The sequence below is a fragment of the Chelonus insularis genome, unplaced genomic scaffold (genome assembly GCF_013357705.1).
Source record: "Chelonus insularis isolate UGA/USDA-ARS -01 unplaced genomic scaffold, ASM1335770v1 contig_95_pilon, whole genome shotgun sequence".
In the NCBI taxonomy this organism is placed as follows: Eukaryota; Metazoa; Arthropoda; class Insecta; order Hymenoptera; family Braconidae; genus Chelonus; species Chelonus insularis.
The window spans coordinates 204,964-277,052 of record NW_023276784.1 but is presented as its reverse complement, the minus strand read 5'-3'; the positions used below and the strand labels follow the sequence as shown (position 1 = coordinate 277,052).

At 31.3% G+C, this 72,089-nt stretch overlaps 5 protein-coding genes across 7 annotated transcripts; 1 reads left to right on the top strand and 4 right to left on the bottom strand.

The window, feature by feature from the left end:
* Positions 1-8,415: 8,415 nt before the first annotated feature.
* On the bottom strand, positions 8,416-12,590 carry LOC118073072 (uncharacterized). Of its 2 annotated transcripts, XR_004691068.1 has the most exons (8): positions 11,982-12,590; positions 10,917-11,061; positions 10,409-10,546; positions 10,110-10,330; positions 9,745-9,977; positions 9,191-9,670; positions 8,709-9,126; positions 8,416-8,626 (listed from the first exon to the last, which is right to left on the bottom strand). XR_004691068.1 is itself a non-coding variant. In XM_035093365.1 (7 exons), exons 1-7 carry the CDS (start codon positions 12,519-12,521, stop codon positions 8,763-8,765), a joined length of 2,121 nt encoding a protein of 706 aa, XP_034949256.1. In that variant the 5' UTR covers positions 12,522-12,590; the 3' UTR covers positions 8,416-8,762. The 2 variants fall into 2 exon arrangements, 1 of the variants encoding a protein (XP_034949256.1); XM_035093365.1 differs by having other exon boundaries at positions 8,416-9,126.
* Positions 12,591-35,899: 23,309 nt separating this feature from the next.
* Positions 35,900-39,322, bottom strand: LOC118073057 (uncharacterized). 2 transcript variants are annotated; one of them, XM_035093334.1, is made up of 3 exons: positions 38,770-39,322; positions 36,412-36,878; positions 35,900-36,277 (listed from the first exon to the last, which is right to left on the bottom strand). In XM_035093334.1, exons 1-3 carry the CDS (start codon positions 38,902-38,904, stop codon positions 36,211-36,213), a joined length of 669 nt encoding a protein of 222 aa, XP_034949225.1. In that variant the 5' UTR covers positions 38,905-39,322; the 3' UTR covers positions 35,900-36,210. The 2 variants fall into 2 exon arrangements, with proteins under 2 accessions (XP_034949225.1, XP_034949227.1); XM_035093336.1 differs by lacking the exon at positions 38,770-39,322 and adding an exon at positions 36,987-37,594.
* A 3,003-nt stretch (positions 39,323-42,325) lies between these two features.
* On the top strand, positions 42,326-44,694 carry LOC118073065 (uncharacterized). Its single transcript, XM_035093360.1, has 4 exons — positions 42,326-42,406; positions 42,485-43,198; positions 44,330-44,493; positions 44,574-44,694. The coding sequence occupies exons 1-4, from the start codon at positions 42,373-42,375 to the stop codon at positions 44,685-44,687; spliced, it is 1,026 nt and encodes a 341-aa protein (XP_034949251.1). The 5' UTR covers positions 42,326-42,372; the 3' UTR covers positions 44,688-44,694.
* A 2,456-nt stretch (positions 44,695-47,150) lies between these two features.
* On the bottom strand, positions 47,151-48,634 carry LOC118073067 (uncharacterized). Its single transcript, XM_035093362.1, has 2 exons — positions 47,632-48,634; positions 47,151-47,550 (listed from the first exon to the last, which is right to left on the bottom strand). Exon 1 carries the CDS (start codon positions 48,453-48,455, stop codon positions 47,652-47,654), a length of 804 nt encoding a protein of 267 aa, XP_034949253.1. The 5' UTR covers positions 48,456-48,634; the 3' UTR covers positions 47,151-47,550; positions 47,632-47,651.
* Positions 48,635-56,707: 8,073 nt separating this feature from the next.
* On the bottom strand, positions 56,708-61,021 carry LOC118073056 (uncharacterized). Its single transcript, XM_035093333.1, has 6 exons — positions 60,702-61,021; positions 59,331-59,672; positions 59,155-59,255; positions 59,025-59,060; positions 58,694-58,898; positions 56,708-58,018 (listed from the first exon to the last, which is right to left on the bottom strand). The coding sequence occupies exons 1-6, from the start codon at positions 60,874-60,876 to the stop codon at positions 57,768-57,770; spliced, it is 1,110 nt and encodes a 369-aa protein (XP_034949224.1). The 5' UTR covers positions 60,877-61,021; the 3' UTR covers positions 56,708-57,767.
* Between the last annotated feature and the right edge of the window lie 11,068 nt (positions 61,022-72,089).

Below are 72,089 nucleotides of genomic sequence, written 5' to 3'. Positions count from 1 at the left end.
ATGTTTAAGGATGTTCTAGCATATGTTAGGAGTTGTGAGATATGTCAGCGGACCAAAATTGAACAAACTCGTCCCGCAGGGTTCATGGGTCGTAGAGTCATCGAAGAGCCATGGTCCGTTATTGCTGCTGACATCGTGGGTCCATTACCTCGAAGTGAATCTGGTTTCGCATATGTTTTAGTTATTCAAGACCTTTATACTAAATGGATTGAGATCCAACCCCTTAGAAAAGCTAATGGTAATCTAATTAGTAATTCCCTCCAATAATTAATAATCTCCCGATGGGGAGCACCAAAGATTTTACTTACAGACAATGCTACAGAATTTTGCACCAGAAGCATTCAAACGATAGCGAGAGAGATTGGCTTTAGACACATCACGACACCTCCATATAATCCTCAGGCTAATCCAGTAGAACGTGTGAATAGAGTGATCAAGACGATGATCATTCCTTTTATTGAAACTGACCAAAGGGAATGGGGCAAATACATCCATGAATTCCGCTTCGCACACAACACTGCTCACCATAGTTCAGTCCAAGCATTACCAGCTTCCCTGAACCTTGGCCGGGAACCACAAGCAGCGATTCAACTACGTCGAGAGCATGAGGATAGAACGACCAACTAGGGAATGGCTCCAGAGGATGAGACGACTCGATGGCTTGAGGGCTACAGTAACACATGCTTTAGATGCGGCATCCCAGAAGCAAGCGCATTATTACAATCAGCGACGACGAAATATAGAATTCAAGGTTGGAGATCTAGTTTGGAAAAAGTATCATGTGCTATCTTCAGGTGCTCAGCATTTTTCAGCGAAGCTATCACCACCCTACCATGGACCTTTCAGAATCACCCGGAAGATATCTAAAGTTGTATACGAATTATCAGATCTTGATAGAGCCGTAGTGGGAGAGTATGCCATCGAAGATCTAAAAATGTACAAAACCCTTCTATCTAACTAACAAGCTTTTGTGTTGACTATAAAAATGACACAACCTAACCCCCCAGAGGGAATATTTCCCTGGTGACATAACTATGATTTTTATTTGTTCCTATACTGCTAGCTAATTTTGAAATTGACCTTTTAATTATAACAGTAATTATGTAATTATTTTCTCCTCATATCATGTTATTCTGAATATTTGACTAAGACATTTGTAATTTTCAGGTACTCAGCAATGACACCAGAGCGCTCCAGCATGGAAAATCGTCATTCAAATGACGACGATTCTCAGTGGGTTAGATCTGAGCCGGAAGAAATAATAGTAATTGATGACGAAAGCGGGGAGGAGGAGTCCATAGAGGGGAGTGTTCGGGAAGACTCACTGCAACCATCACGCGGAAGGAGTGGACCGGGAGGACTGGGAACACCTGAGCCCGACGAAAGGATCACTTTCGACGAAGACCCATTATGGGACCCGATTAGGAAATACGTCCCGTCGCTAGTATGGCTAGACGAATATCAACCAGGGCTCATAAGAGCTTTGGGGACTATGGCGAAGGCTTTAAGCCACAAAGATAATAAGGAAGCCACGCATTGTAAAGTGAGATTGTGGACATACCAGAAATGCGAAATGCGGCAGTGCAATGCGACCCCGAAGAAAAGGAACCACCATCAGTTCCCGTGGCCATATCCATGACAGTGGTTACCCAGGTCAGCCGGCCACAAAGTCGAGATGTAGCTGTTCAGTGTGAACCTAGTCCACCAAGCACACTGAATTTGCAGGAAACCGTCGAACCATCTCGGGTACGGGAAAGTACAAGTTCGAGTGTTCCAGTACAGCAAGATACATCTGGTGGTGAGTTGGGTACTAGAATGGAGGTAGAAGAATCACAAACAGCCTCAGAGTCCGGCGAAACGCGCTCCAGTATCTCCACTTATTCAGACGGGCTCCAGATAACGGAACACACCAAAAGAATATACCCCGAACAACTCCTAACTCTAGGGACAACTCCCAACCCGGCACCAGCCAAGGATGGCATCTGAATAGACAGAAAGGACCGCAATAACTTATGCACCTTAGTTGGAACAGATGCAGACTATGACGCCTCCGAGCTCTGATCTATCCCATTATTTAATAATAATCTTTTGTTCATATGTAGCCAGTTCCAGAATATATTTTTTTTTTTAAGTTACCGTTTTTGTATTATTAAAATATTTAACATAGATATTTCCGTATTTAATATATTAATTTAGTTTCTCACTATCAGGGTGCTCCAGTAATTAGATTTATATTCTCTCACCTATTCCCTTCGTTGTTTCCGAGAGTTCCAGAAATTTTATAACTTAGAACAAGACGGAAAGCAAGGGGGTGAGAAAACTAACATGGTGGTTACAAATGATGAAGTTATCAAATAATTGACAGGGATGGATGAAGCATGAGACTCTTTTTATCTCAGGCGTGGGTGTGAGTGGCCGAAAATTACTGCCCAGCTCCAGTAATGAGGTCAGGCCACGGGCAGAAGGTTTGGGGAGCTCCAGTGTAGTATATGTAGTATATATCCCAGAGATAGATGCAGAATACAGTCAGTGGAGATATCAGATTGGTCCAGTCAACGTGTCAACGTATAGTTCCAGTACAAAGAAAACAGCGTTCCAGCGATGTGATCGTTCCAGCATCTTAAGCAAATCCTTCTGTATGGGAGGAGGAGTTGTGAGATTATTTTTCGATAACGTCCCATTGTCAGCTCTAGAATTGTCTTATTAAATATTTCAGGCTGATAATAGGCAAGTTGGAGTGTTCCAGCCATGATTTAGAAAGTAAAACTATTTATTTGAAGCTCATTCGAGCAATTACCTTGACTTTAATAATCCAATTATGCATATTTTCAAGTGTTTTATTTATTATAATATTTTTCTCTACGCCAAAGTATTTAATTAATTCATTGTTTTATTAATTTTATTGAAAGTCATAAGTCATTGGAATTATGTAAATTTATTTCTGCGTATTTTAGGCAAAATTATAATCTTTATTCGTATTTTGTGGCGTAGGATAGTTATTCATAAGTTCTTATTGATATGTGTTGATTGATTAATTTATTAATTATAAGTAATGTAAACCAAGGCTAAAGGATTCATTTAGTGGATAAAGTCTCAATAACCCAAGTAAAGCAGAGTTGAGATAAACAAGTAAATCTGTCAACCACATGGACTGTTGGGAGGAGAGTTGTAGTGGAGCAGAGGACCAAAAGCAACGTGTCACCCTGCAGTTTTCCCATGCTGAGAGACGTTCTAGCCCTAAGGGTTGTAGTCACGAGGCTGTTGCCAGTAAAATGGGACTCTAAGAAAAAGATGGAAGTATGGAAGAGGTCGTTTTTGAGTTTAGACATTAAGTTTTGGAATTAGGATTAAGTTGGTGCACATTAGTTTTAAGTGACTTCTCCATATGAAAATCTAGGAGAAGTCACGTGAAGATAACCACCAATAGAAAATGTGATTCGACAAATTGAAGACGTTTTGGAGTAGAGGGAGAAGAGAATGGAGAGAAGAAAGAAATTGGAATACGAGATTTTGAAAATATTTTTGGGAGTCGATGGCGGACTGCGCTCCTAGTTAGTCGATGGCATGCTGTGCCCATGAAGAGTCAAGTATTACCATCTTGTTGAGAGAGAAGAGCAGAGAAGACTCCAGTAAGCAGAATGAAGATCAGAAAAGGATCTTCAATTCAAATTGAAGGACGTCCAAGACTACCATGATCAAGTTTGACAAAAGCTACAGTATCGAAAGCTCTCTGCAGAATTTGTGAGTTATTGAGAATGGATTTGTAATGGGTTAAGAGGTAAATTTGTAGTTAGTTAAAATTATTTTGTTGAATAAAAGAAAATCCGTGAGGCTTGGTTTGCTCTCGTACTCGTTAGTTTAAGCTTAATTGCAGATTTCAATAAAGAAGGTATGATTTAGTTTAGTTGATTTGATTTAAAGATTTGTTTATTGTGGAAAACTATAATATTGCGTTTGTGAGTTTAGAAATATTCTTTAGTTAGTAAGTGAGGTTTATTTGAGTTCCAGGATTGTAACAAGTCAGAGTTTTAGTTGATTCATTTTGAAGATTGTTATAGTATAAATGATTATTTGATATAGAAATTTGCGATGATGATTTGAGTTCCGATAATTATTAAGAAAGTCTAATTAAGTAGAAATATCAAAATAAATTCGAGATTTGAAAATATGTTGAATCTGTTAATTGATTTATTGTAGTTTAGAAACCTTTAACCCAGTCCGTTAGTTAGTTTATTTTATTTGGTCTTTTTTATCTTGGGTATTCCTTTTGTTTAATCATATCGTGTTGGACGGACACGACCCCTCTCCACAACATACACAACTGACGGCCAGGACATGCACTGTTCAGGAGGATCCTGATTTTTGTAGAACCATTCTAGTTAAGTTAGATATAACTTTGAAATTTAGTTTCAAGTATTGAGATTTTGAGATATTGTGTGAATTTTGAGTTAGTAAGTTGAAATATTGAGATTTAAGTTTGAATTAGTTGTTCTGGTAAATAATAATAACTTGGCGCCCGAAGTAAAGTAGTATTAGTCTCCCAGGGATGGTTCTACTCAGGATTCCCACCTGAAGGACGGTGCGTTATAGATTATACCCTTTTATGGGGGTAGAAAAATAACGTTACAATATATATATTTCAACACGGCATTTATCAATTCAATATGGTTGCTCATATCTCTTTTATAATAGGAAAGGTTCTATTAAGATTTTAAAATTCACTTATTAATTTTTATTGTTAATAATTAATCACATTGAATATGAACTTTTCCAATGACAATAAAATGGTATATCAAAATACAATAGTTCGGAAAACATTGTATAATTCAACTACTAAATAAATGGTAAAGCTAATGTAGCTAATGTATCAAATATGGCGTTTTTCAATTTCATCATAGCGCCACTGCGACACAATGTCTCTTTTAGAATAGGATATAAATCAATTTGCCGATTAAATCAGTAAATTTTACTAAAGGACTGTAGTAACTCCTGTTACATTGGAAGCAGCTTCGTATTGTTCGCTAGAAGTATAAAAAATGTATATAATTAGTAAAACTCACGATTGAAGCTGGTTGCAAAACATTAAGAGAATAACTTTTAATCGTCGTAAATATTAGTCTCTTTAGTAATAAGAATTACTTTGTTGGTCAGTAAATTTATTTTCATCACTTATTGGCAGAGTGCACTGCAAATCACAGGATTTCACAAGCCTGTTAAAATAACACGCGTAAATTGTGTTCAATGTAAAATGTCTATTAACAAACTATGCATGATTTGTAGACACTTTTCACACGTTTCGTAGTGTGTGAAGAATCTATAGTTTGTTTACGACATTTAACATTGAAGAGACTTAGCGTTTTAACAGTGTCTACAACTTGGATTTACAGTGTGGCAGTCATTTTTACTGACATTGGAAGTTTCATAAGATGATGAATAACAAATGTTATATTATGCTAATATAATTGTTCAATACAACATCCACGTAAAGTAGATACAACACATGTTATATTACATTGATATGACCATATAACATGATGCCAATGTAATTATAAAATGTGTGCCAGGAAATAACCATCGAAAGTCAACTCTGAAAATTTTTGACTTGTTATGGTACATTTGTGGGATGAAAACATCATAAAATTGTTTAACATCGATGTAACAACGTAATATTTTTGTCACATTGCATGAAAGTAACTACTGCTATATTACATTTCTACACTCACGATATATAATAGTTACATTACATACACATAACTAACATTAACATACCATGCTATGTGTCTGTTATATAACAGCAAGGTTCGGTGTTCATTGGGTCGTGATGAAGAAATATTTTCCGAATCGTATTTACGTTTTCAATTTGTTTACTTCTCATAGAAACTGGAAGAAAATGAACCTATAAAAAACTATTAAATCGTATTGAAAAATGATGCCACTAAAAATGTCATGTTTTGTTTTTCAATCTATTTATATCTTACAGAGACATAGTCATTGCGCCTATTTAAATGTTTAGAATCGTATTAGAATATCCGATGGTAAAAAAATATTTTTTACATCGTTTTATTTAAATAAATTATCTTCTTTCCTACAGAAGAATACGAAAATTAGTCTTATTAAAAAACATCGAAGTTTACCGAGGAATATTGATACAAGACCATTGTCTTGTATCAATGTTTTTCAAGTTGTATTTTCCTTTTCAGTTCATTGTCTTCCTATAAAAACTTGACAAAATTACACCTATCAAACAATATATATCGAATCCTATTGTAGCACATTGAAACAAGGAAATATTTTCTAAGTCGTCCTTTTCCGTTCAATTCATTGATTTCCTACAAAAAATTTTTTAATGTCTTCTATTTAAATAATGAACAATCATTTTTTTTCATCATTATAATATTAATGATACTTTGCATTGGTTGAACAGGAATAAAATTCATGACACTGGATCACGCCTTACTACACTTCCAAAAAAATTACTTTTAAACACCAAGGAAGCATTTAATAAATTTTATGAAAGATGAAAGGAGAGGCATTTAGTGAAGTATAGTTGTTTTTTATTATCTGTTAATAATTTATTCTATAGTTGTAATAAATGTTTAAAATTTTTAGCTCAATTATATCAAATTTATCGAAGATCCATCAAATGTACGCCAATGCATACACAACATGGTATTCGCGACGGAATGAGCCTAACAATACACCTATTATGGAATAGTGGAGTCAGAGAAAAATACAGGCAAAAAACTATTATGTTTGACTTATATAATAAAAGCCATGATAAGTGAGTACAATTATATCTATTCAATATTATTTCTCAGGTGCAACAACTTCCCACTACAAGAAATTGACACTTCCCGAATTCAAGGGACATTTTCAATAGGTTTTACGATCATTAAAACAAGGAAAAACATAGTAGACAGAGTACGCGTCAGAAAATGGATGCTGAATTGGCAAATTTTCTCAATTCACGAAAAAACGAAAAAAAATTAGAATCGCTATAAATTAGAATCAGTTGTAATATTCAATCATAGTTTTACTTGTATCTATAAAAAATTTTGACCAAATAAATTTTCATTAAATCTTTCAATGAATAGTACTTCGTTGAATACTACTGTATAGAATTTATTTTATTATAATTAACAATTAAAAAACGTACTCGATGCTAGTACCCACAAAAATAAGAGATAGATTTAGAATAGCCTTATCGTTCGACGAAGTTTTATGAGCTCAACTTGACGACTGTATTGTTTCCATAAATACCGCCACATGACAAAAAAAAACAGAACCCTTATTCCTCATATTGAGCTCATCGCTTAATGATACCTGACGAATTCTACTTAAGCATACTGACAATATGAATGGTGTATGAGCGCAAAACGTATATTGTATGTTATCATTCCCATATATAAATGATTCCACATAATTTCGTCCAAAATCGAATCATAACCAACATAAAAATTTTTATTCTATGTCATGATGTCAATATGTTAATAAATTATGTCTATCTGGGCTGTTTTGAAATAGTTGCGAATTATTCTGAGAAAATGTTAGATAATAATATTCATACTGAAATATATCAAACCCTATTAAAACAGTGGAAAAGAATTGCCTCTTTTCAATAGGGAAATTGTAATTTTACAAGTCCTATTAAATTCACTAAAATCCTATTGAAGAATCGAATATGATTCTTAATTATTCTATAGGATATTCTGAGACAACAGTATTCTTCTTGTAGCATTAAATCCTATTGGTAAATTGAATAAGATTTAGCGTACCTCAATGGGACATCTAAATAGGATTCAGAAAATTTCTGTAGGAAGAAGAACTTCAATAGGATTCAATAGAACTTCTCCTTCCAAATAGGATTGCTTAAGCAGAGCTAACGCGCGTAACGTGAAACTCTCGAATTTCGTGTCAAACACAACAGGGAATCTAACTTAATGGCCTTGGATCGTAATAGACCATTAAAAAATTTAATTGTTAGAAACAGATAAAGTCAGTTCCAGTTTATGTTACATCGCTAGTACTTGTTTTTGAGTAACATAAGAAAAATTCCGTTGGAAGCACTCGAATATACTGCAAAGATTCTGTTTTAAACTGTTTATAGCAACTTTAATTGCTATAAAAAGTTTATATAAACAAAAAGTAGCCTATGCTATTACTGACATCTTCCTCTTTATGTTTGCAAAGTTTCATTAGAATCGATTCAGCTGTTTCCAAGATTACCCCGGACAGACACACAGAGAAAATTTGAAAAATTTTTATTTACGTTTCAAAAGCATGCAAATATTATTATACTTATGTGATGTGATTTAATATGTACTTCATAGCTTATTAGAAAGATATGATAATAATCTATCTTTTCAACAGGATCAATGTGTATAGGAATCGATAGTAACTAATAAAATAAAATGATTTCCAAATCATGAAGAATTAAATTATTATTTTATTAATCAGATCGTTAAACAACAAGTAAACTTGAGATCATCGGAAAAAGTGATCATTTCATGTCTTTAACTAAGTCTAGTAACCAAATCAACGTAAGATTATCGTCCGATTTAGAGACTTCGGTCATTTACGTATATTTCTGCCAATTTTTTGAAGCACATAGATATAAGATTGTCGTCTGGAAATTTAACGCCGGATAATGATTAGCAATCCTATGCAAGAAGTAAAAAAACGTACGTAAGTCTAATAAAAATGCTTACGTCTGAGCTAGTTACTAGAAAATTAAAGAAATTTAACTATTGCACATTATAGAATTATTGCTTGTTTAATTTCTTATTCGGCAAAACTGGTAAAGATTTGCGAACATGATTAGCGTAGTATCTCTCTTGTTGAACAGTCATTGATGAATCCATGTAATGGGTCAAGTCCATGGTCATCGCTTTGAAAAGAACAAATCCTCCGAATTTCTCATGACCTCTGTACATGAGACCAAGTCCATCAAATGCTATAGGACTAGAAGGTGCAGTAGGTCGAGAGTCCATGAAAGGTATTGTGCTCTGACCAACATCAGAATGAATAGAAGATTGTTTGAACTCAATATACTGATTAGGTTTAACATTAGGTAGACTTGGTGAACTCTCCCACCGATAAACTTTTTCTCCTATTTTTAGTTCTTTTCTGGAAGAAAACATAATGATTGGAATGAATCTAAGTACTTGGGTAGTACAAAAAATTCCCATACCTTTGATTCTTATATGCTGGCGGCAATTTGGGCTGAGTTAGTGGTGTGATCCATACTGATGGATTCTCTTCAGTTGGCATCAATTTGCCATCGGAATAATTAAAAGGCGTGACATGAATCTCTATCTGAAGAGGGCTGATATTGCCTGCTGATGCATCATCACTATATTTTTCTGATTCATGACGCAACCTAACACCTGTCAGAACGAAATTTGGTCCACCTGATATTTCATCGAGATTCAATACTCTTTGATCTCTTCTAATAAATGCAAAATCTGTGTCTCGTATCATAGGGATATATTTGCCGTCTTTTATTTGGACCCAGCCTCCACCAGTGATATTGGATAAATATATAAAATCTTCTAAAGGTACCCAAGACGACTCATTCTTGGCTAACTGACCAAGAGGCAGCAGTGGTGTTTCTTCAATCTGGATGTGAATCATTTTATCTTTCATGGTAAATTTAACGTCTGATACAACTCTGGAATTATTAACAAGTACATTTAATGATGTATGAAAAAATGCCTTTTTAGAGATTAACTAAAAGAAACGTACTTGTTTTCGTCAATGTTGGATATTTGGGGACGTAAACTAAAGGTTCTAATGGCTCTAGATGAACCGTAAGATTCCTCACATCTACATATACACATGTCGCATGAGTACCAATGGTACAGCTCACTTTTTACTTGTTGGTAAGTCATGTTTTCAGAATGACATTTACTCCATTCTCCATACCATCCGTTAGAATATGATCGTAAATAATTGTAACGTTTTATGAAATCTGCTTTCTTTTACATTTTTTTAAATTATAAATTTTTTACGAACAATAAGAAACTGTTATTAGTGGCTAATTGAGTTATCAATAAATTTCTAATTTTTTTTTTTTTTAGAATATGTAGATATTGTTATAATTCACTTACGTATTCGCAGATGTCTACATCACCACCAATCCAACCGCAGTCACGGATCAGTCCTTTGCAAGGATGTTTAGGGCAATAATTTTGATAATGGAGTTTATAACAACGGTGATGCGTCCATGTCCAGATTTGAGAACAGGTTGTAGAACAAGGATTCATACTTACTTCATATTCATTCATGACGTAAGCATTAAAGAGCCCCTCTAGCTCTACATAAGTTTCTTCTAAAAAGTTTAAAATAACATTTGGTGTCATTAAATATGTATTTTTTTTGAATTACTCTAAAGAACTCTACGGCTTACGATCGGTAAGTGATTCAGGATCACAAAGAAAAATTTCTCTTGAAGCTGGCAGCATGTTCTTCTTGAACTCTATCAAGTATTTATCCAATCTCACAATAAAACTATTCCGAGCCCGGTCAATTTCCCCTTTTGATTTAACTACAAGATACAATTTTGGTAATTAAAAATGATTTGAACGGTATCGTTAGTTTAAATGAGACGTTTTTACTTAGTAGTCTAAGTTATCTGTTATTGCGATGAGCAAATGATGGGTTTAGGTCTTGTGGTACATACGATATTTTATGTAAAATTAATCCACGATAAAAGTAACTTATTCTAACTGCAGAGGAAAAGTTCTTAGTGGTCGATAAGCGACATAATAGAAAGATTTACTCAATCTGTAATTTCTGACTATAATTTCATTTTTAATTACTTAACTCACCGATTTAAAATCACTTATTCATGTTCTTTTCTACAAATATGATAAGTTACGCTTGTCATGCTTCCGGTGCATAAAACAAATACTTACCTCTTTTTAATTCATTTTTCAATCTATAAGCAAACGAAGTCATCAAGAAAGCTTTCATTTCAGTGATTGATATCAAATTGTAAATCTGTAACAGCCGATTTTGATACGAAATTTGAGGATTACACATCTCCAAAAGATTCATTATCTGGAAACCAATAAAGTATCGTTCATAACCATGAATAATAGATTTGTGAAATTTGTAGCTATAGCGGTATAGTGTATACTTGAAGAACACATTATGCTTATAAAAGGTGTGGGTGCTTTAAGTGTGTTTCTGAAAAATAGAAGTTTAATATGATTCTTGAACACAATTAAATCTTTCGAATTATTGGGTGTTAGAGAGGAAAAGATTTATGTCATGTCAATGAGGTCTCTTTCCACTGAAGTATGATCAATTAATCAATTTCATTTGTTTGAATAACTTTGTTGAAAATAAATAGAATATTGTTTGGATATAAAATCAAATTTTAAGAGAATGATACTATTTGATTTTGTAAAAAAACTTATGGAAAAAATCTTTCTTACGTTTTTCGTTAAATTTGATTTTGTTCTTAAAAATTATTTTAAGTTAATTAATTGTAGAAAATAGAACCAAAATGTCATAGCTGAAAAAAATTTTACCTATGTTTCTTTGTTTGTCAACTCTATTTGTTTAAACAAAGTTATTAAACAAAAGGTCTAGGTGCAGCCCGAAAGGTCCAAACGATTAAGGTCCCAGTTGGAAGAATGAAAATTGAATTGATTTCAATTCGATAGTTTTGCGTATCGTTCATCGATAATTATCATTTTTACCGTAAAATTATCAGGTAAACATTTGCTATACTTAAGATTGATAGTGTAATATGATTCAATTTCTCATTAGATTTTTGAAAAGTAGCATATTCAATTGCAGAAGTAAAATTAAACGGTAAAAATAGCTGCGACTCACTAAATGACGATTAAATATTTAAAAAAAGTTCAATTATAATAAAAAATCATGAAAATAATTCCTTTGACTTATTTTTGCCTAATCTCATTTTGTTGGTTTGACAAAAGCTCAGAAATTATATGAATAAAAGCTGTCACCTTTCTTCTTTGTGCCATATTCTCCAAAAAGCTCATCCGATTGAGTGCGGTCTTTTTAGGCACAATGATGTTAAAAATCTTGTTGAGGATGTCTGGAAGGTTATTAGACTTCGCAGATGTAACAATAGTGGCAAATTCTGTGAGTGTATCATTGCTGAAATTTGATATATTCCTGGTATATGCCAAGAAGTAACTATATATATCGTCAATTCGAGAAATGTACTCTTGAAGATTACGTATATCAGTGTTAATGTTATCTTCCAATGGAAGTCGAGCGATAATTGAAGCCAATAAGTCATCTAACTTCACATCCAGGTTTTCTATTTTCTCAGTAATATCATCTAATTTTTTCATTACTTTGGCCATTGGATCCGATTGAGTGGTAAATAAATTTTGAAGTGGAATATTTCCAGATAGTATATCACCAATGTCATGAGCAAGTCCTATGATATCCTGAATCTGGGTAATGACAGGAATGTCAAGAGGTTGAACCCAATTCAAAGAATAAAATAAAATGGAAATAATACAAATAATTTTCATGATTTAAAGCACAATTCACTCTAATTTGTTGGATAAAAAATAAAACAGTTCTTAACTTCGAACTATTTGTTCCAGTAAAATACATTTAAGTGAATTTTCTAGAGCAATGACGTTACAATCAAATTAACAGCGTAAGATAGTGTAAATTGTTGCTATCATTTTAATTATTATAATAAGTTATGTTATACAACGACCAATTGTACATATAATTGCATCCATGTAATTGGTCAGAGTTTCGACCATGAAAATGAAATGCAAAAAAACTAGCTGGAGCTATAGGTACATATAAATTATTCGTTATAAAATTTGTTAGTACTTCATATCATTTTCTACCTATCATAAAATAGTGAACTCTTCAAATATCAATGAATAAATAAATTTTCAATGTTCTAATTAATTTAATATATTAAGTTAACAAATTTTTCAAAACGAGACAATTCCATCTATTTCATTAATTTTTATGCAAAGTAATCTGATTTTAGGAGATTTAGAATTTATATGGAATAAAATGATAATTTAATTCCTACTTACTCCTGAATGCCCTATTTCTAAAGTATGAGTCGATAGAATTGTAACTTCTGAAATACTTTGAGGGAATGTCAGATTAATTTGGAATAAAAATTTTTCCTGATCAGTCTATATAACTCCTAACAATCATATTTGCAGGATTTTGAGGCACGTAGACACACTAGGGGAGGATTTTGAGGATTAAAACGGTATACATAATCAAGCGGCATATGAGAAATCAAAAGAATTTAGGATTTGAAGTTTCTTTTTAGACTAGACTTTTCGATTCGGATATTCAATGTTTTTCATACAAATCATTTAAATGAAAATGAGATAGAATAATAGATAAATTTTAAAAATCAAAGGCAGAAAATATACCATATTTTCAAATAAAATTAAATTGACGAACTATTAAGTTAAATACAGGTTATGTATCACACGTATGTATCCTTGCTCTATTTTTATTTTCTGCGCATTCTTATGCGCAATGAGGAAAATAGGTTCACGAGTAGTAGGGATATAGGGGAACGACAACACTAACGAGCTTCGACTGTAAAATGAATTAATGAAAAGGTTTTTTTCGAAAAGAAGAACTTAGATTTAATTTGAAATCATACATAAGTTATTTAATTTTTATTGATTCACTGTACATAACATCTTAAATATTATGGCCATCTTCTTACAATATAACTATCACCATTGCTGATTGTTGCAAGGTGTGGTAACACAATGGAATCTAATTGATCTAATCGTAGAATTTTTCACTCCCATATCATACTTGCAATTCTATATGACTAAGGAATAGTATTTTAATTTATTTGTATCACTTTTGATTCACATTGACACGTACTATACGGAGGCTATTGCACTACTGAAAAAACAGTATGCCTACGCATACGTATCGCGCTTATGGTGATTACGAATACACCCAAAGACAACCGACCGTTGTAATCTCACGGCTTCAGAGTGTGGAGAAATATAACACTTTTGAATAATAAATATTACACTGCAACTACTAAAAAGTACCCTGCGACTCACTAAAAAGTGGTCAGAAAAAAACTGACCAGTTCCAAGGTATTATTTATACAACTTGTGAAATGATTCGAGAGCAGAATAAAATTCACCTTGCATCAGGCGAATTTTTAAGGAATAGAGGGACAAAAAAAAGTTAATATTAGAGGATTTTTTACTACTTCCATGCAGCGTACCACGATTGCCCTGCGTTGTAGTGTACTTTTGACTCGTTCCTTCCCTCAGTGAAGAGATATGTCAAAATTCGGGATTCGAAAAATCGGACCTATTACTGTAACTTCCCTCCGGAAAAATAATAAATCGCCCATAATCTTCATAAACTCGGTATGCAAGTGGAAGACAACTAAACGTTAAAAGATTGTAAAGACTGTAGTTCCAGCATTCATAAAAAAATCGATAAAGTTTTTTTGATCAATTTCATTTAGTAAATTTGGAGCTCGAAACTTACGAACTAATTGAAAAAAATAATTAAAAAATTATGCGTAAGTAGATATATAAGGAGAGTTCTAGATCCACCGGCAATACCAGCCGAGGTAAAAAGTGGGTTTTGATCCGCACTAATTACCGACCGCGGTAACTTTTAGCGGTAAGTTATCGACAGTGATAAGTTATCGGCAGCAATTTTTACCGATCTCGATTGGCGATAAATTATCTTTAGCGATAATACCGACGTCGATTGGCGGTAAATTATCTTCAGCGATACTACCGATCTCGATTCGTGGTAAATAATCTCCAGCGATAATACCGATCTCGATTGGCGATAAGTTATTATCAACCATAATATCGATTTTTACCATCTTCGATTAGCGATAAGTTATCTTCAACTATAATACCGATCCTGGATTGGCTATCATTCTTCTTTATTTGTGCTACTAATTTTTTCAGGAAATTAATGAAAACGATAATTTTTTTTTGTGTACACAATTTATTTATAGCAAAAAAAAAATGACATTTGATTAATATATATCATAACAATAATGTAATTATAATAATATAATATATAAATTTTTCCCATATATTATGTTAGTTTTCTCATTTGCGCACTCAAGGGTTTATATTCTATTATTCGATCATGTAAGATCAAGCAATAGGCTGATGTGTTAGCAGGAAAAGCTCTTTATGATTCGAACTCCAGTCGAACATCAACTGATCCCGATTTTAAGGATTCATTTTGTTTAGAACAATCGATTACTACAAGTGGTGCTGTATCAATAAATTTTCTTTTCGTGAGCAGAAGTTCTGCTTCTTCATCATAATATGTTGTTTGAAAATCGTTATACATATCATATGATAAGGCAAATTGATTCTGACTTATGTCAAGATTCATGGTAAATCTGATGTGTGAGTTAATTTTGGTCAAATAACTCGTGGACTCAAGCCCAACAAACTACTAATAGAATCATGCGGTTTGAAATTTATTGTTGCATTTTTACTGTAAACTTCACTGTGTAGATCATTATTATTGAGCTTAATAGAAATTGATAATTGAGTATCAGCTTCTTTCAAATAATTTTCAATGTCTTCAATTTCATAGCTTCCTGTGGGTATTTTGATACTTTTATCGTCACCATTGAGTGTATAATAAAATTTATTGTTACCGTTATCAATATTTGGAATGAAATTGAAGGTTAACAATTCCACAAGTCCTAAGGTATATTTTTTAGATAATGATAATTCAATTGGTGGAAAATAAAATGCTTCTAGAATGGACGTTTGTGTCAACACAAGTATCCGCAATTATCTGTACTGTAATCTTGATGTTTTTTATGATTGTACAGTATCTTATCAACATTAAGATACTTTATAAGCTCATGTGGTGGCTGCAAATTGCCAAAACTGTCATAATATATAACTTTATTACCACGTTTTTTATATGCCACCCAATGAGTTCCAGGTCCAGTTTTATCGTCGAGATTAATAAGTGCTGATTCATTTTTCTACGGTTTAGATTTTGGAAGATCATTTCGCATAAAAACACCACGAAAAAAGGGTATTTTCAGGATTTTTGCATATTTTTGAAGTTCAATATCAGTCAGTGCACGATGAGGTAAATTTAAAAGTTTTCTTTGCCGATTTTAAATACAATCCTAATCCTCTCTTGTGCGGTTTTGGACGTAGACCTTTACCCACAGCTATTGCTTCCATTTTCTCGTTATGTCGTTTAGCTTCTTCTAATTGACGGTTGGCGTTTCTAGTGCACCGACTGCACTTAAACCTGCAAATAGAGGTATAAGAGGTAAAATACCTCCCACTTTTTGCGGCATTGGTATAATACGTGGAACTTTAATTTTTTTCTTTCCACTAGCATCGCGAACAGTCTTTTGTGCAGCATCTAATGCAGATTTAATAGGATCTGAACTAGAATGTAACGTAAGCTTTGCTGAATTAACAACTTTTCGCAAATGTTTAACTCTTTTGTCCTTTTTTTTTCTTTCAAACCCATTCCCAATTTTGATTTAACTTTCATGACGTTGGAAATTTCTAAAGCAGCAATATCTGCGTCTCTCGCAAAAACACGTTTCAAAGATTTTTCAGCAAGTATTCTATCAGCTGCGTTTCTAGCTCCAATGTTATCTCGATTTTGAGAATATGCAAATACGCGAAAATTAACCGGATGAAGCGAAACCCAACTCAATTATGATTTTCGATGACGTAGCATGTGAAAAACAAGATAATATGCGAACCTATTTTTGTATGGGGTGACTTAGAGATATTGACTGCTTCTATCTTTGTCAAACTTATGCACAAATCCCAAAACATTTGGTACGTGACAATACAAACTTTCTTTCACTTTTCAGACAAGATAACATGAATTTAAAACACATTTACGATGATCATGTAAATATTGACATGATTTATTCTCATTTTTGAGATATATGTCCAATGTGCTGGAATAATGATAAATATGGCTTCTTGGTAATTGATAAAGACAGTGATCTTAGTAATCTTAGTAATAGGCGATACAGAAGAGAATTTGATTGCTTCAAAAGTATAAATTCACCGAGAATACATTAAACTGTACATTATTTATTTGATTGTCAAAGTTTCACTATGAAAACTACGGAGTTGCAACAAGGAAAAAAAATATTGCATCAAATAGCGAAAGCCAGTGATGCAATACGCCAAAAGCATAAGTTGATTAAACTTGGAAGAGATATGACTCAAAAAACCATAAGTGAAATATTTAAACCTATGGTGACTCCTCTTAAACAATTAGCTGATAAAACACTTATTAAAGAGGAACCTCAAGAAATGAAAATAAAGAAAGAAGAACCTAAAGAAGAAGTTGAAAGCAAACAAGAAAGCCTTACACCTGATTACGAAATAACTGATGATGATTCTTATACAACAGCAACAATTACCCATCAAAGTACTCCTATTAAAGACATACCTGTAGTAAGGTATTCGAAGATGTTCGATTCTAAGCTCTTGTCCAAAGAATTAGATACAAAGTATGGCATACGAAAGTTAAAAGGTAATCGACTAATGATGGGTAATTCTGAAGTCAGGTTCGACAATAATTTTATTTATATTGGTGATAAAAATACAATACTACTTCCGGTTCATTAGGATTATTATATATATATATATATAATATATGAATTCACCTGATCAATCGAAAATAACAAAAGAAGATAAAAACATGTATGGCAGAATTATCAGTATGACAAACGCTTATCGAACAAAATCATCTTACCGATTATATTTATTGGGATGATCCTAATGAACTTATAGATCGACTTCGCTTACTTATTGCATCTCAAACTGCTGGCAATTTCAGTCAGACTAACGAAATTTTATCAGTTTTAGAGGAATTACGTGAAGCTGATGTGATTTATTGATCTGCTGTATTCTACACAGCTACTCATTCTTTGAAGAACTTTTAAAGTGAGAGGTTTAAAAATGAGTGTTGACGTTTTCGGACGACAGTTAGCGAAAGATATTGTGAAAAGTGCTGTTCGTGGGCCACCTGGTGAAGGATTCAAATTAAATGTGGATCAACAGTTTGACATGGATCATAAGAGATTGTGTAATCTTGCTGAACCAGTAGATTTGAATGATGCAACATCATTAGGAGTAATTGAAAAAAAGATTACAATTTTAAAAAAATTTATTGAAATAGAATAACGTCTGTTACGCGAAACTGTAGTAAATTTAAGAAGAATTGTTGAAGAAAATAGAGAAAGAATCAAAATCATTAATGTTCAAGTAGAGCAACATATTGAATCATCACAAGAACATCGTAAACGTCTGAAAGAAGAATTGAATGAAACAATTGAACTGCATGAGTCAGATCAATTACGTTTACTGAAAAAGGCAAAGCGTAAACAAGCTGAAACTATTAAACAATTGGAAGAAAATATTCGTAAATATCTTGCTCAGTAGCATCATAAACAAGGAGAAAAAAATAATAACTGAAGAGCTACACAGACCGGTTAGGAGAAATTATCAACGACGACATGTTGATATACGCGGGCTTGATGAAACTTGGCAAGCTGATCTAGGTGACATGACAGCATATAAATCTTATAATAAGATTTGGTGGTTATTTAGTAGATAGTCTGAGGTGTCAAATTTATGTATATTATCTTTAATGCAATCATAAATATCAGCATTGAGAAATTGATAAATTAAACTATCTTTATCTGTGTATAATAATTTTACCTGATTGTCTGTAAATTGTCTTTTAATTAAATTGTAATGGAAGTCAAAAATAAACATTGTTGAAAGATCTAAAACTACAAATCCTACATATATCGGCTTATTGAAATATATATTTTTTCGCTCCATTTCTATTATTACCATGTCATTGTCAAAAATTATATTATTGTGGAATTTTGGAGAGGCAATGAGATTTTTTGCACCATACCGACCTTCCCACTGTGTAACAAACTTTACATCTTCATACTTCCGAACGTTTTCCATTGTTTTTCCGTAAACTGCATTATTCATTAATTTATAGAAATTCTCTTCAAAATCATTTTTAGATTTTTTTCGTAAATCTGTATTTAGATCTACATACTTCTTCATCCATGGTGATTGATTAAATTTAAGGATCCTATGGATTTTGGTTATAATCATTCTTAAATCGAGACATTGTTTTAAATTTCTGTAGTGAATCACATATTCAAGTTTAGGTAATAATGTCTTCATAAGTTTGCTGTTTGCAGGTTTACGGTGTTCAGGACACAATGGCAAATCTTTATGATGCTCGTGTAAGATTTTTGGATACTCTAAATCAACCTCGAAAATGTAACCAACAGGAGAATCATTGGAGATATTTTTAATTATTTCACAGATATTAGAAATATTTATGTCATCTTTCACCCATTCAAATGATCCAGTTAATAGGTACTTACTCATTGCTGCTCCATACAAATTATTTACATCAAAATACATGAGATATGATATATTTTCATTGGGGTTATAATCATTACACATATACGGGTTATTTGCTTTTGCATATTTATTTGAACACTGTGCCACTTCTCCTCTAATACCTTTTTCTATGGAATTAAGCATTTCCACATTGTCCAAGAGTTCGAGTTCAATTTCTGTATATTTCAACATAGCATCAAAAGCTAATCCAGGTGCAGTGTAGTAATGTAACGGATCAAGCTCATAAGTAGAGATACAACTTTGTCTAAAATTTTGAAAAATGTCTGCTAACAGAAGAACGTCTGTTTTTAAATATAAATCTAAATATTCACCGAGGGTATTTAGTTAAAATTGATCTCAAACGTGGCGTGCATGTTGGTAATCGTCATCGGAAATGTCCGAATCGTTGAGTTTCGAATAGAATTTTGTTTTGTTAGATAGTTGTCGTTTGTCAAGTTTTTCCCAACTGTCAATACATTCATATGGGAAAACACCTTTACAAGTTACTAACTGAAATTTATCTGGCTCGGGCTAGAAACTTTTGGTAATTGATTTTGCGTTATTATCCAAAAATGATGCAAGTTTCTCAATACTATTGCTCATGAATCGGAAAGAATCAATAAATCGTAATGTAACAAATATTTTTTTTTTTCTTTTTTCGTGGGAAATTTTCTGATCAACTGTTTTTGTAAATGCTATGTATTTTTCTTTATTGACAGGTAATAATTCCATATAACCTTTGAATGATGTAGCTAATGATTTAATAAGAAAAATGTGAGTCATATCCTGAGAGGTTATGAAAAATGACTGGAATTATGCATGAATTTTGATAATTTAAATTACAATTAACATGAACAGCGCCTCGATAATTGCCCGTAAAGTGACAGTGATCATGTACTTTCGTTTCATCATGTAAAAATGATTTATTACAAATGTTACAGATTTTTGCATAACGAAAGTCGTTTAACTGGTAAAAAAAAATCCTACAAAATACAATTTTATAGCCAATCGTTGTAGTGATCAAACAATAAAATGAGATGCTATAATTTCAATAAGTAGGGCTGAACATATAAATAGATGATTTACCAAAAAACTTTTCAGTTGAGTTTTACATTTTGACATGTGTACAAATTTTTGAGCGCATCATGGAAATAATATTGGATGTATAAGGTTTCAAGCAGCCAAATAATCGGCTTTTAGTGAAAGAATTGGCGACTATCACAATCCAAAATAATAGTGATGGTATGGAAGACATTTCAGTATTAATTTTCAAACAGCCATGTCAGTGGGAATATTTACCTGGAAAATATGAACGCATAAATACTCGGCTGATACGTAATTATCATGGCATTCCATGGAAATCTGAAACAAAACCATATGAGGAACTTCCATATACTCTTCGTGTACTTGTCAAAGGAAGTTTAATTGACGGCTCAAAAGTTGTAATCAACTCGGATGAGCTTGAATGTCCTTCGCTTCATGCTCTGAATATGAATCATCTAAAAGATTGTGGGGTGCATAATGGAGAAAATAGACAATGTGCAGAAAAAAATGTAAAAATTCTAAAAGAATGGTATATCGTGAATTTCCATGAAGAAACCCTATTTGAAAAGTCATTTAAATTGTATTGTTTATTAAAAAATATAACAAAAATGTCGAGTGAAGATATTGCTTGCCTTCCAAAGTATTTTTTCTTGAAGATTGATTCAGAATACATCGACGATATTTGGGATAAATTTCCAGTACATTTACAACTCGATAGAGACATCTTATTGCATCGTCAATGTTACAAACATTACATGTCATTAGATCATACAAGAACATTGAGAATTAATTGTATTGATTGTAAAAAAGAAAAATTCATTCATTTAAATACATAAAATAAAATGTATAATCGTTATTTCTTGAATAAAAATTCTTTCTCAAGATTAAAAATCTTATTATTATTATTGTCAAAGAAGTCATTTAAACGTAAAGAATTACAAATCGTAGTTCAAAAAATATAAAATAAAAAAAGATAATAATTTTTCGTTTCGATAATTTTTTTACATTTAAAATACGTTCAGTTATGATTACTCATACAGTAAATGAAATATTACAATTGATTATTTATAATATATATTATGTCTTACTTCAAAAAGTAACAGAGAATGAGAGTATAAACAATGTGACAAAGAGATAAGGGTGAGGAAAATATGATGCAGTCGACCGACTGAGTCAAATGTTAACGTTTCCAAATGAAATAAAATAAGTCGATTATTTTTCGACACGTGGCCCTTTCAACTCTTGCATGAATCACAGCTTCTTAGCAGAGAATAAAAGTATAGACAAAGTGAGGGAGTCATTTATAAATTTTTCTCAGTGAGAATTTTTTCTTGTTGTCGAATTCTTTTCTCTATCTGCAATTTGATGCTGAGTGATGTGATCGAGGCCTCTCTATATAGATTTAAGTCAATATCGTTCAATGATTTTCCACCATTGGCCTATTTAAAAAATATAAACATTTAGCCATGGTGTATGATGCATAGGACAAAATATTTAGTTCATTTTCGACAGTCAAACTGATCAAACCATACCAAGTAAGTAGTGATTTTTTCTTCATTTAAGTATAAAAAGTGTGTTTTCTTTTTTTTAATTTTTATAGTTTATATAGTTTTATAGATTAGTTAAATGATAATTTATCAAGTGGGGGAATTTTTTTAAGATTGAAAAAATCTATCATAATCGTTATTACTTTTTAGAAAAAGATATGCACTTTTATTTTCCCGGCCGAGATACAGCAGTTCAAATATTCTCTATCCTCTTTCTCATCGTATTGGACTAGAATCGCGCCTATTCCTACATCACTTGCGTCAGTGTAGAGGCGAAACGGCAATGAAGAATCTGCCGGGTATAAAGTGGGGGCATTAGCCAACGCCTACTGAGTTTTGAAAAGCGCCTCTTGCGCCTCTTCCGTCAAGTACCATTTAGCTTTAGGACTTGTTAATTTATGAAGCGGAGCCATAGTAGTACCAATGTCCTTGATATGACGATGATACCAGTTCACAAAGCCAATGAACCTACGCAATTGCGTTTTGTCTTTGAGAACTGGGTAATCCAAGATGGGTGCAATGAGTTCTTTACTCACATGGATACCACCATTATCTACTACAAAACCTAAATATTCTATCCTGTTACAGTAAAGTTTACATTACTCGCGATTTAACTTAAAACCAAGTTCAGTTAAAACAGTCAACAATGTTTCTAGAAGAATGTCGTGATCCTCCTTGTTTTCACTGACAACAACCCAATCGTCGAAGTAGACAAAGATTTGCTGTTCGATCGACAGATGCGGATGAGTGAGATACAGTCTATCGCTAATCTTTTCTCGCGTGATATCAGCGGGGCGACAGTAAGTAGAGGAGGCACCGGTCAGCCCGAAAGGCATTCTGATCCACTCGAACTGCCCTCTCCCTTCAACATGGAAAGCTGTGTACTTCCTATCATCAGGCTCTGGATTACGCGATTTCTAGTGACTTTAATTGTTGCTTTAGCCTCAGGTCATGGATTCTGGTGTTCTTGAGCACTACGAGAAACGAAAGGATTTTCCCTAGGATCGAACAATGATGTAACTTCTCGTTCAACAAATTTGAAGGGAACATACCCTGGCATAGTCCACTGCATCTTCTCGTAGTCCATTTTGATTTTGGCCATTTTACAAGAATCCACGCCCAAAATCATTTCCTCAGATAAATTATCGACGACGAGAAGCCAAAGAAAATGAGCGACACCGTTCAATTCTACCACAAACAAAGCTGCAAGGTCAAAGCGAGACTTTTCACCTGTTGCAGTCACAAGATAACCTTTTGTGTAGACAATTTTTACTGCATGTTTAGATATTTGATCAAAATGTTTCCTTGAGATAAAACTCCTTTCTGCACCACCATCTATCAAAGCGGCCAGAGTGACTTTACCAACCATAAACGAGCACATGGCTCTATAAAGCTTGGTGGGGTATGGCGCTTTATAGGTGTTAATAGGTGTGGCTTGAGGAGGAGTCTCTTGCGATGTAGAAATATCTTCATCTGAGCTATCCCCCCCCCCGTATCATGGAAACATGGACACATGGCAATGATACTAAAAGCGAAGATGGAGTCTGCCTATTTACATTACACTATCCCGGGGAATCTCTTCCATCGGGTTTTTATCAAGGAATGACAAATTTTTAATGAGATTATCTAAACAAGAAAGGATGACATCATCTGGATGATCAAAATATTTTTCCAACCAAGACTCGATACGATCGGAATGTGATGTTGACGTTGAAAGAGAGTTTACTTGGACTGTCGAAGCAGTGTCTCTCAACATCTATTTTAACTCCCTAAATGAGTTGTGAAATACATCTAAATTTTTTCCACAATTCGATGTTGAATTTTGTTGAGAAATTTTATTCACAGATGGACCAGAGATTTCCATTGTACTTGAGTGACCTTGAGAGTCTACTAACTCTACCGGGTAATCGTATGTACTTTTTTCTGTATAAAGATTATCGTCGATTGTTTTCGAGGTGTTCTTAGGATCTTTATTTTTGTGTTTATTAGGACTCGGAGTAGGATTTGTACTTTCCTGAGGAATTTTGACAAGATCATTTTTTGTTAATGAATCGAATTTATCGTGCAAATTTGAAGAATTTAATGAAGAGGTGTTATTATTACCAGTAGTGTTTTTATTGTCGATATCAACGTCCTTTTCTATCTTATCCAATTCTTTATTCAACCTATTTATATCAGATTTCATTTTATCAGCTGACATGATAATAATATCGATAAGATCGATGGTGCGATCTGTCTCTTGAGGTCGCGTAATTAACTTACGGACCCCTGGAGATACGCTCTCCGGGATCAGCCCATCTAGTTTTTTGAAAAACGCGGTGGCGTTGATGTACCTTTAGATTTTGGTGAGGGGGGATTCGAACATTTATTTGCGTAATGCCCCTTACCATTACAGTTATAACATACTGGCTCCTTATTAATTGGAATATCAGTTAATTTAATTTTATTGACTAGATCTGATATCGTGGAAGTAAGTTTATCTATTTTTTTATCATTCGCGTCCTGTTTGTTCGTTATTAAGGACTTTTAAGGACTCTTTAAAAGCTGTTATACTCGGCTCTAATACTTTGGCAAATGCACTCGCGGCATTACTTATTTCATTTTTATTTTCCGCGAATGTTACGCATTTCTCTTGGGCAGCGCATACTTGAAGAGCATCATCATCCGAACCTAATGTTTCTCTATTCGAGCTTGTTATAGTCTTAAGCGCGGGCTTGTAAGGCTTCTTTTCAAGGTTATCATGATGTTTACGTTGGTCGTTACTAATTTGATTCTTGCTCAGATCTGGATCACTATCCAATCTTCGAGCATATGTATGTAATTGTTCTATGTTATTAATATTAGACCCATAAGCCAAATGTCTTATGCGGGTCTCAAAACCTTTAATGATTTTAGTATAAATTGTATTCCAACTTGCATTAGGATTTTCGAATGTGTAATAATTATACGCGCGAGATACATACGCCGTGTATGTCTCCGTAGGTAATTTACCACCTCCGGCGTTTGATTGAAAATTTTCCGCGAAACGGAGCTTAAGAATTTCCCACGAACTCAGATCATGTTGGTGAGTTTTTAACCATACATACGCATAACCTCTCAAGACAGACCTCATCACCATGAGATACTGAGATTCGAGACCAGTCAATAACATGCGACGTTCTACTTCATCCAAGAAAGCGATAGGATCTTCATCTGATTTTTCTCCTGTGAATTTAAGGTTCCAACGAGCTATTGTGTTTTGCGTATGAAAAGCTTCTTCTCTAGAAGAGTAACTAATTCTATGACCTTGGATACTTGGAGCGTCGGAAAATGCTGTATGGTGACGAAAATCAACTTCATCAGATGTGGTATATGGAGGTTCTAGCCTCCTTTGGCCTGAAGATTCGGCATTTTGTGCAATTGGAGGATTTGGGTCTCGAGTTGGTATCGAGGTCGCTCGTTGAAAAAGAGTTTCCATCATTTTCTCCATTCTAGCCATCTGGGATACTAACGCATCGACTCTCGGATCTTCGAGAGATGACCTTGAAGGATGACCCTGAGGGCCTGGTGTATGACCAGCCTCAGCTAAATTGGATGGTATCATAGTGATGTCTAGATCACTTGGTCGGTTGCTCTCAACCGATTCACGGTCTGATATGGAAGGATGGTTAGGTGATCTGACCACTTTAATGGATTTAGGACCAAACATTTTAGATTTAGTAGATTTTTTTACAATTGGATAAGAATCTTTGAGCGTCGATTGACGTAATTTGTATCCTTTCTCGAAAGTAAAGTTGTCTTTGTCTCCTTCTGAAGATAAATAATCGGAGCTCTCTGTACCAGTACTATCTGTACGCTTACTCATCAAGATTGAAAAAAGGAAAAGGAACAATTTTTTCAATAAGATATTAAACTTAGTTATCAAATTCAATCAAAGGGTGTAAATAATCCAGCCGAAGAAAGAGCGAAAGATTTCTATTGACAATCTCAACAATCTCAAACAAACTATTGTTATATGATAGTTTCAAGTTTCACATCTATCACCAGTCTCTATGATTGCCTGAAATTTCTTCTTTAAACTCACTGTGAGATTTCTACGACGACGAAATTTTTGACCTAGACACATCAATAAAAGAAGTGACACAATCATTACCAGCTTAGAATGCTGTTACTGAAATGACTATTATTCGAAGAAACAGTGGTTACCCTACGAATACATTTCTGAAAAAGACTAGTAACATTGATAGAAGATAGAAATGTACAAATTATTCTATGGATAAACTGGAAATTTATATGCATTCATAGAATTTTTCTGCAAGAGACGTGTTTTCATAAAAACATAATTTATAACTATTTCAGCTATTAGCAGAAATATTCAGCGAATAGCAGAAATAATTAACGAAAAATGCTCGTTTAACGTTTGATCGGAAGCTTATGATATAAGATAACTACCTATTAAATATGAAAGCATTATATGTAGTAATTATAAAGATATTTGCATATAAAGATGCGTTGATTACGTCACACAATATTTTTCGTGTATAGAGTAGTCGGTTGCCTCGGCGCTCATAGGGAAAGAGCGCACTAGTGAGAAACAGAGAGAGAAAGAAAGAAAGTGAATGTGCACTTGGCGCCGAGTATCTATCGCTACTCTAGATCTATGTACGATTACCAACTTGAAAAATTTGAAAATATAAATTTCGGGCTGTGGACAAAATACAATATGGCGGATAGAATATTTGTCTCATATGTAGTCTATTGACGGAGAGTTTCCAACTCAAAAAATCTGAGAATCTTGACTGTTGTCGAATATTTTCCAGAAAAGTTCAGACTTTCAATCTTTACGGATGAATATATTTTCAAGAAAAAGATTAAAAATTATGATTAATGCTGCAAATAAAAGCTCATAAATGATTTGTATAGCAAATCTATCAATGAATTATGCGTATCCCTCGCGGTTTCTATAAACTAAAGAAAACCAGATAAATTCCGGTTAAATAATCGAAGCGAAATTCAACCGTTTTTTCTCGGTTAAAAAACGGTGAAAAAGCAGTGAAATAACTCGCGTATTTAACTGAATATTCACGGTTAAATCTCGTTAAATCTCGGATGAATCCCAGTTGAGTCCCGGTTAAATCCCAGTTAAATATTAGGTATTTTTCGGCAATTTCAGGCTGTTATAAGCAAATTGAATCTGCGAGAGTAGATACAGAATCATTACAGACCTTACCTAGTCGATATTTGACATATTCCGCTTGAAAAACTGAAATCCAACAATTCTTGACTTTTTTTTATTGTTGATAACAATTACAGGCTGTCATAAACAAATTCAATTTACAAGAGTAGATATAGAGTAATCAGAGACCTGATCCAGTCAATATTCATCATATTTCGATAGAAAAAACTCAAATCCAACGATTTTTAACGTTTTTTAACAAATTTTACTGGATAAAGTCAAATCCAACAATTATTGAGGTTTTTAATTGTTAATAACAATGACAGGCTGTTATAAACAAATTGAATTTGCATGACAAGATGTAGAGTCATCAGAGAACTCATCTGGTCGATATTGAACAAATTCTGCTAAAAAAAACTTAAACCAAACAATAATTGAGGCTTTCGATTATCAATAACAATGACAGGCTGTGATAAACAAATTAAATTGCAAGAGTGGATATAGAATCATTACAGACCTCATCTAGTTAAATTAAACAAATTCCACTAAAAAAACTCAAATCCAACGATTATTGAGGTTTTTGATTGTCAATAACTATGACAGGCTGTTATAAACAAATTAATTCCGCAATAGTAAATAAAGAGTCATTAGAGACCTCATCTAGTTAATATTGAACAAATTCCGCTAGAAAAACCCAAATCTAACGATTATCAAGATTTTGGATTGACAATAACAATGACACGCTTTCATAACCAAATCAAATTCGCAAGAGTAGATATAGAGTCACCAGAGACCTCATCTAGTTAATATTAAGCAAATTCCGCTAAAAAAACTCAAATCCAACAATTATTGAGGTTTTTGATTGTCAATAATAATGTCAGGCTGTAACAAACAAATTAAATTTGCAAGAGAAGATATAGAGTCACCAGAGACCTCATTTAGTTGATATTGAACAAATTTCACTCGATAAACTGAAATCTCATAATAATTGACGTTTTTTACTTATTTATAACAAGTGCAGGCTGTGATAAACAAATTATAGTGGCGAAAGTAGTTATAAAATTAATTATTTACTGAAAAAATTTTTTTTATTACTCAAACTGATATTCAATTTGTGTTTACAAATATTTTTTTGCAGTTAAATACGCGAGATCTGTTTCCATTCTTTAACCAATATTTAACCGGTTTTTGACTAATATTCAACCGTTATATACGTCCGGATCTATAAAAAATATTTTAGTTATTTAACGAGTTTTCAACTTATATTTAACTTGTTTTATTCCGTTCAATGCCTTATATTTTACCGGGATTTAACCGTTATTTAACCAGGAATTAACCGAGATTTAACCATGAATAACCACTTGAATACGCGAGTTATTTTAGTGCTTTTTATCCGGGTTTCAACCGAGAAAATACGTTTGAATTTCGGTTCGATTATTTAACCTGTTTGTAACCATTTTTTCCAAGAAAATAACTGGAATTTAACTGAAGTTTAAGCAAGTTCTAGCGATTTCTTATCGTAGAATTGCAGTTCCTAGAAACCGTGAGGGATGTGCTGTACTTTAAAAGTTAATTGAAAAAATAGAATTGAAAAGAAAGGGGAAGGGTAAAATTTTTTGTATAGAGTGGCTGCTGTTGCGCGCTGTCATGAGGGAGTGCGAGAAAAAGAGATAGTGAGAAAAAGAGAGAAAAACAGAAAGTGGAACGTGGACTTGGCACGAGTGACGAGCAGATGACTCTTGATACGTCAATCCATTACCTTACTAAATAGTAGATCAAATAACCTCTACTATCGCCTAGCCAAATAATTGATTTTATCTGCTATTATTACTGCCTAGCCAAATAGTAGATCTTATCTACTCGTACTGCTGTCCAGCCAGATAGTAGGGCTATAGCTACTCTTACCATTGTCTAGCGAAAGAGTGGGCTAATTGATAGCATGGGTAGCAATGACCCACTTTTTGGCTCGAATAGTGATGACGGTACTGTTCAAGTAAACCATAGCAAACGTTAGCTATGATTCCGTTTTTGCAATTGTGTTGTTTTATGCGACGCAAGGAAATTTCGTAGAATTGTTAAAAGAATTTAATGTAAGTTTCGAAAATTTTCAAATCTTTTCCAAAAATCGCAAAATCAACAAATCATACCAAAAGCAGCCCGACGCGTCAGTAACGGTAAGGCTACAGAAAAGACAACGACGCGAATAAAGTTATCAATAATAAATATTAATTACAATTATTTTCTTCAATAAAAAAAAAAACGTAATACCCACGCCAAGTTTTTCAAGTTTCAAAATATTACAACTAAAATTACTGAATCTATTTGGATGTGTTTTTTTTATGTTTTTTAATTTTTAACACAATGTATTTGTACTTTTTTACATGTTCCTTAAGGTACCTTTTTTTCTAAGTATCAAAAATGATTTCTAAATTTTCTAAACAATTAAAAACTATTTCAAATAAAATTAATCTATTTTACTTCAATGAATGTGACTAATATTCGATATACAATACTTGGCTTTTAATGATTTCACGCTTTTTTGTAATTTTTTAAATAATGTACATTTACGATAATAGCATTTTTAGAACACAGATTATCGTCCTCATCATTTAAACTTAGCGCACAGTTTTGTACAGTCCGCGGAGCCGTTTTTGGTATGATTTCACGTTTTTTTGTACAGTGTCGGACATAAATGCTGTTCAATTTCTTGGAACTGTACCGCTTACTATAGACAAAAAGTGATACATCTTATGCCTTGTTCAAACTCAACTCTGTACTGGAATCCAACTCCGATGGAAACGCTATTGTAAACCCAACTGTACGTAAGTCTACTCAACTCAACTTCCTCGGTAAAAATTTGCCCTAATAAAGCAAGACAAATCAAATGAGCATAAAAATAAATATATCGCCTGTAGATACACCCCCAAGAACGACTTTTCAAATTTATGTTGACTAATCGTAAGAGGGTCTGTCTTCTCTTTGAAGGTGCGGCCAAACGAAAAACGGTAGAACAGGGTAAAATAGAGAGCTGGTTAATTGACATGGGATAACTATAAAAAAGAGGAAAAATCTGTACAAGGAAGATACAAAGAAAACAAATTTTATATCAGGTGACACGATTACTTTTGAAGTGTCTCGGGCGCCAAGTTTAAATGGCGGTGACCAAGGCACTATCGTGTCTCTATTCTGCTTGAAACACAGTCTGTTGAGGTTATGCACTTTAAAATTGCAATTTTTTTATTATAATTACTTAAACATGCCATAAAAACTTTAGAAAACTTTATCAATTTACTTCAGGAATCGATTATGTATGCTATTGTTTTTCAAAATTAAATATTTTGAATAATGAATAATTGGCCATACAAAATTTAAGGAAATACAGATTTTTTTTTCTTCAATATACGATTTTTTTTATAAAGTTGGTGCCAATGTAAAGTTGCTATAGTACAGTAAAATAAATAAGTTGATAAACAAAATGTACGGATTCTTGTGGCGCAAATTATAAAACAAATTAATTATCACGATGTTATAATATTGACAGTTATAAATAATAGTATATCCTTATGAATATTAATTAATTAATAATAAATAAAGATGAAACTATGATCGAGATCTTGATATAATGGAAATTAATGATAAATTATTCGATAACATGATAAATAAATGAAAATAACATCAGTTTTTGGTTACTTATACAATCAATGACTTCTTTTATAAACAAATTCTTATATCTCGAGAACGGTAAGAGATAGAGCAAAAATAGAGTTTGAACAAGGTTGAAATAAATTAACTGAAATGGAGATTGGAATTTAGGAAAACTGGGAAAATACAGAATGGAGTCCCTGTTCGGGCGCCAATTGAAATAAATTAATCGGCTTTTTGGTTGGAACTTTTTGGAGATTGTTTGGTTATGGGAAAAGTGCGGGAAAGTTGTATGTCCAGCGGGAAATATTTCTGATGTAGGATCCACGAGAATAAGATGGAAATGGATTTTTCTATGGATGTGCTCGGTTTTCAGACTTTTTATCTACAACAGAGAGTAAGTCTCCAATCAGCCTTCATTTCAGTAAATATGGGGTAAAGAAGGTATCTTAATTTACCAGGGATTGAAGAGGTTATTGCTGCGAGTGTACTCTTGTATGACCTTGAAGTATATTTTCTAGATTTAGCTATGAGAATGTAATGCAATTTCTCTCTTACCTTTCGGCGATAGTCTGCTCGTTGTTTGATATAGCTTCGTTTGAATGAATGAATAAGCAAAGAAATAAATCGATAAAGAATAATGTGAGAGATTCTTGGACAACCAGCGTGCCGAAAAACGACGACGAGAATTCACAGCAATACAGGTGGTTGGACAATTTGTCCTTGGAAAGTAGAGTCACGTCTCCCTCGAGATATCTCCTACCCTATAAGGCATGCAAATAAGGTATGCAAGGGATTTACCGCGATAATTTCTCCACACGTAAATTGAAGCAGAAAAGACTTTTTATTATAAAGTCAATATTCGAACAATAGTACGTAGGGTTATCCCCTCGCGTCTTAAAGCGAGCTTTATAGTAACTTATTTGAATTTTTACAGAATTTATATAGAGACAATCGAGTCAATGATCCGGGTACGGGACGGCAAGATTTACAATTAATTAATCTACAGTTATTTGATCTTGATTATGAGGAATCGGACAGGCGTTACAATTAGTGTTTCCGCAGCTTCTCGCGGACTCGCCCAAATGCCCTTGAAAGACTAGGATAATTGTGGGTGAGCTCACCAGCGAGTGTCGTCTTGCTGTGTAGATCTTGAAGTCTTGGCCTTGCTGGGACTGCAGGTTTGGCGTTACACGTCGGTAGGAGTCCTGGAGAATCGCCGTGACTACCCGGCGTCCCTCGAAGGTTGCAACGACTCGTGCAGAATCTCCCCAGGCGTCTTGACTGCACAATCAGCAAGCGGCCACGATCCCAGCCTCGTACTTCCGGCTCCCGGTCTAGCTTTCCACTAATTACTGTGATAAATTAATTACGAGCTCGACGAGTGTCGTTCATGCATGCGTACTTGGCGACGGCGGAAGCCCAACTATATTGTCGAACTGAGAAAAGAGTTCCTCAGTCGCTTCAATGCTTTCGGGCTCCCCACCACTGATTTTCTACCCCTTCTACCATGTTTTTTGCTACTGCGCAAGCGTACAAGAACACATGAAGAGGATCTGAGGAACTCTCCTCTCAGTCCGACTATACTACTGACTGATCTCCGGTCGGCGTGCTCGAGGCTTCGTTTTGGCTCTCGTATTGTAACAAGGCATAAGATGTATCACTTTTTGTCTATAGTAAGCGGTACAGTACCAAGAAATTGAACAGCATTTATGTCCGACACTGTACAAAAAAACGTGAAATCATACCAAAAACGGCTCCGCGGACTGTACAAAACTGTGCGCTAAGTTTAAATGATGAGGACGATAATCTGTGTTCTTAAAATGCTATTATCGTAAATGTACATTATCAGACGATCCCGGACATGTTGAAGCCACGATTGTACTGTTGTTTGAATATCGTATGCTATACAATCTCCATACTTCTCTCGCAAGCTCCTTGAAAAATTTTGATTATATGAAGATATGGTTTGTTATAATAATAAAGATAGTAGTTAACAATAAAAAAGTGTATCGTATGGATCATAAATTTCAGGAAAAAAATAATTGCACTGTGTACAGACTAGAAATTATATATAATTTCTAATTTATATACCTGTAATTATTTCGATGAATTTCATTTTTCCGACGCCGATTGTTCTTTTCTGTCCTGTCCATGATTACAAGACACAAAATTCGTCGGTTAATGAAGACTTGAAACTTGATGTATAGTTTTATGGATATCTTTACCTTCAATAAATTGAACTTCTGATTTCTAGAACACGAATAAAACTCATGCAAATTCATTTCATGATTAATTGGAATAATAACTAAACAATTAAAAGTTAATTACATATTGAAGGCATGCTCTTTCATCTTTTTTGTAGATGATGCAGAGTCACTGGTACATTCCGAAATACTTGTATCATGGATAACCTCTTCTGTGCTGTCCGTTTTTAATGTAATCACTTGGGCAAATATCTCGTAAAGCATTTGCTATTCTTCGATTTTTTTGACTTTTAGATAAAAATAAAAAATTATTATGTCGAGGCATTTCTGTTCAGACTACTCTGCTAATCACAAACTTTAGCATAAAACGAAACACACATGTTTATGTATAAGCATTTGTTTACAATATTTTTTTACAATGCTGACAATGGTGAATAAAGGCGAATTCCTAACAATTAATTTCGATGAGAAAGCTAAATAGGTTTTTAGAGAAACTTCATTTATAAATAAATAATCTCAATTCATTTAAACTTCATGCAATAATAAAAATCATTATTCTTCGATGACTAAATAATTTTTATCGAGTATGTAATGGCATTGAATTATGTTTTTTTTTTATAATGAATATATAACAACATACAATGATGGAATAATTTTATTCCAAGTAGAAATTTTTTAAAAATATTTTCGTGTCAACTTGTAAAATTTATTGTTATATGAGCTCTGAAAAGATTTTTATTGTTTAAATTATAACAAAAAATTTTTATACATATGAACTCACAAGAAAGAACTCTTAAAGAGCTCTTTTGCAAGAGCTCTCTATGAGCTTCTGAAAAAGAGCTTCAAAAGAATTTTTTCTTATGAGCTCTCAAATAAGAACTCGCAAAGAACTCTTTTTAAGAGTCCCCTATGAACTTACAAAAAAGAGCTCCTAAAGAACTCTTTTTGTGCGGAGTGTTGTCTGGGTTGGCGCTTGGGCATAAATTATTCTATCTTAGATTTCTATTATTAATAAATCATTAATTAAATGTCTATTTATCAATTTGAAAAAAGAATCGTAATTTTCTGGTAACTACAACAATTACTGTTACTTTAAATTACTTAAATATAGTGTTTGAGTACCTGTGCAGCACGTGATACAGTTATAATACGCGCGGCAACATTATGTCTCCTAACGTGGCACTCAGCTTTAAATTATTTTATCTTACGTTTGTATTAATGATAAATTGATAAATAAATGTCTATTTATTATGTCTATTAATTAAACCTAATTAACAGTGGTCAGAAATGAGATAACAAAATTTCAACCACTGTTTTAGAATTTTGAGATAAATAGAAACAATATTATTTGGTTACAAAAAAATTAAGTACTCAGGATAATTATTCAGAATAAATAAAATTGTTCGTGTGAGTTCCCGGCGTCTATAAATGTTGCATCAATTAAAAAAGTTCTTACTGAATACTCAGCAATTCATTGTTGATTCATTTAAAATTTATTAATTAACGTTATAGTAGATAATAAAGAAAAACATTAAAATCTTGAGGCGATTTTTAGTATTAATAATACGGACTTAAAATATCCATTAATGCTACACAGAGCAAAATGTGCAGTAGATTTAATTTAATTTTATATTATTTTTACATAACTTCATATTACAAAAAAGTGGTTATTGAAACAAACAGGATGTAACTTATGAACTGAGACTAACTAATTAGCTAACTGTCATTTTTTACAATATCACTTAATGAATCACTTAATAAATTGTAATTGAAAAAATTACTGAAGCACTTCAATAGTGTGTCCTGGCTCTCTAGTTCAGTAACGGTGTAATTTTATTAGCTAAAAATTCAAACTATCGATTGATGAATGGAAGGAGTATTTTTCATATTAGCACATCAATAACTTAGGTAATCAGTTGTTTTTATTTCATACTTGAGTAAAATCTACAGAACTCTGAAGTAATAAAATCGATGACTGAATTTTAGGAAATCTACGGTCATCATATGTTTATATTGCTTTGCTTGTGAGTAAATCTGATTCTACAAGAAAGTAATTTGTACGTAACAGATTAAATAAATGAACTTGGAAATTCTTTAACAGTTCTTACGAGGAAATGTAGCATTGTTTCAATGTTAAAATTACACAAAACCAATTTTATAACGTCCCTAGTAGAAATTGACTCAATTCCCCCTGGATTCTATAACGTACCATAGGCGATTATAACGTAGACGGCCCATGTCTAGGCGGCGCTGGAAAGACTCTCGACAGTGCCTCGACAAAATTTCTACTAGGGGGGATAAAGAAGTTATTTAAGATTTAGATTATAGAAGATATAAGAAGAAGATTTATATCTATATGTAATTTTTAATTAGATCTACAATAGTTGAAATACAAACAGCATGTAGTCCTTACTTAAAATTATATAAAAATTACTTTAAAAAATCGACATAACTTTTTATGCAAAATCTAACACATGATTTTTCTCCGTGTATGTTCATAAAACAACTGTTTACTTGGCGCTCAATCATGAATTAATAATTTTCATTATGTTTTCAATTACTGTGGAATGAATGAGTAAAAAAAAAATTTCCAGGACTTTTTTCAGATTTGATAGAGAAAGAGCTGAATGTGTACAGTTCTTTTCTGATACAGAACATTGACATTAATGCCGCGTTTATTGCTACGCTTGCTGCTAACACCACTTTATTTTGGCACCTAGTCACAAATTCATGATTCTGATAATCTATAAAATTATAAAAAAACAAATAGAAATACCATTATTGATTTAAAACAAAAATCGAATTGTTAAAACAATTTTCAGAATTTCAATGAAGGATCAAAGTGTTTTGTTATGCAGCGTCGACTACACCACTTTTTACTCGGTGCTCATGCATAAATTGTCAACTCGCAATTTTATAACAAAGATTATTTTATTCGAAGAGCTCTAATTGATAACTTTAATTTCAAACAGAATTTTTAGTTTAATTTTTTCATTTATATCAAGCGTTTAATGACTCAATGAATGGTGCACTCAGTACTATGCTCACAAATAACAACATAATTTTCTTGGCACTCACGTAGAAAATCATGACTCACATTGTTTTTATAATTTTTATAAAATAAGCTAAACTATTGTTATTTAAAAAAAAATCGTATTTTATAAATTATCAACTATTTATGTTTCGGGCATCCACGTTGGATCATCCAGATCAACCGTTTCACTATCTGCATTTCTTTGTATCCTGAAATTTTTTAAATCGTCATTTGGCGTTCATTAAGTTAAGTAATAAACGTTTAATAATTCTATTTATCACAGTAGATGAAAATCTTCAACTGTCATTTTTATAAACATTTTTCGGAATTATAGTTTATTTACCTTGAATTATGGTGCGAACTCCCTTCTCTTTGTAGATCTATCAAACATCCGTCTCCTTCATTTTCCCTTAGTTTTTTCGAATCTTTCTTTTTTTTCAAAATTGTATGCGTCGTGGATTTCGGCACACCCACTTGTTTAGCAATTTCATTTCCACTGATATTATCTGACGACTCATACGCTGCCAAAACTTTTTCTATCCTCTGTTCTCGTACTTTTGACGGTGTCTCGACATATTCACGCACTACTGTCACATTTCCGGTTGTTCTCTGTCGATTCATCGCTAATAGAATTGTTCTGGGAGACGGTGATCCACAATTTGGATATAATTTTCGGTACATTGCTGACGCTTTAACCGAATTATGATCACAAGCCTTGTAACATTGTATCATATTTTCGTAATCTTTATTCGTGTATTTTACCATAATTTTATCTTTGAAATTAGAATTTCTATTGCTCGTCGTTGAAAACTTAACAGAAAAAAACTATTATAGCAGATCTTACTACCAACAGATACAGCACACTACTGAAGAATACTGTATTCAGAAAAGACTTTGGGGGAGCTTCTTTCCACTTACTAGCATAAATTGTTGGCATACCTGAGGAGTCAAAAGGGCAGAGTTTGCTCAGTATTACTATCGAGCAGTTTTGGGTAAAATCGACTCTTTCTTCCGAGGTACCAAGGAGCCCATGTTGGTAAATAAACAGAAATCTAGAAAGATCCAACTTCTCCTCGCTCTGTTATAAAGGTAGTTTAAGCCAAGGTCATAAAGTTTCTAACTTACTTTAAATAATAAAGTCACGGCAATTTGAAGATTTAATGGCAGCTAGATGTCAAACGCATATCTTTTCAGGGTTTAAACGTCTATTTATAAATTTAAAAAAAGAATCGTGATTTGCTGACAACTACAACAATTACTGTTGAACTACAGCTATAATACGCGCAGAAACAATACGTCTCGTAGCTTGGCGCACAAACATAAATCATGTCATTTTGCATTTTTATTAGTGATAAATAATCAAATGTCTATTTATCAATTCTAAAGAATTTCCGTAGCTCGAGGGTGGCTTAAGTCGAGGTCATAGAGGTGTTGACTCATTTAGAATTGAAGGCTCCGGGTAAACTAACAAACGCCAGATTAGTCCAGTCAAATGAAGGAAATGGGATAATTTTGGTTTGCTGCGGCCAAAGTGATGATTTATAGATGACTAGATCGGAAATTTCGGGAGGAACACGATGGTGTAGGTCAAAAATGTTTGGCACGCATAAGGGGGAAGTAAATTGCGAAAAACCGCCCCCCATCGCAAATTTCTCGATTTCTATCATAGATATTAAAAAATGTTTTAAATAAAAGTTGTTCAGAATGTAATTTTAATAAAAAAAGTACTGAACACTTTTTTTAATATCTATGATAGATAAAAAGTTATTCGCGACTGAAGAAGCACTATTGACGTAAGCTTTAGTCACGTCTAAGAAAATTAATAAAAAAAAAATTAACGCAACAAATATTACTTTGTGGCGATTTTTTTTAAAACATGAGATATCAAACTATATTCTCAGAGAAAAAAAATTTTTTTATCTTTACTTTGGCCGCAGCAAACCAAAATTATCCCATTTCCCTCATTTGACTGGACTAAGATGTCACACTCATGTTTCCGTAGGACGATTGTAATTATAGCATAGTTAGGTATACCTGCGAAGTTGCAAAAATGACAAAACTATACGCTGACGAAAGCAAGGATGTAGTGTAATTGTTTTTTCATTTTTTTCACTGGGAAGTTGGTCGTGTGGACCTTTCGGGTCGCACCCAGACCACTGCAGAGCACTGATATTTTTTTTTTAAATTAGATAAAAACTTTGGCAAAATGGAATAATGGGTGGACCGCCTTGTTGAATACGTTGCTGACAGTAGTCGTATGGGAACTTTAATTTATAATAAATAATTGTAAATCAGTACAATTTAAATTATTACTAATTAATTGTTAGTTACAATTTTAAGAAAGAATTTAGGTACGCATGATTAAAAAAAAATCTATTTAAAAATTTTTTAGACGTACTACAGGATTTGACTAGACATACATCTTTAAAACGCACGTTGTGTTGTTAAAAAAATATGGAGTATGTTCCTGAAAAACCGTGGCAGCTGAGCTCGGCCATAAAGCACTTTATAAACCAGAGGTGGGCAAACGTGCCTTTTCAGAGTCAAAGTGGCTCTTTAGAAATAATTTTCGGAGCTATTGCTCTTGTAAATAATAGTGAGAATGGTATAAGACTTCACGAGGTAAATCTTTTTATTGCTACTCGGCGAAAGTCAAAGTTTTCCCATCTTTATTATAAATATTCTAAATCAAGCCTCATACCTTTCTTCTCTCTGCGAGAGTCTCCAAGAAGTTCATTTGATTGCTAGTTGTTTTTTTAGGTTCAATTATATTAAAAATTTTGTTAAGGATATCAGGAATTAAATTAGGTTCGGTGGAGGTAATGAAGATGATCATCTTTTCGACTGTGTCATTGTCAAATCTTGATATATTCTTGGAAAATAGGAAGACGTTATTATATGTACTATTAACAATGGTGATGTCATTTTAGAGACGGTTTATACAATCTATGAAATTGTCCCTCAATGAAATTTGAGCAATCATTGTTGTCAGTATGGTATTTAATTCTGTATCTTGATTCTCTATTCGCCGGGTGATACCGTTAATTTTTTCCATTACGTCAGTCATTGGACCCTCTTGAGTAAGGGACAAATTTCGAAGTGGAATATTTTCTGATACTATATCACCAACATCGTGAGCAAGCCTTATTATATCCTAAATGTTAGTAATGATAGGAATTTCAAGAGATTCAACGCAATTCAATGAATAAAATAAAATTGAAACAATGATAACAATTTTTATCATTTTGAGCACACTTCACTCTAATTTGTTAGACATCAATTGGTAACTATCGACTAGCATTTAACTATTAGTTCAAGTAAACAATTTTTAGTATTATTTTTTTTGCATAAATTATAATTAACTTGACAACTTAAGTAACTATGCATTATTGTTATCACACTAGTCGTTTGCAAAATGTGTGCTGCATGATAAAAGGTTGATTAGGGTTTTATTTACGATATGCCAAATTGTTTTACCTTCAATATTTTTATGTTCAAAAGATTCAGAAATTTTGTTATTTTGCCCGTAAATGCCTTGAAGGCAGATTGCATTCTACTTTTCTAAATCCTGACGACACTGATGACTTCATTGTTTACAATATATTAATAAACGCCCGCTGCTACTTTCCATGCAGAATTGTCTGTTAGTTTGAGCCCAACTAGAATGACGTCACGAAAATGTTGTCGAAATGTTAACTTAAAAGAGTTAACGACCCAAGTAGACACAAAAAGAGTAAGTCATCAAATAGATAACTTACAAAAGTTAAACTAACTTTATCTGGAAATGTTAATAATATGATGTCGAAATGCATAAATTTTTCGATATCTTTCAAAATATATCTTAATTTCAACGAATAATAGCTGACTTAGAAGTCAAGTATTGAAGTTAACTTAAAGGTAACATTTAAACCGTCAGGATTTAGTTCATTCATATAGGTGGCGAAAAGATGACTTTTTAGACAACTTTAAGACGTATACGGAAAGTTGACGTAGATATGCATTATGACGCCATCTGTAAGACGCCTGCAATACTCCATCTTCTTTTTTGATTAAAAAGTCATGTTTTAGTGTGGAAAAAAGATAACTTTAAAGTTGTGGTATCGATCGTATTACGTGAAATTCAAGAGATACGGTAGTGTCTCGTGCGCCAAACATAAATTGCCGCCATTTAGCCCTTACGTCACGACGAGGCACTACCGTGTCTCTATATACAAATTATGAGATGATTTTTGCAGGTTATGATTTTTAAATTTACAATTTTTTTCTTATTATAACATAAACATAGGCTGAAATTAAGAATTTGCTTGGAAAGCGATCGTTGACTTTCGATTAAGCATACTATAAAGTATTATCATTACTTTATTCATAATATACGAAATTGAAAAAATTTCGTTGCGCAAAAACTGAGTAAAATGAGAGTTTATTCATGGAGCAATCATACGTTTTTTTTTATCAAGTTGGTGATCAGATTTTTTAATTGCTATTCTCTCACTAACAAATTATAAAGTTGGTAACAAGTTAATTTTGCTTGAGCGCAAATATACAAATAATTAAAATATTTTCTGAACAGATTTATTTTTTTTTAAAATTCCTTTTCAGTTAATATGTACAAAAAATGGTGAAATCTCATCAAAAACAGCCCCCTCCTTCTGGGCTGTACAAAAATGTGCGCCAAACATAAATAACGTCAATGACGTAATTACAAAAAGTCCTAAGATTATTAAACGCCAATTATTTAAATCTACAAATCAACAATATTTAAAATGAATTATTTTCTTCGGTTTTTTTTTTTGAAAAAAAATTTAGTACGTTTAATGACACAATAAACATAACAACCAAAAACTTGGCGTGACTGTTAAGATTTTATGAAAGCATGAAATTGTGAAAATATTGAAAATATTTAAGCCAATTAATAACAGGCTGAGGAAACTGTTCATACATGAAAACAAATGACATTTTCTTCATTTGATTAAATAAATTGATTTTCATAAAATATTTATAATTTTGAAGAAATATTTTATTGCGACTATTCGAAATTTTGTTGTTAATGATCGAATGAAATATTTTTTGTATGAAGTAAATTTTTTTTCTCAGTGTACAACACCAGGGTATTTCTACAAAATCAACTCAATTCAACGGTGGCGAGGTCTCCTCTCACACCCAAGTATGGTAAGATTTCTTAAGTTAAGTGTAATGAGCAGCTAAACAACCGAGATTTTATTACATTCACGCCAACATTACACGGAGAGAATTTTTTCACTAAATGCAAGTAAACAGTGACAAGTCCACGTTTCGAAGTTTAGAAGTAAAAATATTTCTATTCGATAATAAATTTTGAGTTCTTGTAAGTCAACTTGATACTTAAGAGGTGTCTTAGTAAAATAATTACTGAGGATAACTCAAAAATTACTTACGACAACCCAAAATTCACTGTTGAACAGAAATATTTTTACTTCGAAACGTGGACGTGTCATTTTTTACTTACAGTTAGTGCAAAAATTCTCTCCGTGTACATCAATTAAATCTGATCATTTTTTCTTGAGTAGTTGAATAAAATCATGGAAGTGTAAATCAAGTTCACCAGTCAAATTTTTATATTTTCATAATCCTACTAATTTGAAATATTTTGAAAAAAATATCTTTTTTTATTTCTCTCTATTTGTTCAAACTCACGTTCCACAAAAAAAGGATCAATTTGAATCATTTCTGATAAATTAAATATTAAACTCAACAAATAACTTTCCAAGGTCAATAAGAAACAACTTATCAGAAAAATAAAAGAGTTCACTGGATAAGTGTAGAATTTTTTATGCAGTTATTCATCTTGAATCACAACTAATGATAACATCCTGAATGTACAAATGATTTTCCGGTAATTTTTTATTGCGATGAAACGAGATCCCCTTAGGAAACTGCGGACGTTATTACGATGAGTCCAAGCGTGTCATCCTTTTCACACTTGAGAAGTCTTCTTTTCTATTGGAAATTCTGAAGGTAACTATCCGAAACAAGATATCATCATCCGTTTTTCAAAGTATCTTTTCGCCTTTCTATCATCATTCATTTAAATATTTATTATTTTATTATTCACCAACGTATCCCTCCCACCCTATACCTCTATCTAATAATTAGCAAATGGATTTTAAAGATTGATTCAAGTCTGGAAACTCCCCACTTTCGTACTTCAATTTCTTCATCCAATCACACTATCTCCCTTCGTGCCGATCTTTTCTGTGTTTCGTCAGTCTCAGTTAAGCCACAACTTGTGATCAAACATTCTTTTTTATCGTTTAGGCCTTAAATTATGAAGATTTTATCATTGATTCTCATATTTTCTGGTAAATTTGTGCTCCACCACACCTAAAAGTTGCTATTGTTATCTATTTTTTAATTTTATTTTCATTGTTCTTCACAAGGACTCTTCAATTTCAATCAAGTGCAATCCGAAAGCTCGTCTAAATCACCAGATACTCAAGTGCCAAAGCTCAGACGTGAATCTTGGAGACGTTTGGAAGTAAAAAAATCAGAGAAGAAGCACGTTTTTGAGATCAATTGGCCTGGGAATGGTGATTTTGGAAAAAAATTTAAAGTCAATGTTCAAAATAATTTGAAAGGAGCTGAATCAGTACCGTCTCATGTGCTTGAACCACCTCTTCCTTACTATTCATCATCACACCAGGACCAACGAGTGGATAGTTATCGATCATCAACAACCCTTGAACCTCTACCACAGTCCACTTCAGCATCAACAACTGCAAAAAAATTACGTATTCAAGAAACAACAGAAACTTCATCAAAACGTTCATTTCTGATATCAGATCCAAGTGTAGAAACGCAATCGTTTGATTCCTTGCGGTCAGTTTTTTCGATCGGAAGTTCTAAGAGACCAAAAAACGTGGGAAAATCAAATAGACTTGATCACAAATCACAGGATATTAAGACTAAGTCTAGTGTAATCAAAACCAATCCATTGAAAGGATACTTTTCGAGGGGGAACCGCAAGTACCAATATCATGGGAGTGACAGTGACGAAATATCTGATAGAAGAAACTCGTGGGGTGACTCAAGAAATAGATATACTTGGACTAAAGCTCGTTCTACCAATCGGAATAATCACTTGAGGTTTATAGGTCAGTATTGAAAATCATTCTTATGATTGACATCAAAGAATCTTAATGAATTGAAAGTAAGCAATTATTTTTATAGTTCACGACAAATTGAAGGGTGATACAGTAAAACTACATGAGTCTATTTAATGTTAAGGTTTATAAACAAATTGTATTTTCGAGTGTCTCACGAATAAATCGTAAAAAGAAAAGAATTTTCATTTTTTGAAATGACATTTTTATGAATAATTGAAGAAATGTTTTAGAAACATTTTTTCGCATTGATTTTTTTTTATTTCTTACACAGTAGATATTCTTTGGAATGATCGATTTTCCGATAGGAAGTTATGATGGTGCGTCCGATTCTGCAAATATTGTCATATCTTTACGTTTCAAGGTCCCTAGAGTCATATTATATGTGGTTTTTAAGAGAATTTCTACATGCATACATACACAAAAGACTGCAAACTAGCGAACTAGCCAATTTTCACAATTTATAAATTTTTTTATTTTGAGATTATTTCGTGTTTTTCCAAATTTTTGTTACTTTCCCTTAGAACCTCCCACAAGTTACATTTTTATCAGCAATGATAGTAATTATGCTCTTAGTTGTTTGTTGTAGAAGCATTTTAGGAATTTATGCTTGAATGTTACTTAGAAAGAGAAGTTTTACATAAAAATGAACAACACAAATAAACACCAGTTTTTATCTAAATATGCTGACATATTGACACTAAACTCTAACAAAATAGTTAACTAAAAAAAAAAGATTAGCAATAATTTTTCTAATGATGTAGATTCTTCAACTTCTGAAGTGTTTTAAATTTTTTATGTACTGTTACAGGTATCATAATCTTCTCTGATCAAATTAATAATTAAATGAATAAAAACAATTATATTTCATCACAAATGTTGTAACTGATTAAAATTATTACAGAAAAACGATTTAAGCTTTATTTAAATATTAGATTTCTACATCTATTAGAGACAATAACTTTCTTATTGAATGACATGATAGCTTTTTAAATGTTAAAAAAGGAGAAAAAAGATAATTTATGTTACAATCAATGATAGTTCGAATGAAATGGATATGAAAAATTGGTCATGTTTATTGAATAACAACTCAAAATAACGTCCGAAATGTTTTTCAATTAGATTCTAGTGCTACATTTGGAGCTGTACCTGGAGTAGCCGGAAGAGATTATCCCATTCATCAAGAACATATTCATCTTCAATTAAGAAACTCTGCCAAGAGATTTACGTGCCCTGTTGATAATGATTCACACATCTATTTAGCTGATCGTGCTTCTCGTTGTCAGGTAATTACTTTGTTTCATTATTTAAAAATAAAAATTAATTCCTAAAATGTCTTAAATAATCATCAATCACCTTTTTTCAGATTTTTTATATTTGTTTTGGAACTAATGTTGGTATACCCATGGTTTGTCCTAATGGAACACTTTTTAGTCAAGAATTGCAAGTTTGTGATTGGTGGTTTAATGTCATTTGTTAATAATCAAAAATATACATCTTAAATAGACTTAAAATTTTTTTTTGTTTTAATAAATGATAATAATAATAATTATTATTCCACCAAAAAATCCATAAAAGATAACAATTTCATAGAAATAGGTTTGTTGTGAGTTGACCAAAATAAACAGACAATTGCAACAAACTGACAGAGCACAAATTAACAGTAACAAGAATTTATTGATAACACTAAAAGCTAAATACACAAGGATAAATATGTGAGTGAGAAGCTAATAGTCAATGTTCAACTATGGAAAGAATTTTTTGTACATATAATTATCACATTGTACTGTCGAGTAATCTGACTGTCTTAATGATGACGTAAATACAAAGAAATGAATATATTGGAACAACTTAATTTTGGTCTACTGTAATCAGTCGCGATTTTTTACTAATGCATGTTTTATTCCAGATTTAATGGGTCAGGGTATAAAAAATTGCGTCACTGTCTGAGTCACTAGAGACATTCACCAATATTGCACCTTTCTCAACGAGTAATGCTGATCTATAGTAATTCTATAACAAACACTATTACACACAAAATATTTACTTTCTTGTAGCGTCTAGGTCCTTAAGTAAGGATATCTACACCTAGAAATTAATTAAAGTAGTTTAATTAGCGTAGATGAGATATAAATTTTAGCCCTTTCATAGAATCGAGTCGTCCACATCGCAACATGGTTGTGAAATCAAAAGCTTTTAATTCCCATCACTAAAACAAGAGGTTGAATGGCGAAAAAGAGATTTTTTAATAGTGTTGCTCAAATTAGATTACAATAATTAATTTTTTATAATTTTATAGTTGAATCTAATTGATTGGCTTACAGTTGATAGACCAATTTTACACAGTCTAGAGCTCAAGAGACATTATTTCTCTAATTTTAAGCTTCATAAAATAGTAAGTAATAAGCTTGAAAGTTTTAATTAATCATATTTAATACATTCATTAAATGGTGGTCATTTATTGTGTAGTTTATCCTAACATTCACATACTCCAAAATATTTTTATAACAAAAAGAAATTTGAAAAATACCATCATCCACGAGGGTGTAATCTTGTGAAAGTAAATGTCTACTACTGTTAAACCCTCTTGACTTATTTCCCTTTGTTTCTCTAACAAGTCGCGCAATCTCAAATGTAAGTATCTATAATACATGTGCACCCCCTTATTGTGATCCAGGGGAGATGCATTTTTCATCTACAAAAAGGGGCTTTATATATTTTTTTTCTTCTATGAAGAGATGAAAATATCTTGAGGGCCTATATTACAGAAGAGTCACACTTAAACTGCATCACAAATCGAATGAAGGGTGTCATTTATTTATAGTATGTTGGAGTAGTTGTGGAATAAATAAGATAAGACACTTTACTTTCCCTTATTTTTATTCCTTGTTTTCTTATTTTTCTTGTGTATGTATTTGTAATTTGACTTTTTTTCATTCCCCTGCAGGATCAAGTAAGATTTTACTTGTCTCAAATCGTGTCTAATAATTTATCATGACTGAGATAAACACCATTGGGTGTCATTAACTTACGAGATCGTTAGCTAGGGTTTGATAAACATTTTTTGTGGTAGGACTGAGAAATTTCTTCAAGAAAAGAGGGTTGCTTTTGAAGTGTATACATTCCTTTGTCATTTTTATTATGCATTAATTCATTGAAAAATACATAATTTTAAAAATACTTTCTGCAAATAAATAAATATTCAAAATATTTATTAGCGTGATAATAAAATTACATACCTCAGTTTAACAATTAAGAATAAATAAACAACACAAAATAAATTGTTTATTTAATGAAAAGTTTTATTAAATATACAACCAATCTTTTTAAATGAATTCTAACAGATAATTCAACGTTTAAACTAATAAGCAAATATTATTCCTGACAAAAATATGAACTATTTTATTATTTTTTTCATTGCAAATTTACCGCAAATTTCAACTGATTTTTTTATCAAATAATTGTACACCGAAGAAAAAATTCACTGTGAACAACAATGATTTTTTCAATTATCAAACTAAAATTTTAAATAGCCACAATAGAATATTTTATTGTTCAACAACTCTTTCATTACATGCGAATTATTTTAAATAGAATCATCTGGATTTTATTATAATTTTTTTATTGGATCCAATGTATTTATTAATCTCAAGTAGATATTCTTATAACATTAAAAAAATTTATTGATTGAGCTTAGTAATGAATTAAATAAATGATTATTTATCATGATCCATAGTGTCTGGACAGAAAAGAATTCTTTTAAATAATTAATCAAACATCATTTATTTTTAAATTTGTCATCGTATTAAACTAAATGACAAAATATATTTTCCAAACAAAATATAATTTAATCAAATCAAATATTTTATTGTGAATATTTGAAATTTTTTTCTGTGTACATCAGGAGTTTCATAGTAAAGGTTCATTAATAATTAAAAAAATCTGAGATAAGGAATAATATATTAGCTTCTAAATACGATTTATAATGATTAATAAATATTTTATCGAAAAAAATGTTGAATAAAATATGACTGTAATACCTAATACCTTGTTATAACTGCAAAAAATATATCCCCCATTTAATAATGTTCACTAAGTCCCGTTTCATAATGAACCATGCAAAATTGATGTCCAATATGTCGTTTAGAAGTATAGGAAAAAAATATTAAACATCAGGAAACTTAATAAATTTAAAATAAGATTTGTGCATGACGAGAATACCATCACCATCAGGGCATTTTTTTTTTCATCAAGATTAGGTTGAAATCGATATTACTCCAACAGTACTTTCTTCACAGAGAGCATTAGATAAACAGGAATCGGTTGCTCGGTAACAATGGTTGCTAAAATAAAACAAATAATTTGAGTATAAATTAATTTCAATTAATAAATTAAATACAAAAATTGATGAAAAAGGAGATTACTTGATTAACTACTTGATGAATTACAAAAGTTTGGATCTCTTTTTCTTCTTCTTTTCACGCAGAATAACTCCAAGAAGTGGATGACGATTTTTGAGAGTTTTTGGGAAAGGTACTCTACTATTGGCTGGAGTAACTTCACTGCTATCACAACTCTTCTTCACCCATCCGGAAATCTTCTTTCGAACGATAATAGACCCTTGAGGAGTAATATTAATAGCTTGCCAAGGTTTATCATGTATACCAGTTCCAAGAACACACGTGAAATAATCAGAAGTGATGTGAGGAACAGCAACATATTTTTCACCACCAGCTTTTAGTTTACTTTTGCCATAAAAATCAAGCATTTGACCTTCAAAGTCCCTCGGATCAATGGTTCTAGGAACATCAAAAAGCCATAGTGCATCATCTTCACTTATATCAGGTACATTTAGCACGCATGGAGTTGTATTAATCTCCAATGACTCAGTTTCCATAAACTCTTCCAAGTTTTGTGGCCGTTTAACAACTTGTTCAGTTTCCACTGGTGTTTCTTCTTGAGTTTCTTGATCTTTATTTACTATTTGAACAAAAGTGTTATCGAGTTCATCATTATCAGTGGGTTCTTTCAATATACTCTTTTTTGGGCTTATGGAGTCAGATAAATTTGAAGGTCCTGGAGTACTTGTAATTAATGCATCAGAAGTAGTTGCATTATCTAGGATTATTGACTTACATTTTTTTGATCGTGATGGATTTTTCGATGATCCTTTATCCGTCAACGTCATGGATCTGTTTAGTTCAGTGTTAAGCTTGGTTATAGGATCCATTTCTTCCTTTGTGTCCATTTTTTTTAATCACTGTAATATTCTCGATTGTCTTCAGTTTTTGTTCCACACGAATAACTTTTATTTTTCCATAATAATTCGAAAAATATGCTCGTTTAACAACGAGCGATCAACTTTCACCAAGCTGGAGGTTAATTATGATGCCACGCCAACAACCATATGATTGAAATTACCATCAGGGGACGGTGAAAGTAGCTTATGTGGCGCCACCAAGGTATATTATTTCTTAGTTTCAAAAATAGCTCACTGGTGACACTACTGTACACTTTTAGACACTGATTCCAATAATTTAAACGTTTAATTTTAGTTTTTCATTATGTTAACATTTTTAAGTTAACAAAATGTAAAATACAATAAAAATATATTAATAAATACAATTTAAATGAAGTAAGTTATCATAACTCTAGTACTTACGGTAGAAATAAGAATAATTGTCAATACGAGGATTATAATTAGTTTTTAAGTATAAATTAATGTCCACTTACTAATGCTGTAATATTAAGAGTACAAAACAGTTTTATCTCAAATGACTCTACAAACTAAATAATTCCCATTAGATAAATCAATTCTCGAATAACATAATATGTCAAGCCATTCACAAAATTACATAAACTTTTTATATTTTCGATTGACAATGAAAAGAAAAAATTTATATGCCAACCGTTGCAGCTCACTGTGTATTATATGATGGATTCTATAATTGGCTTAGACTATTAGAACCTGAAGTGTTATTATAAATTGATTAACGGGATTTATTAATTCTTTTATTACACAAATAACATTTAAATTATTAAATAAATAACATTCAGAGGTCACGGCAAGATAAATGAACTGCATAGATGAAGATTGGAGAACAAAGTCATTCAGTTTATTAATCTGCATTTAATTCACACTACAAGAATAAATCCGATAATTGATTTAAATGAATGAGATTCAATGAAAAGAAATCAGTTCTCATAAATTACATAAGTAAATAAACAATTTAAAAATGTCATGATATTAAAGAGAATGATGAGCAGAAACATGTACGTAGGTTTTTTGTTATAATAATGCACCACCACCATCAGTGTAATTCGTTATGCATACTTGGAACGGTATCCGATACTAGAATTATCGAGAATATTATAGCAATCTCGAGAGCAAACCAAGTGGTACAGCAATGTGTATGTTAAAAAAATTATGTTACGAAGCGGTCTTATTACCTGCTATAAACGAGTAACATTATGATAAAGGTCCGAGTTCATTAGTAATAACTGATTAAGTAATCACAAGTGATAAAATGTTTATCATTTGTTAGATAATTTTTAAATCACTGATTCAAGATATTCCATAACCAGGTGGCGGCTGACTTATCTAAGAATGTTGTTTTATTGTTTTAACGAGAAGTTAGTTATATTACTTGCTCTAAAGATATAAAAACTTGGAAGATTTGATTAAGGTTGTGTAGTTCGTTAACAGACCTTTTTTTTAACTTCCCATTAGGAAGTTATTGTAATTGGGTCGATTGGTGAAATTGGAATTTTCATTAAATCTCCACGTTTCAAGATATTTGCAAGCATACTGACATATTTTTAGAATGTATGTATGTATGTATGTGTGTATGTATGTATGTACCTACGTATGCACGGACGTCAGCATTTTTTTCGTTTTCGATATCTTAAGAATGGATCAAGACAACAACTTCAACTAAAATTAATTCGAAAGATATTATTATAAAGAAGATCTGAAAGAAATTTGAATGAATTCGATAGAGCCGTTCTTTTTTTATAACAAAATAACTCATAGAAAAATGAAAAGATTAGCTGTTTAAAATACTTTTAAGCCAAACAATAATAATTTCATTTGAAAATTAAGTCGATATTGACTATACATTATTGTTCACAACCAAATATGACTCTTAACAATCACGCATTGTTTATAACAATATGAATTTGTTATAAACAATTGAAAATTGTATTTATCGATTAACTGATGCGTATATCACATGGATTTGAATGTTTTCAACAAACATTGATTACAACTATTTAAATTTGTTATAAACAATTACTAATGGGAAGTTCGTCGTGTTAGCACAGACAAAGTGTGCTCAGACCTATTTTTTTTTTAAATATTTCAATGAAAAAAGCATTAAAATCATTATAGCATGATGTATTAAAAAGTAAGGTAATTATTCGGAAGTGGGGTCCACCCTATTTTTGGCTATAAAAAATCGAAAAATTGACATTTTGACATATTTTTGTCAACAGTAAATTATCTAGTTGTTTTTTAAAGTTTAAATTACTTAATTCTAGAGTATATCAGTTTATAGTATTTGGTTTTATTGTTTTACTTTTAAAACTTTTATGATTAATACTTATTGACAATGATAACTAATTACCCAAAGTAAGTTTTCTTTCACAATAATTACTTTATTCATTTCAAATTAATAAATTTTCTCCTTCTAACTCTTTAAAAATGAATCACACGATTGACATTTAAAATTGAATTAGTAAAATTTTTACTGGTTTATTTAGTGAGTTAAAATTATACTGGAAAATAAGCTATTTCAGATCTGTTTACTGATTGAATCAATGAAGATGATGAAGGTTTATTTTGCAGCAATAGTTGATGATGTTGAACATGTCAATATTAATATTTTGTTGATTATTTATCGATATCTAGAATACAGTGAGCACATGTGAAAATAAATCAAGAGATTTTTAAAATAAAAGTACAACCAAAAAGGATGCTTCTATCTCTGCATGTAAATATCACAAGTGTCGAATTAACAGAATAGTTGATGGTTTATTGATTACTTCTCTAGAGCATATTTTTTTATTTAAAGGTTTGATTGATAATGTGTTGAACTAAATTTCCAATAATTATCACTTTTAGATAGATTAAATTAATATTAATAAATTTATGGAAACTTATATCAGCACATTTGATGAATTTTATTATTCACTAATTCAATGAGCAAAATTGATTAAATCAATCCGAATACGTCTATCTCATTGAATTCAACCAGTAAAATTTTATTAATTACCATAAGTCTATAAAAAAATATTGCAATTAGTAATAATTCACTGAACATAACGAAATGTTTACTGATTCATTTGTAAAGAGCACTTTTGAAGATTCTATCTAGTATCCAATTATTCACTCCACAATTTTTCCCAATTATTGTTTATTCAGACCAAATATTATCTTTTGAATTGAAAATCCAAATAATAGTTAATAAAAATGATAAACTTTGATAAATAGTTTACTTCTATAATAGCTTAGAGAAATTTGCAAACTCCTCCAAAAGTTAGCCAACTTAATACACCTTACTCCAGCTGTATTTGCCAGTAATTCTCTTGTGATAAACTTACGCAACATCTTGGAAACAATTTCATTCAGAATTGTTAATCACCATCTGAGGTATTCCATAATCGACTTAATATCTAAAATTAATTTCCGAGTTTCGACAATCTCGAAAGCGGAATTATCATCCTGAGGCAATATATTGTGTAATAAACTGGACCTTTCCGTCGTTCAGACGTTAAATCTACGTAGAGAGGACGCCTATGCATACATAACGGGCTTTGGAGCAACAGGCGGTACTTGGAAATTTGCATTCCACAGGGACACTTTGTCTCGCCGATAATTGATCCAATTACCAAAGGATCTTTCCATTCTACCTCCATAATCCTTGATCAGATCGTCTCGCGTCAGGTCAATTCGTCCAAATCGTGATTCTTCCTTCTTCGTCCTTTCTACCATACAACTCCATTCTCCTGTTTCTCTTTCTCTTCTCGTGACATTCTATTTCTCTCCATCATTACTTTTTTATTTCATTTTATCTTATGTCCTCGAGATGTCTAGATCTCATTTAATTCCTGACCCAATCCAATCAGTCCCATTTATTTAACTATTCCAGCTATTTAAATTGAGACGAGTAATCCTCATGGTAATTGGGGTGAACCTTTTCAGCTTGGATTTAGATGTAGATTATTTTTTTATTTTAAATGGAGAATTTATGATCGAATAATCTGTAAACTGATTAACAAAATTATTTTGTGGACTTTTGTTGATTTTATTTTCCCAATGATTTAGGTTATGATTTGTTGGATTATCAAAAACGAGATTGGTTTTGATACAATTAGTTGTTTATAAATAAAATAGTAAAAATACTAACAGAATATTAATGAAATATTTTTGAATAAAGTTATGAAACATGTAAAAGTCATATTTCACGTGCATGTAAATTAAAAAAATTAATTTTTTACTATCGACTTTGAAAAAGTTATCTTAGAGCACTGGGATTATTAATAAAATAAAAATTTATTTATTTATTAAACTTGATATCTTATTTTCTTATAGTAAATTAGTGTGTAATCGTTTTAATTAAACTACAACATATACATACATATAAATACTATTAATAAATATTTATTATTACATTCACTAAATTACTTTTGTCAATTATAATACAACTTTCCATTGTTGTTTTTGTCTGAGAATATCCGAGTAAAAATAAATAGACCCAAAAGAAGCCTAAAACACGCCCAAAATGAAAAATAAGCCCAATACAGGCCTAAATTTTGAAGGAGCCCAATTGAAGCCTATTTTCTAAGATCATATTCGACAATGATGACAATAAATTATCACAAATGTAAATTTGTAGCACCGAAAGTTAATTTGATGATAAGTTTTTATGATAATTTTTTTTCTTTTCTAGATTTTTAAAATATTTATGGGCTTGGATTAGGCGCGTTTTAGAGCTAGAAAATATTTTTGGGCTTGGATTGGGCGTGTTTTAGACCTGCAAAATAGTTTTAGGCCTGAATTGGGCGCGTTGAGAGCCTGAAAAATCATTTGGGCTCGAATTAGGTCTCCTTTAGGTGCGCTCAAAAACTGATCATTTTTACTCGGGTAATCACTTGTATTTTTTAAATTAATCTGGTCTTAACTTATTGTTAGAGATCACAAAATATTGTAATGCATTTTAATTTTCATTCTTTAATAATTTTAACAACTTATTCATCATCTAGATGCCATTCATCTATTTCTTTCTTGATAAATAATTACAAAAAGTAAAACATAAAAATTTTTATCTTTAACAATTTGCAATGTATACATGATATATCTCAACAAATGTGACTAAGCATTGAAAAATTAGGGTTTAAATCACAATTTAAGTACAGTACTAACGACATTTTAATGAATGTCTGATGTACGGAAAGGCGCAGTTTAAGATTGGTAATATATCCCAACAAAAGGCATACTATACAGTTGATATCATTAATTGAATTCAAGGAAGTCTTCCCAAAAATTAAACAACATAAAAAAAACAAGTAAAAAAGAAGAGTGATAATAAAAATGTAAATGAAGGAAAGAATAACCGATGATGTAACATTTTTTTACATTATTCAAATGAGATGAAGGGAATTAATTTAGAATTGGTAACAGGTCGATAACCTAAATATAAAAAATACTTACCAACTGAACAGCATGAAAATTAGCTTAGAATTCAATTCTTCTTCATCCAAGATCGAAAAAAAGGGTCAATAAAGTTCTTTTGGAGGTTTAATATACTTTATTTATTGCAACAAATATCTTGGAATACTTATAAAGGTATTAAAATTAAGTACATTATCGAGAAGTCGAAAATCTGAGGATCAGTTTGAGAAGAGCTTGATTTAAGAAAATTTATTTCGACTTCCGGAACTTCAACAACCAAGGTTTGAATGAAAAGAATAGAAAGTGCAAACGTAGACCTAATAATCCTTTATTTGCAGGAACAACAACAAAGTAAAGAAAAGGATAGCAGAGTTCTAACTTTGGAAAGCTAAAGAAAAAGACTTTAAGCAGAGGAAAATGGTTAGACGATTGGTAAAAGAGAATAGAAGTGGGTGAAGGAAATTTCTTATACTAGGAAGAAAAGGATGAGGATAAAGACGCGGATGAGACCTCCGACATCATTTTCTTTAATGTTTTTTTTCCTCTTTCTTTTGCCCAAGGTATAAAACATAAACGAGTCGTGCGGTTATGCCACAGCTGACCGTTATTGAGACTGAATGTAAGGTTATTTTTCTGCTAAAAATGAAAAAGGGAAATAGGTGAGATGCTAAATGGTCAGTGAAATAGGGACAAATAGTTGTAATATGACATTCTATTTGAGAGATGATCGCTAAATAATTTTATTAACAATAAGATCAATGCTCCAATTTGTTAGGACTCATAAATTAACTATTGTTCACTTGATAAATTTTATTTTATAATTAAAAAATATTATTTTATAGAGATGTTGATTATAAATGGGCCTTATTAAGTATTTATCTGTCAAAGCCAGAGAATTAATTTGCACTGGTAGTAATAGTATTTCTCTCAAGTAATTTACAATAAAATGATTTATTAAATATGTTTGATATTATTGAATCCATAATTTACATTTCCATATAAAAAATTTGTATAGAAAATATTCAACGTCTCTCAATATTCCGGATCTTACTTTGAAAGATAAACAATATGTTGGTATATTGTATTTTTGAGTTTTGAATAGTTTAAAAATTATTTTTATCAGTAAATATAACATTATAAATTAATTTGGATTCGCTAGATGATGTTAATTTTTTTATAGAACCATTCTATAAATTTAAATAGATTTTATTAAAAATATTCCATAGATATCTATAGATATCCTATTCTCATATATGAGAATAGGATATTAATGCATAATTAACATCCATAAATTATTATATAATATATCACTGAGCAAAAAGTTATCAATATCAATGCAGTATTTGATCAAATAATTATAATTCATTATTTAATTAGAAATTGTTTACTGAAAAATAATTGAATATGTAATGAAATGAATGAATTATTGTTAAAACCAATTCATTGGTTTGTTTCTTGCTTTTATATATATATATTCATTAAATTTACTTAGTGCCTTTTTAGGTAAAAATAAAAAAGTAAAAATAGACTAAAAATTTATCGATTTTTCTATGTTAGAAAACGTTAAAAAATTTAACTTCAAGTAGACTAAGGAAGTGAACAAGAAACAGAAAGTGACGAATAAAAAAAACTTTTAAAATGATCGAAAAATGGATCAAAACTAAATTAAAATCAGACTGAAAAATATCAACTGAATTTAGACGGGAAAAAGACTGAATATATTTTCTCTTTTATAATTAATAGGAACAATTAAAATTATATGAACAGAATTTGATTTAAATTACAATGAATATAAAAAGTCCACATGACTAACACTATGATTTGCAGTGAACTTCCCAGTGAAAAAAATAAAAAGATTTCTCACAATACTACAAAAGTTTAGAATTCTCTAATTACTATTTTTGTTCTCTAAAACTATTTTTTTATTTATAAGATATTCTTATCACATTTTTTAAATGCAGTTGTTGATATCATTTTTTGAAACACACATACTTACAGACGTCCACTTAAATACTGTTGCAGTTGACTCTAAGAACCTTGAAATGTGGAAATAAGTTGGGATTCGCAAAATCAGACCCATCACAATAGAAATATATTTATATTACACAAAAAATGTACATTTTTAGAATTAAATAGTAATTATGTTAGGATTCTAGCCCAATTTCAATTGTTAAACATTTTTTACGAAAAGCAAGATATTTAACTAGGAATTTTATAATAGTAAAAGTATCCAATCTATTAAGTGATGTTTAAAAAAACCTAAATTCCAATAGAACATTATCTTTAAATCGTTTCTATCAATCACTTTCTTTAAAAAAAAGATCTAAACATCAACCAATTGTTAAAGCATAGAACTGCACGAAACTGACCGTTATTATCGTCTGAATACGATTCTTCGTCAACGAGGATGAAAAAGAGGACGAGAAAGAACATGGAAATATCAGAAAATAGTCGAAATACAGGTAAATCCGTTGGGGTTCTCTGAGTTCATGTGGATAGCAGTCTCCCTCTGGTAAGTTTAAATGACCTTAGAAATGGTCGAAAAAGAGAAATTGGATGGAATCAAGTAAAGTAGATGGGATTATAGCACAGTAGGTTTCAACTAAGTGTGCGTGCGGTCCAATCGCACGTGCGTTGCTACTTATTTTAGCTTCTTTAGTTCTCCAGGTCATCTGTGGACGACCACACAAGCATTCTTGGTTTACTTTAAAACATTTTATATGAGAAACTGTATTGTGAACACAAGATATCAAGGATAAATTGTGTCAGCTGGTTGATGTGGGCGTTGATCAGGAAGAAATATCTCCACCTGCTTGTCTATAGAAATTTTTTATTTTGATACAAACAAGAAATAAGTAAACATAAAATTAGTTAACAATTTTTTGGCCTTCTGTTCAACATTTTAGTGGGAAGTTATTAGAATCAATGCGATTTTACAAAGTCCGAATTTTAAGATATCTTTCCATTTCGAAGTCCCTAGAGTTAAATGATACGTTTTTTAAGAGAATGTCCGTGTGTGTACATGTACATATGTACGTTTGTATTTAATTTTAGTTGTGTGAATCTTAAAAAAAATGATGATATATTGACGTAAAACCAGTTTTATTCAATGCAAAATTATGTAACTTAAACCTGATTGAATTTTAAGCAAAATTGATCAAGTAGTTTTTGTTGTGTAGACCTTCGGGCTCGCACCAAGACAAGATGTTTTAGATAAAAAATTAGCCATGATAAGATGAAGATGAAGGAAAAGTTGCTGTTTTAATGCATAGAAAATTTTTTAATTACGTCATTCAAAAATAGCCTTACACATTAACAAATTTATGGAATAATTTAATCCAAATGCTTTTTTAATAATTAAATGTACTGAAAAAAATGGAAGGAAATTTTTTAATTAGTCTGTCACAGTTTTTTTTATATTAACGTAAAGTAACTAAATGTTACTTTTATATATCAAAGAACTAATTTTTTTCTTCAATTTTCTTCATTTTTTTTAAACCTCTGTGAAAAAAACTTTCTTAATTCAATGAAAAACTTATTCCATCTCGCGGGAATATAAAATCTCAACCGTTTATCAAGATTCCTAAGGGACTGAAAAAAAAGTTATTTGAGATTTTTTTATATCAAGTGACCCACAGATGGTGGCATATTTTTTTTTTATTAAAATGTCCCTAAATTAAAAGTATAGAACAAAGAAAAAATTCTATTATCAAATTTAAATAATAAATTTGTTGTTAATAATCTAACTTAACTATGTAATCCTTAATAGTAATGTTTGTACTATTTACATTTGTGCGATTGTCACATACAAATGTCAATTGTAATCTCCAGTTGTTTGAAAACATTGCGAAAAATCAATAGTAAAAATCGTACAAAATATTTGTGTATTCACATTGGAGCTTCACTAAATGTTTCTGTTATTTGAATTGAACAATAACTGTTTGGCATTTCATCTGTATCTGGTGTTATTTCATACTTAGGTTCAGCTGCTATTGGATCTTCAACCTCAAGTGGACTAACAAAAACTTGGCTCGTATCTTTGTTCCTTACATACTTTTTACGGTTTGAACAAACTTTGTTTATGTGTCTTACAAATTCTTTGGAAGGTAAGATCCAACCGAGTCTCATGTTAACTAAATCTGAAAACCACAAACAAAAAGGTGAAATCCAATTCAATTATTCCTTGAACCACTATTTATTTATTTATTTATTTATGTATTTGAGTAAACAACTTTTAAGTTAACACATGAATGACAGAGAAAAGTTAGATTAGGACCGGGTAAGTTTGGACTGTTTTGGAGTAAAGAGAAAAAAACTTGTGGAAATCACACATAGACTTAGTATAGTGTTGCTCTCTCACTTTTATGATAACTGTAGCTACTTAGAGAGTAACAAAAGTAGACGTTACTTAGTGTTGCGACAGATTGTTTATCCGACGTTGTTTAAAATATGTATTAATTAATTTTTTATCTTTAAATGTATTTGTAGAAATTTGATGAAAATTTTAATGAAATTACTATTCTATCAATGTAATGACTATCTTTCTTTGTCTATATGAATGCTTTTTATTGAAGATAGTGTAGTCGGTAAGAAAATCGATCAAGTCAATTGTTAGTAGCTATATTCTGTAACACAGTGATCGAAATTACTTTTAGTCACACATCTTTTTAATATACTCTGTTAAATAATATTATTCAAAATATGAAGCTATTCGAAATAGTTACGTATTTTTTATTTATTTTATTAACGATTTTATTAAAAGTTCAGAAATTGGTAATCATTATTTTTCAAAATTAATTTAATATGTATCTTACCATAAATGGCACGATAAACATTAGGATCAATCCCTTGAGCCCCTCTTCGTCCTTTGGCTGATAAAAAGGCCAATTGTTTGCCATAAATTTCAACTAAAATGTCGGTCGTTAATTTTTTCCAATCTCCAAGATCCTGATTTCTATAGAAAACAGCATTGATTGTCATCGGAGGTAGGAATGCACCGAGACTTGAATGAATATTTGTCTGCAAAATCATATTAAAAAAATAATATCGTTTATGAGAGAACTTATCACATTATTTTACAAAAATGAAGCCCTAAAAAAACAGTATTTTTTTTTAAAAATAGCATACGAAAAATGGGTAATTTACCTTATCCTGATCGATAATTGCTCGTGGATCCGGTTCCTAAGTACACAAAAAAGAAGCATAAGATTAATTATTACCAAGAAAAGACATAAATTATTTAAATAAATACAACCATTAATCTCATGGCAATTACCATAATCATTTCTTCGTGTTTTGAATTATTTTGTTTCTTCTTGTAAACTTTCTCCATTACGACTACCAATTTTTTAAGAAATTGAATATTTTCCAAAGTCACTGCAATTATTATTAATAATTGAAATTAACAAATTACTATAAACAAAAGAATAAAAAAACAAATTAAAAATTTACCATTAGAAAGTAAATTATGCATTGCATCAGACTTATCAATTGATTCAGAATTAATTAAATTGATGTCATCATCATCATCATCATCATCATCATCATCACTACTGGATTCACTACTTGAATCACTATCTTCATCGTGGACATGCGAAATAACAGCTCTATTATTCTTTTTACCATCCTTTTGTTTTCTCTGCTTACTAATTTTTATTTTTGCAGCCTTCCTAGCGGAAAACAGTGAATCTGATCGACTGGAAATTGAATTGCGGATATTTATTTTGTGTGGTTTATCCAGAAGTATTCCCGTTTCTGTGTCCACTGATAAATGATTCAATTCCGCTTTATCTTCTGTTGAAAAAATATTTAGCTTCATATTAATTAGTTATTTTATCTAGAATTATTGAAATTAACATATGGAAATTTCATTTTTTCTATTCAATAGCTAAATCAATGATTGAAAAAATATTATTTTTAGGTTTAATAAAATAATTATTTTTTGAAACTTATCCTTTTGGAGTGGAACAATATCTTTGATTCAATTGAAAATAAATAGTTCAATAAACACACTAGAATATTAAATATAAAATTACCTGTTTGTCATTTTTCCAGAATTTATTTATTTATTCTAAAATATTTATTCAAAAGATTATCAAGTATGTATGTGATTGTATAAAAATAATATTGTAAAATATTTAAATCTCCTCAACTGTCGACTATATTTATTTATAACAACACTTGACTGATTTGCTTCGGTTAGTTTACGACTGGGATTAGATCCAATTAGACATCGTATTTTTTTAGCATTTTTGTTAAAAAGAAATGATTGAAATATTTATGAAAAGAAGATGACAATATATTAATGATAATTACATTAACGAGACGACGACTAAAACTACAGTAAAAGTAGGATCAAGAGAAGCCCAGCATGTATACAAGTGTATCTACTCATAAAGGACCGATAATCAAAAGCAAATAGCCCGAGAGAAAAAGTATGGAGTGAGAAGGGCATTCATTTTTTTCCCTAGAGCATCTTTTGAAGTCGGAGTCGCTTCAGCTTCTACTAAACTGAACTGCTCATCACAGCTGTACTGTCACACATATTTTATCCTATAACAAGCCACTACTACCCACAATCAAATTCTTCCTCACTTGTTCTTTCTCTCTCGATATTCCTATATCATCCTCATACAACCACAAGCATGCTTTGCCGGTATTTTTCAGACATGCGTGTAGAATTTACACTCAGCTGGCTGCACATCGCGCCGCCTTGTGGTCATTTCAACTAACTTACATGTAAACCACAAATGAATCACATGATCAAACTTGGATAAATGTTTATCGAAGATTGTTGATGATTTAATAAATTAATTAACTTACTTGCTATGCATACTATTTTTGCTAATCTTCTTTCGATAGTTCCTGTGACACCGTTTCGCCATTTTAACGTAACCACCGCGTGCTCCTTGCGACACTTTTTAGGTATTGCTGCACACTTTATGGTGTCTGTATGGCGAGAATTAATCCAGTAAATTAACGCATAGCCTTTACCCATCGTTTAAAAATTTTGTTTTCTATTTTTTCTTTGGAAGTTTATTTATTTAACAGTCCAAATATTTATTGTTTTTATGAAAGTTTTATTCACAAATGAATATAATAAATAACCTCCCCTACCTATCGAGATCAGAGGCCTACTGACAACCCGGAAAGCTTGAGTAGGACGTTGAGGTTTCAAGTAGGTCGACTGTTGGCAATTTGCGACTGCGTCACTGGTGTTTACGTCCCCCTCTACCAATTGGTTGACAATAAAACGATCATAGCTAGAAGAAGGTTGAGAGCAGGCTTGGAATATCGACCTGCTCGACCTTCTCATGTTTTCAGGTAGCTGCATTACTTCTGATAGTAAGTTTAATGGAATTTAATTCTATTCAAAGCGTTAGGCGGTACATCATTCCATTAGAAATGCATATATGTTTCCAAGTAAATCTTCAAAGTCAGGGGTATGATTGAAGTCATGAGAAAAATCATTTGGTAACTAATAGCGGAGAATGAATAAATGTTGAAGTTGGTTGGTATTTTTGTGTACGAAAAAAGATACTTGTGTATAGTTTCATTTAAAATAATTAAAAATTTTTTTTTAAATTATTTCATGAATAAGTAAGTCAAAATTTAGATTTTAATTTTTTTGAATTAATTTTCTAATATTTAATGAAGAATTGGATGATGTTTTGAGACTCATTAGAGGAAAGTGGGGTAAATCAACAAATTAACCAAAATATTAACACATTTGAATAATTTTAAATGCATTAATAAATTAAAAAATTGATGAACAAAAAGTGCCGTAAACGTTTTTAAACTTATTTTAATAAATTTGTACATTCTCTCGAGTGTTTCACTTTACCCTCCCTAACCCTATGTTGAAAATAGCCTCAAAATTAGATAATTAATTGAAAATGGCCATAACTTTTTATTACTATGGACAAAAAAAAGTTAATTTGCAATTAAAAAAATTCTTTTTCACCAGATAAACATCATTTTTAATCTAAATTCACAATTTAAAAGATTTCTTTTCACAGGACAATTAAACTTTTATTGCCTTTGAAGTCGTAAATTATGGTACCAAAGTAATAAATTGAGGTTTCTATGAAAAAATAATATAAATATCTGATTTATTTACTGAACTATTATCTCATCTATTATATTAAATTTGACTTTAGGATGATATGACAAAGCAAAATTTTACCTAAAACATTCTTATGTACCACAACACTTACCATCCTTAAGAGAGACATAAAAAATTATTTCTCAACTATTTTTTTAAGATCAATTTTTTCCAAGGATTGATATTTCTTTCGTAATAAAAGATCTCGTAAAATAGCTTGATGGAAATAAATTACATAGAATATAACAATTTATTGAAAATAACTTTAAAAGATGATGTAGCTTGAAGACCCTAGAACATTTAATTTGCTAAATGTTCTCATTTAATATTCTGCTCCAAGATTTTAACTGTAATTCATTCTTTACTTCTTAACCGCGTGCTGCTTCAGTTGAAGCATATTCCTATCGGACTTTTTACTTGATATTTTTCAACGATTTGTGAATTAATTATGTTTCCCAACGTTAGAGAAGATATTGCTTTTACTTTTCTTCCGTTTTCTTACGAGATCCAATTGATTATGGATTTCTCACTGTACTTAATACTCGTCGTATCAACAACTAATGTAGACTATTATGTAGTCTATTTTTAATTTGAATTTATTTAAAAAATGGTATTACTTTTCCTAGTCAGCTATTTTCCATTTAAATTAATGAACATTTATATTTACTAAAAGAAATGCAATGTTTTGAAATGATTATGCAAAGATGAAACATGAATGTTTCTAGAGTCAAGGTATAATGCTAATTATCCTGAATATTAAGCTGCTTTCCGGATCAACAAATGATGTTAAATGATATTTTTTATATTTAGTTCACCTAATTGAGCTTCTTACAGGAATGCATCATTACGTTAATTGAATAAATCATGCTTTTAGCACAGTTAGTAAATTTATAAAAAATAATATGCAGAATTGATTAAGTGATATATTCATAGAACCTATTTGAAGTATCTTAAGCAACAAACGACTTCAACTTATGGTGCTAATATATATATGCACGTATACATGCATAGTATGTATTATAGAATTAATTGATAATTTTTTGTAATAATACAAAATGAAAATATCTATGTTAAACTGTGATATATATACACATCTATAAACGTCATAAAGTACAGTAATAAAATTTTTTATTTAAATCGTATATTAAATTGGTTCTCAGCCTTTTACAACTTTCTTCAACCTACCGAAATAAAATTCGTCTCCGTATGTGATTTTGAAAAACTGTCCCAAACTAAGCTCAGTGGGTCATTCGCATGCTGTTAAAACGTAAATGACAATTTTTTGAATTTATGTATGTCTGTTCAGGGTAATCTCGGGAATGGCTGAACTGATTCCGATGAAATTGTAGACATGAAAAGGAAAATTTCAGGAGTGATACAAGCTACTGTTTTTTTTATTATCGATTGTTTATAACGATTGTTATGATTGAAAACATTGTAAGAAAACTCTTATTCATAAAATCAAAAGATAAAAAAACTAACATTATTTCCAGAAAATTCGAGAAATATCCAAAAATTGTAGATTTCTACAAAATTTGAAGAGATATACAGACGTGTCATACATACACTGTGAATCAAAAGTGTGTTATTTTGACACACTTTGAGCGTGTTCAATGTTTAATTGCTATACACAATTTGAAAACGTACTCCTTTCATTTATAACAATTAAATTTGTTACAAACAATAAAAAACGAGATTTATTCGATAAATTTCAGTTATTCCAAAGTGATTATACACATTACCCAGACGAAGTCGCGGGAATCTGTTAGTAACTAACATATATAGAAGTTTTTTGTGAGCACAAGTAATGAATTATGCGATAAAAAACTTACAAAAAATATTCTTTGTAGACAAGAAAATTACTCAAGGAATTTTTTCCTAAAAAAAAAAAGAAATTATCGTGCATAAAATATTAGTAATAAAATATAAAGTTACTGGCAAATCATCAAAGTACAATTCCTCATCCCTTACCAAAGTCGTTGGCTAAAGTCCGTCTCAAACATTAAGCAACATTTACCATAAACATGCTGAAAAGGCCACATTAGGTTTGGCCATAAAATAAAAAATATTACCTAACTTAAAATAATCTCCATAAGTAGACATTGACTTTCTAAAATTGATAAACAATTATTTGTGCAATTGTGGGAGACAGCTTTGAAGTTTTCTAGAATAATTTATAACTGTATACATACTTTATTGAATTTTTTATGACACCATACACCCACGTAATCTCGAAAGTTTTCTTCATTTTTCATGTACCAATGACGTAACTTATCGAACAAAGGTCAAACTTGAATCCCGTCCTACTTTTACCAACCGTTAGATCATAATCAGTCATCCCTCATAAAAGATACTGTATTTGTGACCTTGCTAATAATTTACAATTCATAATTTATCAAAAAGTCAAACAATTAAACCTCAAATAAACTTCAAAGTCATGGAATTTCATAACGTTTTTTAAAGTTTAAGGATCTTTGCCTAAATATGGGCTGTCTAATTTCATCAGTTTGACCATTATATCATCTAGCTGCTCTTTTCACAGGATATTTGCCAGTTCTGGTGACCTTTCTGGTTGCAGGTATGCTTACTAGACAACGAAAACATTTGGATAAAGGACTAAAAATGGAAAGGAAATAACAGGATATTTTGGGTCCGTTGATGCTACTTGGTAGGGTCCATACCTTGACTCTATTGTTGTCTTATTTCAAACGATTTCTTTCACTCAATATGTTTAGATCTATTCGTTCCATAGCTTACATACTCCTAGACCTTTGATGTTTAGAAGCAGGAAGTTTACAGAAAATTCGTCCATTTCTCGGTTTTATTTCAAAGACTCCCCGGTTGACATTGCAACCCATTTCTTGGTATAGAGTATGACAAAAAATTTTTCTGCATGATATCGAATGAATAAGATAACTGTTTTCACGCCTTCTAGATCTTGATGTTGATTTCTAACTGATTTTATAGATCCTATGATCTTTCCGGGATTTTTCTCACCATGATACCCAGCTGTTTCCAACAAACGGTAGAAATTTAAATCCTAAAATAACTTCAAAATTTCCTGGTCATTTTTTCTTTTCTTTTTTTTAACATCGGTGTTTTGTGGACGGAAACAGGATGGGATATTTTTTTTGTTTCTGGGGAAACATTTCCTAACAATTACTCGCTTTTTTGTCTCACAAGTTTCTTGAAATTTTTAAAAATCATTATATATTATTGATTAGATATGATGAGAAAGAGATGCAAGTTTTACAAGAGTGAAGTGATTGAAGTAAATATTTATAAATAAATTAAAATTTTTATTATTTACTAATTGTTTATCAGTAAGTATTGACTGAATACCTAATGAGAAAATGTCAGTCTCAAGTATGTCACTGTAAATTTGTTAAATTTCAATTCATTTAAAAAATGTTGGTGATCCAACTCACATTGACAAAGAAGAAGTAATTGATTTATCAATAAACAGATTTAAAAACTCTGGTGTTTTTTAATAAACTTGACATTTAATAAATTTCCATTGTTTCTCGCTTCAATCAGTATCCATCGAATTCACTTCTTGAAGTCTTCATGACTTGGAACTTGGGAGACCTTCATACAACTTCAATGGTAGGTCTTATTGTTAGGCTATTTTTAATTCTAAAGACGATTTCAACTTAAAAGAACATATTCCAGGCTTAGTAAAGAGTATTTACCTTAGATGATTGGGTCTCGGATAATTAAAAACTGTAGATCCATTAGTATGAAATTAATTCTCTTAAATGTCATCAAATCCAGCCATCTTTGATGGATAATATACTATCAAGAACACTAACAAACAGAGGCAAATGAAACACTACTTTATTTGTGCTCAAAATAATTATTAGAATACTCCTAAAAATTCAATAAGTATGATTAGTTTATTAAAATAGTTTAACACTTCAGATCAAGCTAAATGGTGAGGAGAAAATTCACACAACATATGAGAAGCCCTATTAAAAATTTTTAATCTCTATCAAGAATTTACCTGTAGTCAATTTTTATGTCACGTGGAATTATCAATCCGTTAGCTATTATCTAATTTATAAAAAAATGATTAAAAAAGTTTGAAGCTTTAGACAAAGTTAAAACTCCAAGGAAAACATACTTCTTTTATTTTTCCTATTCGTTATCATTCTGTTACTAGTAAGTAGTTGGAACTTGCATGATGGATAAATAATAAAACATCTAGAGACCAATAAATTTTTTCCAACAAAAAACATTTTTTTGTGCCACCGAGAACTCTCTAGTATGTCAGAATGTCCGCGGAATTCAATTTCAAATCAATTTTCTAACAATGCTAGAGAAAGTATAAATCAATTACTTAAGTACTCGTAATGTAAACTTACCCGAAACCTCAACTAAAACGAAGAAAACATATTTTTTCATCTATTTTTTATTCCAACAATGGAGATAAATGGGATTACCCAAACAATCCGTAACAAGGCATTGTAATCCCAATAATACAAGATCTATACTTTTTTATAGCCATAAGGCATAAGGCCATAAGATAGTCTAAGGTTTTATAAAATCGAATTGAAAGCCAGGTAGACATTTCGATAAACTATGTAAGCCATCGGCCAAAGACATTTACGCGATTGCATTCAACATCTAACAGATACTTTGTGGATCCAAGAGGACAATAAGTCATCCCTCAGGGTCTTGAGTATCAACATAAATTTAACAGATCTTACGGTACATAGGACTCACCCCTCCTCTTTTTGGCTCCACTCAACATCTATAGTTCAAATTTCTAAGCATTCAATAGCGACATATTGTCAAAATATTGCGGTGATTCCGTCTTTTGTCATGGATTCATGTGCCCCAGGCTGACTTTTTGATGCACACACGAAGAATTATTGTATTTAGAACCAACCGCAGACGCGACCACCGGATTTTAAAACTCCTTTCGATTTCCATTGAAATCTAGACCAGCCTGGCAAGATGTCCAATGTGGCTTGATCGATATTGAGGTTCAAAACTAAACTAAATGAACGGTGAATAGATTGCGACCCTCAGTGGTATTCTTTTATTTTGGATCCAATACTTGAACATCATTTCAATGCTCCTGGCTGATTTTTTTCTTTGAGGAATGCAATCCAAACAATACTAAAATTTAAGAGAATACGTTTTAGTGGATAATCTTAAGATTTACTTCAATTAAATATTTTCTCATTGAAAAAAGAGATATTTTTTTCATAAAATTCTAAAATTATTATTAATTAAACATTAAAGTTAATTAACTTACCTTAATTGTTGGGATAATTTTATTTTTTATTTTAAATTGTTTGAGCATTAATAGTTTTACCATTTGCAGGAATACATGACATTTTCACTTTTAACAGCGATTTTGTTTGCTTTGAATGTCAACAGAGATATAGTTAGAACAAACATTGGTTTATTATCAGCCTTGAATGATGACACAATTAATTTTGTTTTTGATATCAACACACCACAATCATTCCTATTAAAACAATACTTGTTTTAATTTTTAATCTTTTTCCAGTAAACACAAATGATGACATTTTTTTTCAAACCTACCGTTTGAAATATTATCGGCTAATGATAGACGTGATAAGTGTTGAGATAAATCTCACAGATTTGGAACAGATTTCTGGTAATGAAGTTTATCTCATCAAAAAAATGTGTATACTCAGTGTATTTTCGTGAAATAGAAACTATCGTTAAGTCTAAAAACACCGAATTAAAATTATATATACATCAAGTCTACAACTTATGTACGTTTTTAGATAATTTTATACTTTCCCCTCGTTTTTTGGCTCTAGAAAATCGAAAAATCAACATTTTTGTATAAATTTGTTTGTTTTTTGTGTAGATTAAGAAAAAAAAATATAAAAACTTCAATCGATTACTTGGAAATAAGTTATCAACAATACGTGAATGAGTGTATTCCCATGAACATTTAAAGCCCTGAAATTAATACGAGTTTTCAAATTATTTTTTTTTCCCGTAATGCACATTAGTTATGAATAAATAAGACATATAGAAGAACATAGAGATTTGAATTAAATTAGTAACCGATAAGCTGTCAAGTCAAGCACTCAACAATGTTTTGAACCTAGTAAAATTTTCTGTGCAAACTAATCTTGAATGTACTCTAATTTTTACAAATATCTTTTTTTCTATCCAAAACATTTTTTTATTGATAAAAAAATATTACTTTAATAAATGACTGTTTTAGAATTAATTAATAGTAACTTCTAGCAATATCAATGAGATTATAACTTTAATAGACTACTAATAATTCTAGACCATCAACAAGCTTAGAGGATCAACTTTCCATTTAAAACAATGATTATAGAGAATTACTAGAATCTCATGTACGCTCTTCTTCCATTTAAATAGGCATTATGTAACACATTTAATGCTCTTTCTTGTATCATGAATGATCATTTTCAATTTGCTGCTGTTTTTTTGTAGATAAAAGGAAAATCAATTGTTGATCCCAGAGTTTTATTAAATTAATTAATGAATCTGAAACAGAAAAGAATAAAATTAAAAACTCTTGTTCAATTCACAAATAATACATTTTAAACTTCAAAGTTGAGTAAATCACAAGTATTAAACGTTTCAATTGTTATGTTTAAAAAAGAATTTGTTTCTTACTATCGTAGAGTCATCATACAATCTCAATTTTCAATTAATTTCTGGTCGATTTCCAATTATAGCCTTTTAAGAGTTGATTTATGATTTTTAATCGAAAAACAACCGTAAACCACTCGTCATAGCTTGCAAAAAATCTACCAACCGTCGATCGAAAATAAACGCCATTTTCGAGTCTAATCTGAGTTGAAATAACATTACGGTTAAATGTCAGTCAGCAAAAATACGGTATCTGAAAGACAGTATATTTTCGGTATCGTATGTTTGCTCATTAGAAAGTCCTTGTAATAAATTATCGATTTCCGAAAAATTTGATACAAATATGGCTATAGGTTTGTTATTATTTTTGATTTTTTCAACTGCTACAAATTTGAAGAGAAATAAAAAAACAATTCAAGTGGAGAATAAAGTTTTGAGAAGTTTTCAAATCTGTTGTATAAAATATATTCCAATATAAGAAATTCAGATGAATAGTAAGATGTAGAAAATATATTGAGTTGAAATCCACAGAACAAAATTCATCTGGCATGACTTGGGCAGAAGTTGATTTCGCAATCTGTGGTAACAAAAACCACGTCCCCAATCTTGATGTAAAAGAGAAGAAAGAGACAGTTAAAGGATGTAAAAAAGGATAAGAGATCGAATGAATCGGCTAGCAAGACGGTGGCCGCAATGCTCCCAAACAGTAAAAGTTCTTTCGTCCATCGAAAAGGTGCCGCTAATATTTTCCACCATCTTTGAGACGCTCTGTTGAATGCACAAGCAGTTCTTGCATGGGGGATCAAGCGAAATAAAAAAAGTCGTGGACAAGTATTGACGATGGCTTGTGAGATTAGCAAAGACGAAAAAGCCTATTTGATCCGTTCGATTTTTATTGATAAAATAAAATCCTCTTGACACTCTTCTCGATAGACCAGAAAGAAAAATTTTCAACGCAATTACTTTAGTTTTATTTAATTTTTTTTTATCCTTCCGGTGGTTGCAATATCCTTTGATTGGAGAATTTTAAATCGAAAATTTTCCTTTCTACCATAAACCGTCCTTGAATTATTTCCATCATCATTAGTTCACCTGCAATGGTTTTTTAAATAAAGTCAATCATTGAAATCAATCTAGAGGCAAAAGCAAAAAATTTCTCAAAGTAATATTAAATAATTTTTTTCATACTTCCAATGGATGAAATTAGATGTGATTTAGATCTCTTATAATAAATTATCTTCAGATTCTTTTAATTACCATCAAATTAGCTATGATAATTGTTTGAATAAAGCAATAAAAAATAAATTGATGAACGCTTTTATTTCACTCAATAGAGCAGTATCAAAGATCTAGAATGATCAAGTGTAGTAAAGTTGAGACCTTTGTTATCAAAACCCAATGAAATCATTAGTTTCTATGAGAAAATATTACACAGTGATGTAAAGAAGCAATTACCAAGCATTACTTATTTATTACCAAACTTACACTCAACTTCAAAATCTCAATAGTGCAATGAAACCAATCAATGTACAAGCATTGAAGTTGATGGTCAAACTAACGATAGTCCGTTAGCTAGTAACGAGAATCTACATTCCTAAATCACTGTATTTCAACCCCACCTGGCAGGTATATATTGCTCTTTTGAAAGCTGATCACCTGTAAGGGTGCATTGTTGCAGTATCGTGTACTTGGCTGGGCACCATCTGTACCTAATACGCAAGGTGTGACCAACAGTCAAGAGCTATTGGCCAAGTTACTTGATAGGGAGATTTTAATAAAGTTCATGTGGAATTTTATTAGGTCCAGATGGTGATACTAGATCTCGAGTAACTACCAAGCACTTGTTTTAAGAATATTAGATTCAATCTGTGGTATTTAGATCACAATCCAATCATTTTTTAACGTTTCTTTGAGGGATTATTTAAATTGAATTCACTTTCCTCGAATTTCCTGATTTGAAAAACAAGATATCTGTATGGTTTCGATGATTACTTCTTTTAGTCATCTGATGCTCCACTTATATTACTAAAGGTCAAGTCTTTTGGAACCATAGAGCATTTGCCAAGCTTGAGAGATACCTTTTTGTCCAAGATTTGATGTTTTATATAATAATAAATATTTATTTTCTTTGTTTTATTCTAAATAATTATATAGGCCTAACAGAATAGACAAAATTAGGTCCATAAATATAAAGCAAGATATGAAAATGAGAAAAAACTCAGCATGCAGTTAAAATTTAACATAAAGCATGATGTGCATGGCTAATCACTATATGCTGTAAGTGTCTTTAGCAGAAACTTCATTGGTGTAGAGTCACGGGAATAAGCCAATGCACAATTTATTATTAATAAAGAGATTGTAAATATTAGATTAGTGCATAAATTTGTATGTATTTTTTACATGTGAAAAGGCAAACTTCAATCTATATTTATTATATCAATCGTGTATTTATTATCATTATCTATAACTTGGTGCTATTTGTCGTAACGCAAATCTGTTTTGCTTGTTGAAATTTTATTCTTCCATTTTCAAGTATTTTTATACTTGACCTTGAACAACACGTACGAACTTATAGACTGACCCGATGTTTGATCGGTAATAAGAATAACACTTTTTTATCTAAAGATGAATTTCTCGATGATCATAAAAATCTTTGAAGCTAAATTAGATTGCAGAAAATTAGATAATAAATTATCTAAATACATTGTCGAAAGGAAAATTTTCGAACTTAAATCCTCCAATGACAGCAAAAAATTTTATTTGTGGAATAAAAAGCAAAAGCATTTCTTTCAGATTGTAGCAAAAATTATCTGACATTTCTAAAAGACAACCTTTTATGTGATTTTCAGGATGTAAATAAGTATCAAAAAATATCAGTGCTCTCTAGTGGTCTGGGTACGACTCGGAAGGTCCACGCGACTAACTTACCGGTGGAAAGAATGATAAGATTTAGCTAATTTACCATTTTTTTGATTCTGCATAAAATATGGCTGAACCGATTTTGCTAAAAATCTAATCAATTTTAAATTGCGTAATTATGCGTCAAATGCAATCGGTTTTACGTTGATATCATTTTTTATTCTCGAGATAATTGAGGTAAAAAATAATTCCGAACACACATACACACACATAGACGTCCATTTAAAATCTGTTGTATTCGATCTTGAACCGTGGAGATATATCAAAATTCGGGATTCGCAAAATCGGACCCATTATTAAAAAGACTGCTTCATTAAATTACTTTAAAAATTTCGAAAAAAGTAATACTAACATAATTAAACCAAAAATTATTCTGTTTAATAAAAAATGATATTATGAAATTCTAAAGGGTGCAATTAATCTAAAAAATATCTTATTTCTGTATCCCCAAGTGTCATTTTCATGGAAAACCAACAAAATTCTTCTTCAATTTTTAAAAAATATTATCCTTAGGGAAGATAATTGGCATCATTGAGAAGCTGCTAGTTGTGTGGTTATGAATCTAGACT

Bases quoted from the DNA above. Each gene is read 5' to 3' on its own strand.
- LOC118073065 (XM_035093360.1), top strand. From the start codon at position 42,373: ATGAAGATTTTATCATTGATTCTCATATTTTCTG. The intron at 42,407-42,484 runs GTAAATTTGTGC...GTTCTTCACAAG, and splicing joins ATTGATTCTCATATTTTCTG to GACTCTTCAATTTCAATCAA. The intron at 44,494-44,573 runs GTAATTACTTTG...ACCTTTTTTCAG, and splicing joins ATCGTGCTTCTCGTTGTCAG to ATTTTTTATATTTGTTTTGG.
- LOC118073067 (XM_035093362.1), bottom strand. From the start codon at position 48,455: ATGGACACAAAGGAAGAAATGGATCCTATAACCAAGCTTAACACTGAA.
- LOC118073072 (XM_035093365.1), bottom strand. From the start codon at position 12,521: ATGAAAATTATTTGTATTATTTCCATTTTATTTTATTCTTTGAATTGG. The intron at 10,547-10,916 runs GTAAGTATTTGT...TGTATCTTGTAG, and splicing joins GAAAAATGAATTAAAAAGAG to TTAAATCAAAAGGGGAAATT. The intron at 9,978-10,109 runs GTAAGTGAATTA...AAAATGTAAAAG, and splicing joins ATGTAGACATCTGCGAATAC to AAAGCAGATTTCATAAAACG.
- LOC118073056 (XM_035093333.1), bottom strand. From the start codon at position 60,876: ATGGGTAAAGGCTATGCGTTAATTTACTGGATTAATTCTCGCCATACA. The intron at 59,256-59,330 runs GTAAATTTTTAA...TAATAATTGCAG, and splicing joins GCATAATTTACTTTCTAATG to TGACTTTGGAAAATATTCAA. The intron at 59,061-59,154 runs GTAATTGCCATG...TTGTGTACTTAG, and splicing joins AACACGAAGAAATGATTATG to GAACCGGATCCACGAGCAAT.
- LOC118073057 (XM_035093334.1), bottom strand. From the start codon at position 38,904: ATGATCATCTTCATTACCTCCACCGAACCTAATTTAATTCCTGATATC. The intron at 36,879-38,769 runs GTATGAGGCTTG...TTTTCTGTTAAG, and splicing joins CTCTCGCAGAGAGAAGAAAG to TTTTCAACGACGAGCAATAG. The intron at 36,278-36,411 runs GTAAATAAACTA...AAAAAATTTCAG, and splicing joins AGTTCGCACCATAATTCAAG to GATACAAAGAAATGCAGATA.